Source organism: Lolium perenne, chromosome 6 (assembly GCF_019359855.2).
Source record: "Lolium perenne isolate Kyuss_39 chromosome 6, Kyuss_2.0, whole genome shotgun sequence".
Lineage (NCBI taxonomy): Eukaryota > Viridiplantae > Streptophyta > Magnoliopsida > Poales > Poaceae > Lolium > Lolium perenne.
In genome coordinates this window covers 229,253,072-229,325,160 of record NC_067249.2, presented here as the reverse complement: position 1 = coordinate 229,325,160, position 72,089 = coordinate 229,253,072, and positions in this window count along the sequence as shown.

Sequence of the window (72,089 nt, the reverse complement as noted above, 5' to 3'; positions counted from 1 at the left end):
AGTGATGAGTGAGTAGTCTACCCCTGGACTATGGGTCCATAGCAGTAGCTAGATGGTTGTCTTCTCCTTATGTGCTTCATTGTCGGATCTTGTGAGCTGCCGAACATGATCAAGATCATCTATCTGTAATGCTATATGTTGTGTTTGTTGGGATCCGATGAATAGAGAATACTATGTTATGTTGATTATCAATTTATATCTATGTGTTGTTTATGATCTTGCATGCTCTCCGTTATTAGTAGAGGCTCTGGCCAAGTTTTTGCTAGTAACTCCAAGAGGGGGTATTTATGCTCGATAGTGGGTTCATGTCTCCGTGAATCTGGGGGAGTGACAAAAACCTCTAAGGTTATGGATGTACTGTTGCCACTAGGAATAAAACATTGATGCTATGTCCGATGATGTAGTTATTGATTACATTACGCACCATACTTAATGCAATTGTCTATTGTTTTCAACTTAATACTGGAAGGGGTTCAGATGATAACCTGAAGGTGACTTTTTAGGCATAGATGCATGCTGGATAGCGGTCTATGTACTTTGTCGTAATGCCTAATTAAATCTCACAATACTCATGATATCATGTATGTGCATGGTCATGCCCTCTCTATTTGTCAATTGCCCAACTGTAATTTGTTCACCCAACATGCTATTTATCTTATGGGAGAGACACCTCTAGTGAACTGTGGACCCCGGTCCATTCTTTACATCTGAAATACAATCTACTGCAATTGTTCTACTGTTTTCTGCAAACAATCATCATCCACACTATACATCTAATCCTTTGTTACAGCAAGCCGGTGAGATTGACAACCTCACTGTTTCGTTGGGGCAAAGTACTTTGGTTGTGTTGTGCAGGTTCCACGTTGGCGCCGGAATCCCTGGTGTTGCGACGCACTACATCTCGCCGCCATCAACCTTCAACGTGCTTCTTGGCTCCTACTGGTTCGATAAACCTTGGTTTCTTACTGAGGGAAAACTTGCCGCTGTACGCATCACACCTTCCTCTTGGGGTTCCCAACGGACGCGTGCTGTAAGCGTATCAAGCTCTTTTTCTGGCGTCATTGCCGGGGAATGAAGAAATGTTACACCACAAAGATTTTCAACTCCCACGTCAACAGCTCTTTTTCTGGCGCCGTTGCCGGGGAGATCAAGACACGCTGCAAGGGGAGTCTCCACATCGCAATCTCTTTACTTTGTTTTTGTCTTGCTTTATTTTATTTACTTATTTGTTTGCTACACTAAATCAAAACACAAAAAAAAAATTAGTTGCTAGTTTTACTTTATTTGCTATCTTGTTTGCTATATCAAAAACACAAAAAAATTAGTTACTTGCATTTACTTTATCTAGTTTGTTTTATTTACTATTGCTAATGAGTAATCCTGAAGTTGAAGTTCGTTCGTTTAAGCAACAAGGGGGAGAATGTTTAAAAGATGCTTGGTATAGAATTAGTGATGCCCATAATAGGTGCACTAAAAAACACTCCACCACTATCCTACTGAGGAATTTTTATGTTGGTATCTCTAGCTGGAATAGGTATGTTCTTGATTGTCTCGCGGGAGGTAACTTCCTAGGTACTCCTGCCTTAGAAGCTAGTTGCATTATTGAGAGTTTATTTGAAATACCACCTATTAATGAAGTTAAAATTGAAACCTCTCTTGAAGATGTCATGAAAAAGTTGGAAGCCATAGAGCAAAACCTTCCAAGTATTGATACTACTTTGGGAGCATTACTTGATAGCACTGATAAACTTGATAAATCTCTAGGTGGAATTAATGAGAAAATTGCCATTTTAGAATCTTGTGCTATTCATGATAATCAAATCCAAAGGATTAGTGAACTTGAAGAGGCTATGGGAACATTGGGTTCAACCATTTCATCTATAAAGTTTAGAGAGAAAGCTTATGTGGGTAAGGAGAAAAAGTTCATGTATGTCTCTAAGGGGCCTAAACCAAAAAGCTATTATAGGCCTAAAATTGATAAAGCTCTTAAAACCACTATAGATAAGAGAGCATCTAAGATACCCAATGGGATAGATTGTGAAAATTATGATGTTGATGCTTCATCTCTTGATAATACTTGATATACACTTTCTGCGCCTAGCTGAAAGGCGTTAAAGAAAAGCGCTTATGGGAGACAACCCATGTTTTTACTACAGTACCTTTATTTTATATTTGAGTCTTGGAAGTTGTTTACTACTGTAGCAACCTCTTCTTATCTTAGTTTTGTGCTTTGTTGTGCCAAGTAAAGTCGTTGATAGAAAGGTTCATACTAGATTTGGATTACTGCGCAGAAACAGATTTCTTTGCTGTCACGAATCTGGGCCTAATTCTCTGTAGGTAACTCAGAAAATTATGCCAATTTACGTGAGTTATCCTCAGATATGTACGCAACTTTCATTCAATTTGAGCATTTTCATTTGAGCAAGTCTGGTGCCTCAATAAAATTCGTCTTTATGAACTTTTCTGTTTTGACAGATTCTGCCTTTTGTTTCGCATTGCCTGTTTTGCTATGCTTGATGGATATTTCGATTCCATTGAATTTCAGTAGCTTTGTGCAATGTCCAGAAGTGTTAAGAATGATTATGTCACCTCTGAACATGTATATTGATTGTGCACTAACTCTCTAATGAGTTGTTTTGAGTTTGGTGTGGAGGAAGTTTTCAAGGATCAAGAGAGGGAGATGATACAACATGATCAAGGAGAGTGAAAGCTCTAAGCTTGGGGATGCCCCGGTGGTTCACCCCTGCATATATCAAGAAGACTCAAGCTTCTAAGCTTGGGGATGCCCAAGGCATCCCCTTCTTCATCGACAACATTATCAGGTTCCTCCCCTGAAACTATATTTTTATTCCATCACATCTTATGTGCTTTACTTGGAGCATCGGTTTGTTTTTGTTTTTGTTTTGTTTGAATAAAATGGATCCTAGCATTCTTTGTGTGGGAGAGAGACACGCTCCGCTGTTGCATATGGACAAATATGTCCTTAGGTTTTACTCATAATATTCACGGCGAAGGTTGAATCTTCTTCGTTAATTTGTTATATGGTTGGAATTGGAAAATGATAATGTAGTAATTGCTAAAATGTCTTGGGTAATGTGATATGTAATATCCCAGGTAATGGGGTTACAAAAATAGAGGAAAACAGATGTGTGCATTGCATTCATGCATAGAAAATCTGGGGAATTTTCGCGCTTTAAAGTAAAACAGTCACAATAACTGAAGTTTCACTTGACCTTGGTGGAATTGAAGTAGCTCATCAAGTCAAGCGCTATAAACCTCAATGTGACTTTGCTAAAACTTTGTTCTGGGTAGAGCTAGTTTGAACTAAGGGGTTAGATCAAATGGAACTGATAATCAACACAACAACACTTTACTCAATGATCAATTACTTGATCTTAAAAAAATATTATAATATGGCAATCCTTGTCGTAACATATGAACACCAATTCAATTGCAGATCAAGTAACAATAAAATGGAGGAGTCATTCTTGACTTATCCTTTCCATGACTTAAATCAATCCTTGATCCTACCATGAACCTCATGGTATTCATTCTACTTTATTCTTGGAAACATAACAAGGAGATCAACTCTAGAAAAATATATTCTTCTCTATTCCAAATAGTTAAGCATCAAACCTAGAGAGGTGAGAGTTCCATTCTAATTATTAGAGAAGCATTAACAAACCTTGAGTTAAACCTTGGATATACATCCATGCATTTAAATCATCATCCTCAAGGGGAACCCTAGAGTATTATTCAAGATATTTCCTAAAGAGAGAACCCATTTAGCTTAACCATGGATATTGGTGACCACATCATTATCTTTGGAGAATAACTTTAGGTTAGTGTTAAAGACCTTCCCAAATGAGAGAGACCAATCATACTAATTCTAGCTTTACCTATTTAAGAATAAAGGACAACCTTGGAACTAAAGTATTGGGTTGTAAACCATTTCATCTTGGAGTGGTGAGAAAACCAAATACCAAGTGGAATAAGACTATATCCATGAATTAGTGCAATAAGGAGTGGATTAATCCAACTAAGTTAGACAATTGAATCTTTAGCTCAGCAACCTAAATAAATATTAGGAGTACACCATAAACCCTAGAATAAATCATTCCTATATGAGAGAACTCAAGCTATAGAGTTACACTCAAGATAGTTGAGGCAACACCTGGATTTGAGGGAGAGAACTATTCTGATAACCAGATAATCATATCATCATTGTTTAAGAAGAACCCTAACAGAATATCTCAGGTATTCTCCTGGGATATAAATTATTGAAGCAACCATAATAGTCCCATCCAAGAAAGTAAAAGAGAATTGTTATATTTAGTTGATCAAGACAATGCTTGAACATAGAAGTGAGAAACTCATTTCATGAGAGATACCCTAGGAAGCCAAACCTTGATCATTATAAATTGAGTGATGATCATAAACCCTAAGAACTTGAGGTAGAGATATTAAGAACAAGTGGATCATGCCTAATCCATGACCATGATTTGGAGAAATAGGAGAATAATCCAAATGCTAACACTTATATAACTAGTAGCTCTTATTCACCACATGAAATCATAGGGGGATCACTAGTAGGCAAACCTAGACTTATATGTCAATCCCAACTTGTGAATCACTTGGTGATCATAAGTAGAACTCTAGCACATCTATATTCCATTTATTCCTCAATTAAAGGACCTAAGAAAACTTTAGAGTAAAACTCCATACTTTATAGGGTGAGAAATCATTAATCCATATAACCAAAGTTAACTATAAAAAGAACCATAATCACTCTAGTTATTTTAATGATAAAATGAGGATAGTAATAAAAGTCAATGGGTAGAAAATAAAACCAATTCTCAAGTCCTTAGTAACTAAAGGAGCACATGATAGATTAAGCAAATAACCAATTTATCATGCATTGGGGAGAGTAAACCTAACCAATGCAAAATGGTGTTATCCCATTTCTATAACCTAGAACTAAATCTCAACCCTAGTTTGAGTATCACTTGGGTGATCATAACTAAAACCTAAGCCACAACTAATAATTATCTAACACTAGTACTGCACATTAATCAATTCTTATGCTTCAATTCTTGAACATAAGAAAAACCCTGTGCTACATTATATGGTTCAAACCATATATGTAGTGATCAACTGTTTATTTTGGTAACCAAGCACAACCATGATGGAACAATACCTACCCTAGATCCTTTCAATGATAATTATAGTGTTAACTTTACCAGGGGGGTTGTAATGGAAATCATAAAAAAACCTAATAGAATTAATGCTCACATAAAATCATATGTGAACAACCAACTTCTCAAATAGAAACCAACTCCTAATAGCTAACTCTGAAATACTTTGAGTTGAGATTATCAACTCTATTAACTCTAAATAGATTTGATTCATATAGAAAAAGAAATTAAAATGAGAATATAAATTCATGTCTATTTGCTACCTTGGATAAAACACAAGTATGTGATATAATTCAATATAAAAATACTTGTTTCAAATGGAATATGGGTGTAATAGTCATTAAACAAAATCCCAAATGGAATTAGCATATAAGATACCTGCAAAATAGAAAAGAATGGAAATTTAAATTAAAAACAGAATAAAAAAATAGGAAATACAAAACAGTAAATGAATAAAAGAAAGGAAGAGAAAATGGGCTCACCTGACTTACCTGGACGTCCACCAAGCCCAGCAGCAGCCCGTGGAGCAACCACCAAAGGCCAAGCCCACCAGAACCAACCCAGCCCAATACACCTTCGGATAAACACGAAGTGGACGAAGACGTCTTCGTCTCCTTCGTCTCTGCGAGCACGGTAGGGTGCCACGGCGCCGACCAGAGGGCCACGTCCCGGCCGCCGTTGCTGACTGCGCGACCACCGACGACCGAAAGATCGCCGTATAAAGCCCTGGCCGAAACCCTAGTTTCCAATTTCTCCTCCTCCCTGCTTCATTTTTCCCCAAATTGAAACCCTAGCATCTCCGGCCATCTCTCACCGTCGTCGATTGGGATCTCCTCAAGCCCCGGCGTGGTCGCCATCGTCTTCACCACCCTCGACTTGCTCCTCCTGCACAGGGAATCGAGCCGTAGCCTCCCGAAGCGCCGTCGTCGACTTCATCTTCTCCGACGGCCGGCGCCATGAATTCCGGCGACCTAGACCACCAGAGACCTCGCCGCCAAGCTCGTCGTGCTCCTGGTGAGCCTCTCTACCGCACAGCATGCCTAGCTTGCTCAATTGCTCGCCGTAGTGCCCCCACGTCGCAAGTCTGTGAGAACCGCCGCCGCACCTCGTCGCCGGGCACGCTCCGGTGACCTTACCGAAGCAGCGCCGCCACCTTTAGGCTCCTCGCGGTGCGCTGGTTCGAATGGAACCAGTCGCCCAGCCGAGCGCGGCCGGAATCGGCGATGCCGGCGACGTCTGCCCGCCGGCCAGGAGCTTCCCAGGCCACCTCACCAATTTTGACTCGGTCATTGCTTCCGTGGCAGGTGACCTGGCCACTGGCCCACCTGTCTGTGGCTGGGGGTAGCAGTAGCCTGGGTACATCTAGCAGATCCTTCCAATTTATTTAAATCCAATAATCTCTGCAACTTTAAATAAATCTAGAAAATTAATAAAAGCTCAGAAAAATAAATATGAGATATCAAAATTCTTATAAAAGTAAACTCTATCCAATAAAAATATAAAATGAAATTTTTATTTTTAATAAAAATTCACTTATTAAATACTTGTTAATTAAGCCTTTAATTTTAATTCCAAATTCAATTAAAATTCAATAATTAATAAAAACTTCAAAAATTAATAAAAACCAGTAAGCAAATAAGGAAAATATTAAAACTAATTTCCCTTTTGCTTATATCTTATTAAATCCTTAATAGGAGGACTTAAACCCTAATTAACAATTATCTTAATTATTAATTCTTTAAATATAATAAAATGCCATAGTCCAATATTATTTTCAATTCAAAGTTATTAGCAACTTCAACTCCATAATCAAATGATTACATAATGAGTTGCATCACAATTAGGAAACTCTAGTTCCATTATACATGAAATAGTAGTTCCATAATTTCATGTGTAATCCTAAAACCCTAATGCCATTTAGACCTTAGCTCCATTACTACATGTGAAACCTAATTTGCTTCTAACCTAAACCCAAGGTTAGAACATGTGATCATGGTACTTTCTTTCAAATCATAGAACCATACTAGCAACTAAATAATTTTCATGATCACATAAAATGTAGAAACCCTATCACTACTAAATTAGCATCCCATGTGTCCATCTTCATCAAACCTAGATAATCAAATAGGGTCAATTGAGTATAAACCCTAGTTCCTATCATTCAAAATTATCAACCTTAATTATCCATGCTTAGCATCACACCATTGTGATGAGCCCTAATGGCAAACATGCCAATTTTGTGCATCCTATTCCATACACACTAAACCCTATTAATGCTAGATAATTATCAAACAGCCCATTTAGGAATCAACCATTCTTTACTTAGGAGATTACATAACAAACCATGAACAACCCCAACTCTAATTGATATACTTCTTATCATTTAAGAAGTATGTTCTTCAAAAGTTATTCTTTTGAAGTAAATAGAAAGTGTTCATCAACCCTATCTAATGGAACCTATCAACCCTAATTGTAATACTTCTTATTACTTAAGAAGTATGTTCTTCAAAAGTTATTCTTTTGAAGAAAATAGGGAGTAGCCATCAAACCTGCTTAAGAGGATTGATAAACCCTAGCCAGCTATCAACAGCAAGGTATACCAACCTTGATAACATCTTTGGATAATGATTTGCTTAAGATACTTAGGCTTAATTAAAACCATATAAGCCCTAGTAGCTGATGAATCCAACATTGTTGGGATCCATCTCATACTTACTCCAGAAACTACTTGGAACCATAATAAACTATAGAAACCCACAAACCCTAATTGTCATACTTGTTCTCTATTAAAGAACATGTTCTTCAAAAGTTATTCTTTTGAAGAATATAACAAGCAATCATTAACCATGCCATATATTACTAAAACTGACAACTGTTCTTTACATATTAACATTATGCCAATTATCATTCCTTGTGTGCTACATTGATTATTATGCTTTATTATATCAATTCTTTATGATACCAAGTAATCAACCTCAATAAGAACCCTGTTTGTGAATCACTCTAAAAGTACAACACACCCTAAACAAATCATTATAACTCACTAATCCTAAATCATCAGGGTTAGGTCATGCTTAGAGCGATTGCATCTCATATTTATGCATTATTGCATCCTTGGCAATCTTTTGAAACATCGTCCTTACCGGACGATGATGATATTTCAGAATTTGGAGTTATTGCGTATCGAAGACCTTTTCTGCATAATCTTGCAGTCAAGAAAGGCAAGTTCATCACTTGCTCATGTCATTTGAGTATTTCTATCAAATTACTTGCAAAGTACTATGGTTATCACTATTGCAAAAAAACCAAAACCACTACTTTCATAACTATGAATATGACTATGTGGTGGGCAATGGAACCATGGATTGTGTTGATATGGTGGAGGTTCCATTGCAAGGGTTTATATCCATCTAGGATTAAACAACAAATGTCGCCAGTGATTCTTGTGCCGTAATAACCGTGTTAACCATAAGATCTGAAATGGGACGGACTAGTCAATCGTATTTCCACCTCTTGTACATCAACAGATGCGCTTACCGTAGCAGTTGTATCTTGCGGAGCAACTTGTGGGTGGGGAACCCATTCTAAGTCCCCACGGTTATGCTGTGCATACCGTAGCGGTTGCGGCTTGCGGAACAACTTGAGGGTGGGGATCCCACTCTAATTCCCCACGGTAATGTGGTCTATGATGGGTTGCAGCTACCGGCGAAGGAGTTTGGTTCGATCCTGCATCGTTGTCGTGGTCGGGGTCCGTCCTTAAATGGTGTAAGTGGACCGACGAGGACCCAGGGTCGGGGTTTGCAACAAAGGGTGGGTGTGCGAGGTAGCGGAGGAATATGATTGCCTATGACCTTATACCGGGCCTCACACCATAGGAAGTGTGGACGGGTTGCGCGCCCGGTTGGCACCAAGGTTAAGATCTCTTATGGGTAAAGCAACACACCTCTGCAGAGTGTAATGAACCGTGACCTGTCACTCCCTGTTCCGGGATATGGAACTGCGAACGCTGCCGGAAAGGAACTCCATGAAGTTCTAGTAAACCGGTGAAGGCTGACGGACATAGTTCTTCTGAATAAAAGCAACCTTTTTAAGAAATGGTTATGAAAACCTGCATTGGTATTGGACTTTCTAGTCTAATGCCGTAGCTAGTGCATTAAACACCTCTTTCCTATAATGAACTTGTTGAGTACGCTCGTACTCATCCCACTCTTAAATCCCCTGCTTAGATATGGAGGCATTGAAGGAGGATCTACTGTGCAACTCGAAGGCCAAGGAGTCAACAACTACTGCAAGAGACAGGAACCTGTCAGAGGAGTCAGATACCACATCCAACGAGGAGAAAACCTAGTTTATCCAGAGAAGGGAACTAGTTTCCTAAACCTAGGTCCTATTTAGCTAGAATCTATTCATAGCCTCTATAGCTAGTTAAATACTCTACCAGTAGAGTTCGTGATAAGACTAGACTACGAGTCGTTCTTCTGGAGTTTATTTGCAGTTTTACCTCATTGTAAAGTAGAAGGCTGTGATGATCTTATGTAACAGAGTCAATGTTGTAATTCTATAGACATGCCTTGGACCCGCATATGTTTCTGTTGTACCACTCTGAGCGATATAATACTAGTGGAATGGTGTTTCATTGGTGTTATATCAGACTTGCATACTACACCATGCAGTGGTATGCCGGGTCACCACAGTTGGTATCAGAGCAAATGCTTTGACCCTAGGATTAAAACCCTTTAAAGGAGACCTATAGGATTGGTAGTGTCTATAGGAAGTTGTCTTAGTTAAACCAAATACTTCTTATGACTTGAGATGGATATTCACTTGAGAATAATCCTGACACACTTAAGTCAACATTTCCTATCTATCTTTACTAAGAGAAGTTAGTTAGTTAATCCCAAACATGTAGTACACAATTAAGTCTGAAAAACAATAGATGAGTAGATCATAGTTGGTATACAATATATGGTAGTCCAAAGAGAGGATACAACCATAAGGAAGATATCCTATTGGAAGTTGTGTACCAACACTTGTTATGGTTAAGTAAGAGTTATCCAGACCTGTAATATGAGTAATATCAAGTGATGAAGATAATTAAGATATCCAAATAAGAAGATGTAGACCAAGTTAAGTAATGAGTAAGTAAAATTGTCTAGACATGGGAAATAATTGATAGTTAGTGATACAAACAAGTGATATGAGTAGTATAGACCATGATGAGTCAATCATGGGAGGTAAGGAAGAGAGATAGGAATTAAATTTGTCTACTTACATGGTAGAGTTGCTAATCATATATGATTCACTTGAGAATCATTATGTTATGGACTAGAACCTCATAAATACTTAGAAGAAGTACAATAAGAAGTCAGGTGTTCACCAACAGTGCAGGAGTTGTGTTCCAAAACAATGGGAAGTGTGCCAAGCACATCATGACCATAGTTTTATAATATAAACACTTGAAAGTATAGGAGATATAATTCCATAGTAGGTGTTTAGAGTAGCAATGATAGAACCTAGACATATCTTGTGAGATAGTCCTCAACAACATAGAAGTTAATTTAGTACTTCCGAAGGAAATTAGGTTAACCTTAATTATCCTAGACCACTTTGTCTCAAGTTTATCTCATTGCAATTGTGCAATTCAGGTAAATGTCAAGACAAATAGTAGAATGCCAACTATATGTGCTAAGTATCACAATATAAACCTATCTTATGTGGTGTTATATACTACACATCAGAGCCTGATGTTTAGAGATGTCTTACTCAATTAGTATATTCGGGCTTATGATGGTGTGTATTATAAACACAAAGCTGAATCTTCTTGGATTTTATTGGATTTTCATTGTTTGACTAGATCCATACATGAAGTTTGACTTTGATATGCAAATGCATGTTGCAATATCAAGTCCTTACTTGATGCTAAAGATCTAGAGGGTAATAGTATTAGTGTGAGGAAGCGACGAATTCTGGAAGATTCCGAAGACAAGATGAAGGTTCATAGGAGAAATGAAGAAAAGTTGTGGGAAGTAACCACAATACTCTGAAAGAAGTACCATCAGAAACTCATGCTTACCTCAACAAAGGAGTACTTTAGTACGAAAGAAGCATGAAGGTGAGAAATATAATTATTATGGTGAAGCTGAAGCAGATCCATAGTTAATATAGAAGAGGGAATGCATGAGAAATCACTCAGGATACTATATTCGTAGTGTCAGCTAGTGGTTTTCTTGCAAAAATAAAACCTTGAAGGAAAGGAAGATGACCTATGAAACCATAGCAGATATAAGAAGACCATAGTTGATATCAGAAGACCACAATTGGTATAGGATCAATACTGCGAAATAAAGTAGAGGATGTCTAGTCCAGTTGATCAGAACCTATAATACAATCCAATTTTAGATAACCAATAGCTACAATTGGTATCAAGTAGTCCACCATTGGATTATTTGTACCAAGAAATTGTGAACAAATAAAATTTTGTCAGCCAAATAACAATGACCTATAATCATTTAGTCAAAGGATTCACATTGGAGGTCCACAATTGAGTGGATATACCACAAACATTCTTCATGAGACCTTAGAAGAAATACAAACCATAAGCTACACCTAGACCAATATTCTAACCATTAATCCAATGGTAGGAAGGAAAGAAATTGAAGACCATAAGAAAACTCTAAGGGGTAGAGTAAAGATTGAGTTGGATGTACAATGACTCAATATTTTGAGCAACATCGGAGAAGAAGGTCTGAACTGAGAGGAAGTTCAATCTTATTTTCATAAGATTGTTGAACACTACTTTCAGAAGGATGTCAGACCAGAAGCCGAGATTTATACCTCGAGGAAGCAAGAAGTGGACTATAACTTGAGAAAGTGAGTAGTATTTACTCAAAAGTACGAAAGCTCAAGTAAGTCAAGCATAAAGAAGTTGGACGAAGAAAATATAAGAGTTCAATATAGCTCAAGATGAACAAAGGATGAAGAAGATTTAACATACCAATACCATAGACTAATAGAATTATTCCTTTCATGGAACCTAAAATAAACCAAAATAGTTGTAGGTATCAACTATAAACCATGATTGGATGGACTAAATGAGTCTAATCCATTCTTAAGGAAATAAACCATCATGACCATTTCCATGGTCAGTACCCTACCAAGTACCATTATTGCAATTTTGATAGTAAGGGAAAACAAAGACCTATTTTATCAAATAGGAGAATGTTATCCAATTAGTCCTCAATTAAGACTGTCAGGACAAGAAGAAGTCCCATCATTGATTCTTCAATGGGAAAGGAAACAAGACTATAGGGTTGAAAGAAATCAAATAATTAAAGTTAGAAGCCATGGCTCAGAGACAGGTATTATTTGATTCCAAAAAGAAAATCATAGAACTGGAGTAAGAAACTAATGTTCAGAGACAAACCCTAATGGATTCCAGGAAGAATCTGGACAAGGGATGTATTCAATTATATCCAGTGAGATCACCATGGAGTTCGAGAAAAGAAGTAGTCTGCACAAGTCAGATCCACACTCCGAAACGTGAGAGAGTTCAAACTTCGAGGACGAAGTTTAGTTTAAGGGGTAGAGACTGTAATATCCCAGGTAATGGGGTTACAAAAATAGAGGAAACAGATGTGTGCATTGCATTCATGCATAGAAAATCTGGGGAATTTTCGCGCTTTAAAGTAAAACAGTCATGATGGCGAAGTTTCACTTGACCTTGGTGGAATTGAAGTAGCTCATCAAGTCAAGCGCTATAAACCTCAATGTGACTTTGCTAAAACTTTGTTTTGGGTAGAGATAGTTTGAACTAAGGGGTTAGATCAAATGGAACTGATAATCAACACAACAACACTTTACTCAATGATCAATTACTTGATCTTAAAAAAATATTATAATATGGCAATCCTTGTCGTAACATATGAACACCAATTCAATTGCAGATCAAGTAACAATAAAATGGAGGAGTCATTCTTGACTTATCCTTTCCATGACTTAAATCAATCCTTGATCCTACCATGAACCTCATGGTATTCATTCTACTTTATTCTTGGAAACATAACAAGGAGATCAACTCTAGAAAAATATATTCTTCTCTATTCCAAATAGTTAAGCATCAAACCTAGAGAGGTGAGAGTTCCATTCTAATTATTAGAGAAGCATTAACAAACCTTGAGTTAAACCTTGGATATACATCCATGCATTTAAATCATCATCCTCAAGGGGAACCCTAGAGTATTATTCAAGATATTTCCTAAAGAGAGAACCCATTTAGGTTAACCATGGATATTGGTGACCACATCATTATCTTTGGAGAATAACTTTAGGTTAGTGTTAAAGACCTTCCCAAATGAGAGAGACCAATCATACTAATTCTAGCTTTACCTATTTAAGAATAAAGGACAACCTTGGAACTAAAGTATTGGGTTGTAAACCATTTCATCTTGGAGTGGTGAGATAACCAAATACCAAGTGGAATAAGACTATATCCATGAATTAGTGCAATAAGGAGTGGATTAATCCAACTAAGTTAGACAATTGAATCTTTAGCTCAGCAACCTAAATAAATATTAGGAGTACACCATAAACCCTAGAATAAATCATTCATATATGAGAGAACTCAAGCTATAGAGTTACACTCAAGATAGTTGAGGCAACACCTGGATTTGAGGGAGAGAACTATTCTGATAACCAGATAATCATATCATCATTGTTTAAGAAGAACCCTAACAGAATATCTCAGGTATTCTCCTGGGATATAAATTATTGAAGCAACCATAATAGTCTCATCCAAGAAAGTAAAAGAGAAGTGTTATATTTAGTTGATCAAGACAATGCTTGAACATAGAAGTGAGAAACTCATTTCATGAGAGATACCCTAGGAAGCCAAACCTTGATCATTATAAATTGAGTGATGATCATAAACCCTAAGAACTTGAGGTAGAGATATTAAGAACAAGTGGATCATGCCTAATCCATGACCATGATTTGGAGAAATAGGAGAATAATCCAAATGCTAACACTTATATAACTAGTAGCTCTTATTCACCACATGAAATCATAGGGGGATCACTAGTAGGCAAACCTAGACTTATATGTCAATCCCAACTTGTGAATCACTTGGTGATCATAAGTAGAACTCTAGCACATCTATATTCCATTTATTCCTCAATTAAAGGACCTAAGAAAACTTTAGAGTAAAACTCCATACTTTATAGGGTGAGAAATCATTAATCCATATAACCAAAGTTAACTATAAAAAGTACCATAATCACTCTAGTTATTTGAATGATAAAATGAGGATAGTAATAAAAGTCAATGGGTAGAAAATAAAACCAATTCTCAAGTCCTTAGTAACTAAAGGAGCACATGATAGATTAAGCAAATGACCAATTTATCATGCATTGGGGAGAGTAAACCTAACCAATGCAAAATGGTGTTATCCCATTTCTATAACCTAGAATTAAATCTCAACCCTAGTTTGAGTATCACTTGGGTGATCATAACTAAAACCTAAGCCACAACTAATAATTATCTAACACTAGTACTGCACATTAATCAATTCTTATGCTTCAATTCTTGAACATAAGAAAAACCCTGTGCTACATTATATGGTTCAAACCATATATGTAGTGATCAACTGTTTATTTTGGTAACCAAGCACAACCATGATGGAAAAATACCTACCCTAGATCCTTTCAATGATAATTATAGTGTTAACTTTACCAGGGGGGTTGTAATGGAAATCATAAAAAAACCTAATAGAATTAATGCTCACATAAAATCATATGTGAACAACCAACTTCTCAAATAGAAACCAACTCCTAATAGCTAACTCTGAAATACTTTGAGTTGAGATTATCAACTCTATTAACTCTAAATAGATTTGATTCATATAGAAAAAGAAATTAAAATGAGAATATAAATTCATGTCTATTTGCTACCTTGGATAAAACACAAGTATGTGATATAATTCAATATAAAAATACTTGTTTCAAATGGAATATGGGTGTAATAGTCATTAAACAAAATCCCAACTGGAATTAGCATATAAGATACCTGCAAAATAGAAAAGAATGGAAATTTAAATTAAAAACAGAATAAAAAATAGGAAATACAAAACAGTAAATGAATAAAAGAGAGGAAGAGAAAATGGGCTCACCTGACTTACTGGACGTCCACCAAGCCCAGCAGCAGCCCGTGGAGCAACCACCAAAGGCCAAGCCCACCAGAACCAACCCAGCCCAATACCCCTTCAGATAAACACGAAGTGGACGAAGACGTCTTCGTCTCCTTCGTCTCTGCGAGCACGGGAGGGTGCCACGGCGCAGACCAGAGGGCCACGTCCCGGCCGCCGTTGCTGAATGCGCGACCACCGACGATCGAAAGATCGCCGTATAAAGCCCTGGCCGAAACCCTAGTTTCCAATTTCTCCTCCTCCCTGCTTCATTTTTCCCCAAATTGAAACCCTAGCATCTCCGGCCATCTCTCACCGTCGTCGATTGGGATCTCCTCAAGCCCCGGCGTGGTCGCCATCGTCTTCACCACCCTCGACTTGCTCCTCCTGCACAGGGAATCGAGCCGTAGCCTCCCGAAGCGCCATCGTTGACTTCATCTTCTCCGACGGCCGGCGCCATGAATTCCGGCGACCTAGACCACCAGAGACCTCGTCGCCAAGCTCGTCGTGCTCCTGGTGAGCCTCTCTACCGCACAGCATGCCTAGCTTGCTCAATTGCTCGCCGTAGTGCCCCCACATCGCAAGTCTGTGAGAACCGCCGCCGCACCTCGTCGCCGGGCACGCTCCGGTGACCTTACCGGAGCGGCGCCGCCACCTTTAGGCTCCTCGCGGTGCGCTGGTTCGAATGGAACCAGTCGCCCAGCCGAGCGCGACCGGAATCGGCGACGCCGGCGACGTCTGCCCGCCGGCCAGGAGCTTCCCAGGCCACCTCACCAATTTTGACTCGGTCATTGCTTCCGTGGCAGGTGACCTGGCCACTGGCCCACCTGTCTGTGGCTGGGGGTAGCAGTAGCCTGGGTACATATAGCAGATCCTTCCAATTTATTTAAATCCAATAATCTCTGCAACTTTAAATAAATCTAGAAAATTAATAAAAGCTCAGAAAAATAAATATGAGATATAAAAATTCTTATAAAAGTAAACTCTATCCAATAAAAATATAAAATGAAATTTTTATTTTTAATAAAAATTCACTTATTAAATACTTGTTAATTAAGCCTTTAATTTTAATTCCAAATTCAATTAAAATTCAATAATTAATAAAAACTTCAAAAATTAATAAAAACCAGTAAGCAAATAAGGAAAATATTAAAACTAATTTCCCTTTTGCTTATAACTTATTAAATCCTTAATAGGAGGACTTAAACCCTAATTAACAATTATCTTAATTATTAATTCTTTAAATATAATAAAATGCCATAGTCCAATATTATTTTCAATTCAAAGTTATTAGCAACTTCAACTCCATAATCAAATGATTACATAAAGAGTTGCATCACAATTAGGAAACTCTAGTTCCATTATACATGAAATAGTAGTTCCATAATTTCATGTGTAATCCTAAAACCCTAATGCCATTTAGACCTTAGCTCCATTACTACATGTGAAACCTAATTTGCTTCTAACCTAAACCCAAGGTTAGAACATGTGATCATGGTACTTTCTTTCAAATCATAGAACCATACTAGCAACTAAATAATTTTCATGATCACATAAAATGTAGAAACCCTATCACTACTAAATTAGCATCCCATGTGTCCATCTTCATCAAACCTAGATAATCAAATAGGGTCAATTGAGTATAAACCCTAGTTCCTATCATTCAAAATTATCAACCTTAATTATCCATGTTTAGCATCACACCATTGTGATGAGCCCTAATGGCAAACATGCCAATTTTGTGCATCCTATTCCATACACACTAAACCCTATTAATGCTAGATAATTATCAAACAGCCCATTTAGGAATCAACCATTCTTTACTTAGGAGATTACATAACAAACCATGAACAACCCCAACTCTAATTGATATACTTCTTATCATTTAAGAAGTATGTTCTTCAAAAGTTATTCTTTTGAAGTAAATAGAAAGTGTTCATCAACCCTATCTAATGGAACCTATCAACCCTAATTGTAATACTTCTTATTACTTAAGAAGTATGTTCTTCAAAAGTTATTCTTTTGAAGAAAATAGGGAGTAGCCATCAAACCTGCTTAAGAGGATTGATAAACCCTAGCCAGCTATCAACAGCAAGGTATACCAACCTTGATAATATCTTTGGATAATGATTTGCTTAAGATACTTAGGCTTAATTAAAACCATATAAGCCCTAGTAGCTGATGAATCCAACATTGTTGGGATCCATCTCATACTTACTCCAGAAACTACTTGGAACCATAATAAACTATAGAAACCCACAAACCCTAATTGTCATACTTGTTCTCTATTGAAGAACATGTTCTTCAAAAGTTATTCTTTTGAAGAATATAACAAGCAATCATTAACCATGCCATATATTACTAAAACTGACAACTGTTCTTTACATATTAACATTATGCCAATTATCATTCCTTGTGTGCTACATTGATTATTATGCTTTATTATATCAATTCTTTATGATACCAAGTAATCAACCTCAATAAGAACCTTGTTTGTGAATCACTCTAAAAGTACAACACACCCTAAACAAATCATTATAACTCACTAATCCTAAATCATCAGGGTTAGGTCATGCTTAGAGCGATTGCATCTCATATTTATGCATTATTGCATCCTTGGCAATCTTTTGAAACATCGTCCTTACCGGACGATGATGATATTTCAGAATTTGGAGTTATTGCGTATCGAAGACCTTTTCTGCATAATCTTGCAGTCAAGAAAGGCAAGTTCATCACTTGCTCATGTCATTTGAGTATTTCTATCAAATTACTTGCAAAGTACTATGGTTATCACTATTGCAAAAAAGCCAAAACCACTACTTTCATAACTATGAATATGACTATGTGGTGGGCAATGGAACCATGGATTGTGTTGATATGGTGGAGGTTCCATTGCAAGGGTTTATATCCATCTAGGATTAAACAACAAATGTACTTGATGATTCTTGTGCCGTAATAACCGTGTTAACCATAAGATCTGAAATGGGACGGACTAGTCAATCGTATTTCCACCTCTTGTACATCAACGGATGCGCTTACCGTAGCAGTTGTATCTTGCGGAGCAACTTGTGGGTGGGGAACCCATTCTAAGTCCCCACGGTTAAGTTGTGCATACCGTAGCGGTTGCGGCTTGCGGAACAACTTGAGGGTGGGGATCCCACTCTAATTCCCCACGGTAATGTGGTCTATGATGGGTTGCAGCTACCGGCGAAGGAGTTTGGTTCGATCCCAGACTGTTGTCGTGGTCGGGGTCCGTCCTTAAATGGTGTAAGTGGACCGACGAGGACCCAGGGTCGGGGTTTGCAACAAAGGGTGGGTGTGCGAGGTAGCGGAGGAATATGATTGGCTATGACCTTATACCGGGCCTCACACCATATGAAGTGTGGACGGGTTGCGCGCCCGGTTGGCACCAAGGTTAAGATCTCTTATGGGTAAAGCAACACACCTCTGCAGAGTGTAATGAACCGTGACCTGTCACTCCCTGTTCCGGGATATGGAACTGCGAACGCTGCCAGAAAGGAACTCCATGAAGTTCTAGTAAACCGGTGAAGGCTGACGGACATAGTTCTTCTGAATAAAAGCAACCTTTTTAAGAAATGGTTATGAAAACCTGCATTGGTATTGGACTTTCTAGTCTAATGCCGTAGCTAGTGCATTAAACACCTCTTTCCTATAATGAACTTGTTGAGTACGCTCGTTTGATTCATGGATTTCTTCCAACTCTATAAGCTTGTTTCCTTTCTCATTGAATATTCAATGATTAGGACTTCTTCTGGTCCTGACAGTCTTAATTGAGGACTAATTGGATAACAATCTCCTATTTGATAAAATAGGTCTTTGTTTTCCCTTACTACCAAAAGTGCAGTAATGGTACTTGGTAAGGCACTTACCATGGAAATGTTTGTGATGGTTTATTTCCCTAGGAATGGATTAGACTCATTTAGTCCATCCAATCAGGGTTTATAATTGATACCTATAACTATTTTGGGTTATTTAGGTTCCATGAAAGGAACCATTCTATTAGTCTTTAGGTTTGGTATAATCAATATCCTTCGGTCTTTGGCCTTCTCAAGCTGTATTTGGTCTCCGATATTTCCTTTATCCAACTTCCTTAGCCTTAATTTACTTGGGCTATCATACTTCTGAGTAAATATTTCTCACTTTCTCAAGTTATAGTCCAATTCTTACTTCCTCGAGGTATAAACCTCGGCTTCTGGTCTGACATCCTTCTGAAAGTAGTGTTCAACAATCTTATGAAAATAAGATTGAACTTCCTCTCAGTTCAGACCTTCTTATTCTATCTTGCTCAAAATATTGAGTTATTGTACATCTAACTCAATCTTTACTCCACCCCTTAGAGTTTTCTTATGGTCTTCAACTCCTTTTCTTCCAACCCTTGGATTGATGGTTGGAATATCGGTCTAAGTATAGCTTATGGTTTGTATTCTTCTAAGGTCTTGTGAAGAATCCTTGTGGTGTATCCACTCAATTGTGGACATCCAATGTGAATCCTTTGACTAAATGTTTATAGAACTAGGTATTTGGCTGACAAGATTTTTATTTGTTCACAAGCTTTTGTTACAACTAATTAATTCGTGGACTATTTGTAATACCAACTAATACCAGCTGTGGTTATTATACCAACTGTGGCTATTTGATATATCTAAAAATGGATTCTATTATAGGTTCTGATCAAATGGACGAGACATCCTCTACTTTATCTCGCAGTATTGATCCTATACCAATTGTGATCTTCTGATATCAACTATGGTCTTCTTACATCTGCTATGATTTCATATATCATCTTCCTTCCTTCAGGGTTTGTTTTGCATATAAACCACTAGCTGACACAATGAATATAGTATCCGGAGTGATTTCCCATGCATTCCCTCTTCTATAATGACTATGGTTCTACTTCTTCTTCTCCATAATTACCATATTTCTCACCTTCATGCTTCTTATGTACTAAATTACTCCTCTGTTGAGGCTAAGCATGAGTTTTGATTGATACTTCCTTCAGACTATTGTGGTTGCTTCCCACAACTTTGTATCCTTTCTCTGATGAACCTTCATCTTGTCTTCAGAATCTCCAGAGTTCGTCACTTCCTCACACGAATACCATTACCCTCTAGATCTATAGCATCAAGTAAGGACTTGATATTGCAACATGCATTTGCATATCAAAGTCGAACTTCATGTATGGATCTAGTCAATCAATAAAAATCCAATAAAAATCCAAGAAGATTCAGCTTTGTGCATATAATACACACCATCTTATACCTGAATATAATAGTTGAGTACGACACCTCTAAACATCAGGCTGAGATGTGTAGTATATAGCACCACATAAGATAGGTTTATATCGTGATACTTAGTACGAGTATATGGGATTCTACTATTTGTCTCAACACTTACCTTAATTGCACAATTGCAATGAGATAAACTTGACACAAAGTGGTTTGGGATGGTTAAGGTTAACCTAATTTTCTTTGGAAGTACTACTTAACCTTCATTTTATTGAGGACTATTCCACATGATATGTTTAGGTTCTAACATTTCTACTCTAAACACATAACTATGGAAATATAGCTCCTATACTTCCATATGTTCTTACCATATAACTAGGGTTCTGATGTACTGGACACAGTTCCCATGGTTTTGGAACACAAATCTTACTCTATTGTTTTGCACTTGGCTTCTTATTGTACTCCTCTTAATTAATTATGAGGTTCTAGTCCATCACATCATGATTCTCAGGTGAATCATATATGATTACTATCACTACTCTGTATGTAGACATATTTTATTCCTATCTCTCTTCCTTATTTCACATGATTGACTCATCATGGTTTATACTATCTCACATCACTTGTTTGTATCACTAACTATCAGTTGTTTCACAAGTTTAGATAAATTTTTACTTACTCATTACTTATCTGGGTCTACATCTTCTATTAGGATATCTTAATTATCTTCATCACTTGATATTACTCCTATTACAGGTCTGGATAACTCTTACTTAATCATAACATATGTTGGTACACATCTTCCAATAGGATAGCTTCCTTATGGTTGTATCCTCTCTTTGGACTACCATGTATTGCATACCAACAGTGATCTACTCATCTATTGTTTTAAAGTCTTGTTGATGTGCTACATGTTTTGGATTAACTAACTAATTTCACTTAGGAAGGATAGGTAGGAAATGTTGACTCAAGTGTGTCAGGATTATTCTCAAGTGAATATCCATCTCAAGTCATAAGAAGATTTGGTTCAACTAAGACAACTTCCTATAGACACTACCAATCCTATAGGTCTCATTTAAAGGGTTTTAATCCTAAGGTCAAAGCATTTGCTCTGATACCAACTGTGGTGACCCGGCATACCACTGCATGGTGTAGTATGCAAGTCTGATATAACACCAATGAAACACCATTCCACTAGTATTATATCGCTCAGAGTGGTACAACAGAAACATATGCGGGTCCAAGGTATGTCTATAGAATTACAACATCGACTCTGTTACATAAGATCATCACAGCCTCCTACTTTACAATGAGGTAAATCTGCAAATAACTCCAGAAGAACGACTCGTAGTCTAATCTTATCACGAACTCTATTTGTAGAGTATTTAACTAGCTACAGAGGCTAAGAATAGATTCTAGCTAATTAGGAGCTAGGTTTAGGAAGCTGGTTCCCTTCTATGGCTAAACTAGGTTTTCTCCTTGATGGATGTGGTATCTGACTCCTCTGACAGGGTCCTGTATCTTGAAGTAGTTGTTGACTCCTCGTTCTTCGAGTTGCACTGTAGATCCTCCTTCGATGCCTCCATATCTAAGCAGGGGATTTAAGAGTGGGATGAGTACGAGCGTACTCAACAAGTTTATTATAGGAAAGAGGTGTTTAATGCACTAGCTACGGAATTAGACCAGAAAGTCTAATACCAATGCAAGTTTTCATAACCATTTCTTCAAAAGGTTGCTTTTATTCAGAAGAACTATGTCCATCAGCCTTCACCGGTTTACTAGAACTTCATGGAGCTCCTTTTCGGCCGTGTTCGCAGTTCCATATCCCGGAACAGGGAGTGACAGGTCACGGTTCTTTACACTCTGTAGAGGTGTGTTGCTTTACCCATAAGAGATCTTAACCTTGTTGCCAACCGAGCACGTTACCCGTCCACACTTCCTTTGGTGTGAGGCCCGGTATAAGGTCTAGCCAATCATGTTCCTCCGCTACCTCGAACACCCACCCTTTGTTGCATACTCCGACCCTGGGTCCACGCCGGCCCCATTATTCCCATATATTTCAGGGTGGACTCCGACCACGACGTCAATGCAGGGCTCTACCATACATTCCTACGCCGGCAGATGCAACCCATCATAGACCTCATTACCGTTGGGACTTCTACGGGTTCCCACCCCTGCATCAAGTCTCGCAAGATCATGAGCACCCGGTAATGAGCATCCGTTGATGAACGAGAGGTGGAAACACTTTTGACTACTCCGTCCCACTCCGGATCTTATGGTTAACACGGGTATTACGGCACAAGAATCACTGGCGACATTTGTTGTTTAATCCTAGATGGATATAACCCTTGCAATGGAACCTCCACCATATCAACACAATCCATGGTTCCATTGCCCACCACATAGTCATATTCATAGTTATGAAAGTAGTGGTTTTGATTTTTATGCAATAGTGATAACCATAATACTTTGCAAGTAATTTGATAGAAATACTCAAATGACATGAGCAAGTGATGAACTTGCCTTTCTTGACTGCAAGATTATGCAGGCAAGGTCTTCGATACGCAATAACTCCAAATTCTGAAATAGCATCATCGTCCGGTAAGGACGATGTTTAAAAGATTGCCAAGGATGCAATAATGCATAAGTATGAGATGCAATAGTTCTAAACGTAACCTAACCCCGATGATTTAGGATTAGTGAGTTGAAATGATTTGTTTAGGGTGTGTTGCACTTTTAGAGTGATTCACAGACAAGGTTCTTATTCAGGGTTAATTACTTGGTATCATGAACAAGTAATGCAATATATCATACCAATAAATTATTAGCACACAACAGTAGCACTTGGTATAATTTAACATGCAATGGACATTTATTGGTTTTATTACTGTTTGGCATGATTAATGATTTCTTATAATATATTTCAAAAGAATAACTTTTGAAGAACGTGTGTTTTAATGAATAACAAGTATGTTAATTAGGGTTGTGGAGTTCTATTGTTTACTATGGTTTCCAACTAGTTTCTAGGGTAAGGATTAGATGGATCACAATAAAATTGGATTGAGTTCCTAGTCATGTAATGGTTGCATGGTTTAGATTAAGCAAGGGCATATTAAATAAGACATCTAAACAAGGCAACTTAATGTTCATCTAGAATTTGCAGATACCTAAGAAAGCATGATCATCAGAAATGTATCAACAACACCATATATTTATATTTGGGATGTCACGTTCTGAGACGGTCTACTTTACCAAAGGATCAGTGGATTAAAACAGCTTGCCTGGATTATCTGTCTTGAAAATAATAGGATGAACCAATATGTCCATCGCAGCTATATAAACTTGATGACCAGTATTCCTAAATCTAAAATTTGGCGCTCCTATTCGACATATCCTCTCCTCCTGCTAATTATTTTCCATCGCTTGCGCACGAACAATCTTCACGGGTTCTTCTTTGTCTGGCCTTCTCTCATGCTCTCTTTCTTTTAACTCCAGCCTCACTCGCTGCTTTGTGTCTCACACTAGGTGCAGGGAATAGGGATGTTACGAAGCTGTCTATTTATAGGATATGAGCACCGCTACATGAGCTAAAATATCTATGTTGTGTGGAGATCCTTCAGTGCTAAGCATCAAGCTACGTGTGATGCTAGTGTTCGATCAGCTCTCTTTTATTGACACGGAGGAGCTGACTCACTCGTCCCTGGATATGCACAAGTCTATAGTGTAGGACCTTGCCGACTATACCATCCTGAGCTTGCTAACATATTTAACTACCACTAGTAATATGCCACGTTAACTTCTCAAAACATCTGGTCCTAGTAGTGCTGGTACTAGAGTGTACAATTTAATTGCATTCATGCTAGGTTTGTAACCAATCGATGGCTACAACATATGTGAGTATAAAGCTAACTTTGGTGATAAACCTTGTTTATGTGACAAATACATATATTAAATATTTCAGATATTTAATTAAGTATTATTTATTTTTCTTGGAATTTAGGATTTGCTATTTACCATATAATTCTATGATTAATAACTTCATGTTAAAGTTGAAGTTATTAGTAACTTTGAAATAAAATTAATATTGCATTTGACATTTTATTATTTTTAACAATTAATAATTAAGATAATTATTAAGTAGGGTTTAATTTTCCACTAATAAAGATTTAACAAAATAACAAATAAGGAAAATTAGCTTTAATGTTTTCTTTATTTTTCTTACTGGTTTTTATTTATTTTAGAAAGTTTTCCTAACTATTGAATTTTATTTCAATTAGGAATAAAAGAAAAGGTTTAATTATTAAGTATAAAACAATCAAATTTTTATTAAAAATAAAAATTTCATATTATATTTTTATTGGATAGGGTTTATCTTTATAAGAATTTTGATATCTTATTTACATTTTTCTGACTTAATTTGAATTTTCTAGATTTATTTGAAGTTGCAGTAATTTTCTGGTATTTGAAATGAAACGAAATTTACTAACTACACCCGTGCCTGTGCTACTCACAGCCACAGACAGGTGGGCCAGAGCCACGCTGGCTGCCATGGTGGCGGTGATGTGGCCACCATGTGTGTCACCGGCGGCCAGTGACGGTGATCGCCGGCGCTACGGTGCTCGCGCGGGCAAACTATCCATACAGAAAGGTTCAGCGCGCCGAGGTGAACACGCAGGTACTATCGCCGCCCCCATTTGGTCGCCGGAGCAAGCTCGCCGACGATGCCGAGCGGCAGAGCTCACGGACCAACGGTGCTAGGCATGTTACGGGATGCAATCGAGCGATTTAAGCAAGCTACGGGAATCAGTGGCTCACCAGGGGCACGACGCGCTTGATGGCGTGGCCGGAGGTGACCTGAGTCGCCGGAATTCATGGCGTCGGCCGCCAGGGGGTTGAGCTTGGTGACGGCGCTACGGTCTGCTCCAGTTCAATTCCTTCGGTAGGAGGATCAAGTCGATCACGGCGGTGCTAATGGCGGTTACGGCTTGGTCTGGGGAGGTTCCTACCGGCGGCGAGGAAGATGGCCGGGCGAGCTAGGGTTTGCTTAATTGGGGCAAATGAGGAAGAAACCGAGGCTAGAACTCGTCTTGGGGCTTTTATATGGTGCTGGACTGCGCCTCATCACGACGCCGATGAAGGAGGAATCGCCAGCGAGAGAGGAGAAGAAGAGCACGGCGTGGTGCTGTCGGCCATGCGCGAGGAGAAGATGAGGACGAGCTCGTCCTCGATATTTTGGACGAAGGGTTATGCGGGCTGGGTTGGGCTGCTGCTGGATTGCGTTGCTGGGCCGCGTTGGTGGACTGCACCGTGGGCTGCACGGCCAGGTGAGCCCCTTTCTGTTTTCTCTTTTATTTTCTATTTACAATTCTGTTTTTAATTCAAACTTAAATTCTTTTATATCATGCAGATATATTATAATTTTGAATTTTATTAGGAATTAGGAAAGGAGATATGCATTACTGCATTGTTTTGAATAAACATTTAATGTATTCAAGCCTTGTTGCAATTTTCAATTAGGCAAGAATTTAGATATTCATTTTAATTTCTTTTCTCATTTATGGTATAACTCCCTGTTGAATAATTAGAGTTGATTATTCTTGTTCTAATTGTTTTAGAAGTTTATTATTAGGAATTGACTTTATATTTGGGAAGTGGTTCACTTTCTATGATTTTAGGTAAGCACCTATTTATTGGGGTTTTATAATTTTTATTATAACCCACTTTTGAGGTTATTACTATCTTTATCTTTGGAAGTACCCAAGGTAGGTATTGTTTCCATCAAGGTTGATCTTGGTTACAAGAGTAAGTGGTTGATCCCCATACATGGTTCTAATTAAAGGATTTAGCACTAGTTGTCTCTTATGTTTAATAATTGAAGCATAGGATTTAATTAATGAACAATTAGGGTTCTAACTATATTCTCCTAATGTCACATGGGTTGAATCTCAAATATGGCTTAGGTTTTAGTTGTGATCACTCAAGTGATACACAAACTAGGGTTAAGATATAATTCTAGGTTGTGGATATGATATGACACCATATTGCATGTGCTAGGATTTAATTTCCCCTAATCATGATAAGGTGATTACTTGCTTATTAGTTGATGTTCACCTTTAGTTATTAAGGACTTGAGAATTGGTTTTACCTTATACCAACAGATTTCTATTATATCCTTAATCTATTGTTAAAGTACTAAAGTTGTTATAGTTCTTTTTATAGTTAACTTTGGTCATATGGATGTATGGTTTCTCACCATATTAAGTATAGAGTTTAACTCTAAGGTTGTCTTAGGTTCTTTAATCTATGGAATAAATGGTATGTAGAGGTGGTAGGATGCTACTTATGATCACCAAGTGATTCATAGGTAAAGGTTGGGATATAAGCCTAGGGTTGCTTACTAGTTACCTCCCTATGATTTTATGTGGTGAATGATATCTAATTATCCTATTAGGGTTTATCTTATCCTCACATACCTCAAGAGCATGATCATGGATTAGGCATGATCAACTTGTTCTTAATATCATTTCCTCAAGTTTCTTAGGTTTTATGATCATCCTTCAATTTATAATGTTCAAGGTTGGGCTTCCTAAAGTATTTCTAATGGAATGGTTTTCACTTCCATGATCAAGTGTTGTCTTGATTAACTAAACATAATATCTCCCTTATAGTTCCTTGGATGGACATGGCTATGGTTGTCTCTATAGATTATATCCCAGGAAAATGCCTGAGATATTCTGTTAGGGTTCCACTTAAATAATGTTGATATTATCATCTGAGTATATGGATAGTTCTTTCCCTCACATTCAAGTGTTGGCTCAACTAACTTGAGTGTAACACCATAATTGATCTCTCTTATATAAGAATGGATTATTCTAGGTTATGGTGTGCTCCTAATACTCTAGTTCAATGGTTGTCCTTTATTCTTAAATAGATAAAGCTATGTTTTGTATGATTGGTCTCTCTCATTTTGGAAAGGACTTTAATACTAACTTAAGGTTAGGCTCCATAGGAAGTGATGTGATCATCAATATATATGTTTAACATAAATGGTTTCTCTCTCTAGGAATGTCTTGAATAATATCCTAGGGTTCCTCTTAAAGATGATGATTTGAATACTTGGATGTATATCCAAGGTTTAGCTCAAGGGTTGTTATTGCTCCTCTAATAATTGTTATATATAGAACTCTCACCTCTCTAGGTTTGATGTACAATAATATGGAATAGAGAAGGATATATATTTCTAGAGTGGATCTCCTTGTTATGTTTCCAAGAATGAAATAATATGAATACCATGAGATTCATGGTAGGATCTTGGATTTGTTTAAGACATGGAAAAGATAAGTGAAGAATAGTTTCTCCAATTATTGTTACTTGATTTCCAATTAAATGGATGTTCATATGTTATGGCAAGGAATTCCATATTATTATCTTTTATAAGATCAAGCAATTGATCATTGAGTAAAATGTTGTTGTGTTGAATATTAATTCCATTTGATCTAATCCCTTAGATCAAATCAAAACAAGGTTTTAACAAAGTCACATTGAGGTTTATAGCGCTTGACTTGATGAGCTACTTCAATTCCACCTAGGTCAAGTGAAACTTCGATCGTGACTGTTTTACTTTAAAGCGCGAAAATTCCCCAGATTTTCTATGCATGAATGCAATGCACACATCTGTTTCCTCTATTTTTGTAACCCCATTACCTGGGATATTACAGTCTCTACCCCTTAAACTAAACTTCGTCCTCGAAGTTTGATATCTCTCACATTTCGGAGTGTGGATCTGACTTGTGCAGACTACATCTTTTCTCAAACTCCTTCGTGATCTCACTGGATATAATTGAATATATCTCTTGTCCAGACTCTTCCTGGAATCCATTAGGGTTTGTCTCTGAACCATGGTTCTAACTTTGATTCATGGATTTCTTCCAACTCTATAAGCTTGTTTCCTTTCTCATTGAATATTCAATGATTAGGACTTCTTCTGGTCCTGACAGTCTTAATTGAGGACTAATTGGATAACAATCTCCTATTTGATAAAATAGGTCTTTGTTTTCCCTTACTACCAAAAGTGCAGTAATGGTACTTGGTAAGGCACTTACCATGGAAATGTTTGTGATGGTTTATTTCCCTAGGAATGGATTAGACTCATTTAGTCCATCCAATCAGGGTTTATAATTGATACCTATAACTATTTTGGGTTATTTAGGTTCCATGAAAGGAACCATTCTATTAGTCTTTAGGTTTGGTATAATCAATATCCTTCGGTCTTTGGCCTTCTCAAGCTGTATTTGGTCTCCGATATTTCCTTTATCCAACTTCCTTAGCCTTAATTTACTTGGGCTATCATACTTCTGAGTAAATATTTCTCACTTTCTCAAGTTATAGTCCAATTCTTACTTCCTCGAGGTATAAACCTCGGCTTCTGGTCTGACATCCTTCTGAAAGTAGTGTTCAACAATCTTATGAAAATAAGATTGAACTTCCTCTCAGTTCAGACCTTCTTATTCTATCTTGCTCAAAATATTGAGTTATTGTACATCTAACTCAATCTTTACTCCACCCCTTAGAGTTTTCTTATGGTCTTCAACTCCTTTTCTTCCAACCCTTGGATTGATGGTTGGAATATCGGTCTAAGTATAGCTTATGGTTTGTATTCTTCTAAGGTCTTGTGAAGAATCCTTGTGGTGTATCCACTCAATTGTGGACATCCAATGTGAATCCTTTGACTAAATGTTTATAGAACTAGGTATTTGGCTGAAAAGATTTTTATTTGTTCACAAGCTTTTGTTACAACTAATTAATTCGTGGACTATTTGTAATACCAACTAATACCAGCTGTGGTTATTATACCAACTGTGGCTATTTGATATATCTAAAAATGGATTCTATTATAGGTTCTGATCAAATGGACGAGACATCCTCTACTTTATCTCGCAGTATTGATCCTATACCAATTGTGATCTTCTGATATCAACTATGGTCTTCTTACATCTGCTATGATTTCATATATCATCTTCCTTCCTTCAGGGTTTGTTTTGCATATAAACCACTAGCTGACACTATGAATATAGTATCCGGAGTGATTTCCCATGCATTCCCTCTTCTATAATGACTATGGTTCTACTTCTTCTTCTCCATAATCACCATATTTCTCACCTTCATGCTTCTTATGTACTAAATTACTCCTCTGTTGAGGCTAAGCATGAGTTTTGATTGATACTTCCTTCAGACTATTGTGGTTGCTTCCCACAACTTTGTTTCCTTTCTCTGATGAACCTTCATCTTGTCTTCAGAATCTCCAGAGTTCGTCACTTCCTCACACGAATACCATTACCCTCTAGATCTATAGCATCATGTAAGGACTTGATATTGCAACATGCATTTGCATATCAAAGTCGAACTTCATGTATGGATCTAGTCAATCAATAAAAATCCAATAAAAATCCAAGAAGATTCAGCTTTGTGCATATAATACACACCATCTTATACCTGAATATAATAGTTGAGTACGACACCTCTAAACATCAGGCTGAGATGTGTAGTATATAGCACCACATAAGATAGGTTTATATCGTGATACTTAGTACGAGTATATGGGATTCTACTATTTGTCTCAACACTTACCTTAATTGCACAATTGCAATGAGATAAACTTGACACAAAGTGGTTTGGGATGGTTAAGGTTAACCTAATTTTCTTTGGAAGTACTACTTAACCTTCATTTTATTGAGGACTATTCCACATGATATGTTTAGGTTCTAACATTTCTACTCTAAACACATAACTATGGAAATATAGCTCCTATACTTCCATATGTTCTTACCATATAACTAGGGTTCTGATGTACTGGACACAGTTCCCATGGTTTTGGAACACAAATCTTACTCTATTGTTTTGCACTTGGCTTCTTATTGTACTCCTCTTAATTAATTATGAGGTTCTAGTCCATCACATCATGATTCTCAGGTGAATCATATATGATTACTATCACTACTCTGTATGTAGACATATTTTATTCCTATCTCTCTTCCTTATTTCACATGATTGACTCATCATGGTTTATACTACCTCACATCACTTGTTTGTATCACTAACTATCAGTTGTTTCACAAGTTTAGATAAATTTTTACTTACTCATTACTTATCTGGGTCTACATCTTCTATTAGGATATCTTAATTATCTTCATCACTTGATATTACTCCTATTACAGGTCTGGATAACTCTTACTTAATCATAACATATGTTGGTACACATCTTCCAATAGGATAGCTTCCTTATGGTTGTATCCTCTCTTTGGACTACCATGTATTGCATACCAACAGTGATCTACTCATCTATTGTTTTAAAGTCTTGTTGATGTGCTACATGTTTTGGATTAACTAACTAATTTCACTTAGGAAGGATAGGTAGGAAATGTTGACTCAAGTGTGTCAGGATTATTCTCAAGTGAATATCCATCTCAAGTCATAAGAAGATTTGGTTCAACTAAGACAACTTCCTATAGACACTACCAATTCTATAGGTCTCATTTAAAGGGTTTTAATCCTAAGGTCAAAGCATTTGCTCTGATACCAACTGTGGTGACCCGGCATACCACTGCATGGTGTAGTATGCAAGTCTGATATAACACCAATGAAACACCGTTCCACTAGTATTATATCGCTCAGAGTGGTACAACAGAAACATATGCGGGTCCAAGGTATGTCTATAGAATTACAACATCGACTCTGTTACATAAGATCATCACAGCCTCCTACTTTACAATGAGGTAAATCTGCAAATAACTCCAGAAGAACGACTCGTAGTCTAATCTTATCACGAACTCTATTTGTAGAGTATTTAACTAGCTACAGAGGCTAAGAATAGATTCTAGCTAATTAGGAGCTAGGTTTAGGAAGCTGGTTCCCTTCTATGGCTAAACTAGGTTTTCTCCTTGATGGATGTGGTATCTGACTCGTCTGACATGGTCCTGTATCTTGAAGTAGTTGTTGACTCCTCGTTCTTCGAGTTGCACTGTAGATCCTCCTTCGATGCCTCCATATCTAAGCAGGGGATTTAAGAGTGGGATGAGTACGAGCGTACTCAACAAGTTCATTATAGGAAAGAGGTGTTTAATGCACTAGCTACGGAATTAGACCAGAAAGTCTAATACCAATGCAAGTTTTCATAACCATTTCTTCAAAAGGTTGCTTTTATTCAGAAGAACTATGTCCGTCAGCCTTCACCGGTTTACTAGAACTTCATGGAGCTCCTTTCCGGCCGCGTTCGCAGTTCCATAACCCGGAACAGGGAGTGACAGGTCAAGGTTCTTTACACTCTGCAGAGATGTGTTGCTTTACCCATAAGAGATCTTAACCTTGTTGCCAACCGAGCACGTTACCCGTCCACACTTCCTTTGGTGTGAGGCCCGGTATAAGGTCTAGCCAATCATGTTCCTCCGCTACCTCGAACACCCACCCTTTGTTGCATACTCCGACCCTGGGTCCACGCCGGCCCCATTATTCCCATATATTTCAGGGTGGACTCCGACCACGACGTCAATGCAGGGCTCTACCATACATTCCTACGCAAGATGCAACCCATCATAGACCTCATTACCGTTGGGACTTCTACGGGTTCCCACCCCTGCATCAAGTCTCGCAAGATCATGAGCACCCGGTAATGAGCATCCGTTGATGAACGAGAGGTGGAAACACTTTTGACTACTCCGTCCCACTCCGGATCTTATGGTTAACACGGGTATTACGGCACAAGAATCACTGGCGACATTTGTTGTTTAATCCTAGATGGATATAACCCTTGCAATGGAACCTCCACCATATCAACACAATCCATGGTTCCATTGCCCACCACATAGTCATATTCATAGTTATGAAAGTAGTGGTTTTGATTTTTATGCAATAGTGATAACCATAATACTTTGCAAGTAATTTGATAGAAATACTCAAATGACATGAGCAAGTGATGAACTTGCCTTTCTTGACTGCAAGATTATGCAGGCAAGGTCTTCGATACGCAATAACTCCAAATTCTGAAATAGCATCATCGTCCGGTAAGGACGATGTTTAAAAGATTGCCAAGGATGCAATAATGCATAAGTATGAGATGCAATAGTTCTAAACGTAACCTAACCCCGATGATTTAGGATTAGTGAGTTGAAATGATTTGTTTAGGGTGTGTTGCACTTTTAGAGTGGTTCACAGACAAGGTTCTTATTCAGGGTTAATTACTTGGTATCATGAACAAGTAATGCAATATATCATACCAATAAATTATTAGCACACAACAGTAGCACTTGGTATAATTTAACATGCAATGGACATTTATTGGTTTTATTACTGTTTGGCATGATTAATGATTTCTTATAATATATTTCAAAAGAATAACTTTTGAAGAACGTGTGTTTTAATGAATAACAAGTATGTTAATTAGGGTTGTGGAGTTCTATTGTTTACTATGGTTTCCAACTAGTTTCTAGGGTAAGGATTAGATTGATCACAATAAAATTGGATTGAGTTCCTAGTCATGTAATGGTTGCATGGTTTAGATTAAGCAAGGGCATATTAAATAAGACATCTAAACAAGGCAACTTAATGTTCATCTAGAATTTGCAGATACCTAAGAAAGCATGATCATCAGAAATGTATCAACAACACCATATATTTATATTTGGGATGTCACGTTCTGAGACGGTCTACTTTACCAAAGGATGAGTGGATTAAAACAGCTTGCCTGGATTATCTGTCTTGAAAATAATAGGATGAACCAATATGTCCATCGCAGCTATATAAACTTGATGACCAGTATTCCTAAATCTAAAATTTGGCGCTCCTATTCGACATATCCTCTCCTCCTGCTAATTATTTTCCATCGCTTGCGCACGAACAATCTTCACGGGTTCTTCTTTGTCTGGCCTTCTCTCATGCTCTCTTTCTTTTAACTCCAGCCTCACTCGCTGCTTTGTGTCTCACACTAGGTGCAGGGAATAGGGATGTTACGAAGCTGTCTATTTATAGGATATGAGCACCGCTACATGAGCTAAAATATCTATGTTGTGTGGAGATCCTTCAGTGCTAAGCATCAAGCTACGTGTGATGCTAGTGTTCGATCAGCTCTCTTTTATTGACACGGAGGAGCTGACTCACTCGTCCCTGGATATGCACAAGTCTATAGTGTAGGACCTTGCCGACTATACCATCCTGAGCTTGCTAACATATTTAACTACCACTAGTAATATGCCACGTTAACTTCTCAAAACATCTGGTCCTAGTAGTGCTGGTACTAGAGTGTACAATTTAATTGCATTCATGCTAGGTTTGTAACCAATCGATGGCTACAACATATGTGAGTATAAAGCTAACTTTGGTGATAAACCTTGTTTATGTGACAAATACATATATTAAATATTTCAGATATTTAATTAAGTATTATTTATTTTTCTTGGAATTTAGGATTTGCTATTTACCATATAATTCTATGATTAATAACTTCATGTTAAAGTTGAAGTTATTAGTAACTTTGAAATAAAATTAATATTGCATTTGACATTTTATTATTTTTAACAATTAATAATTAAGATAATTATTAAGTAGGGTTTAATTTTCCACTAATAAAGATTTAACAAAATAACAAATAAGGAAAATTAGCTTTAATGTTTTCTTTATTTTTCTTACTGGTTTTTATTTATTTTAGAAAGTTTTCCTAACTATTGAATTTTATTTCAATTAGGAATAAAAGAAAAGGTTTAATTATTAAGTATAAAACAATCAAATTTTTATTAAAAATAAAAATTTCATATTATATTTTTATTGGATAGGGTTTATCTTTATAAGAATTTTGATATCTTATTTACATTTTTCTGACTTAATTTGAATTTTCTAGATTTATTTGAAGTTGCAGTAATTTTCTGGTATTTGAAATGAAACGAAATTTACTAACTACACCCGTGCCTGTGCTACTCACAGCCACAGACAGGTGGGCCAGAGCCACGCTGGCTGCCATGGTGGCGGTGATGTGGCCACCATGTGTGTCACCGGCGGCCAGTGACGGTGATCGCCGGCGCTACGGTGCTCGCGCGGGCAAACTATCCATACAGAAAGGTTCAGCGCGCCGAGGTGAACACGCAGGTACTATCGCCGCCCCCATTTGGTCGCCGGAGCAAGCTCGCCGACGATGCCGAGCGGCAGAGCTCACGGACCAACGGTGCTAGGTATGTTACGGGATGCAATCGAGCGATTTAAGCAAGCTACGGGAATCAGTGGCTCACCAGGGGCACGACGCGCTTGATGGCATGGCCGGAGGTGACCTGAGTCGCCGGAATTCATGGCGTCGGCCGCCAGGGGGTTGAGCTTGGTGACGGCGCTACGGTCTGCTCCAGTTCAATTCCTTCGGTAGGAGGAGCAAGTCGATCACGGCGGTGCTAATGGCGGTTACGGCTTGGTCTGGGGAGGTTCCTACCGGCGGCGAGGAAGATGGCCGGGCGAGCTAGGGTTTGCTTAATTGGGGCAAATGAGGAAGAAACCGAGGCTAGAACTCGTCTTGGGGCTTTTATATGGTGCTGGACTGCGCCTCGTCACGACGCCGATGAAGGAGGAATCACCAGCGAGAGAGGAGAAGAAGAGCACGGCGTGGTGCTGTCGGCCATGCGCGAGGAGAAGATGAGGACGAGCTCGTCCTCGATATTTTGGACGAAGGGTTATGCGGGCTGGGTTGGGCTGCTGCTGGATTGCGTTGTTGGTGGACTGCACCGTGGGCTGCACGGCCAGGTGAGCCCCTTTCTGTTTTCTCTTTTATTTTCTATTTACAATTCTGTTTTTAATTCAAACTTAAATTCTTTTATATCATGCAGATATATTATAATTTTGAATTTTATTAGGAATTAGGAAAGGAGATATGCATTACTGCATTGTTTTGAATAAACATTTAATGTATTCAAGCCTTGTTGCAATTTTCAATTAGGCAAGAATTTAGATATTCATTTTAATTTCTTTTCTCATTTATGGTATAACTCCCTGTTGAATAATTAGAGTTGATTATTCTTGTTCTAATTGTTTTAGAAGTTTATTATTAGGAATTGACTTTATATTTGGGAAGTGGTTCACTTTCTATGATTTTAGGTAAGCACCTATTTATTGGGGTTTTATAATTTTTATTATAACCCACTTTTGAGGTTATTACTATCTTTATCTTTGGAAGTACCCAAGGTAGGTATTGTTTCCATCAAGGTTGATCTTGGTTACAAGAGTAAGTGGTTGATCCCCATACATGGTTCTAATTAAAGGATTTAGCACTATTTGTCTCTTATGTTTAATAATTGAAGCATAGGATTTAATTAATGAACAATTAGGGTTCTAACTATATTCTCCTAATGTCACATGGGTTGAATCTCAAATATGGCTTAGGTTTTAGTTGTGATCACTCAAGTGATACACAAACTAGGGTTAAGATATAATTCTAGGTTGTGGATATGATATGACACCATATTGCATGTGCTAGGATTTAATTTCCCCTAATCATGATAAGGTGATTACTTGCTTATTAGTTGATGTTCACCTTTAGTTATTAAGGACTTGAGAATTGGTTTTACCTTATACCAACAGATTTCTATTATATCCTTAATCTATTGTTAAAGTACTAAAGTTGTTATAGTTCTTTTTATAGTTAACTTTGGTCATATGGATGTATGGTTTCTCACCATATTAAGTATAGAGTTTAACTCTAAGGTTGTCTTAGGTTCTTTAATCTATGGAATAAATGGTATGTAGAGGTGGTAGGATGCTACTTATGATCACCAAGTGATTCATAGGTAAAGGTTGGGATATAAGCCTAGGGTTGCTTACTAGTTACCTCCCTATGATTTTATGTGGTGAATGATATCTAATTATCCTATTAGGGTTTATCTTATCCTCACATACCTCAAGAGCATGATCATGGATTAGGCATGATCAACTTGTTCTTAATATCATTTCCTCAAGTTTCTTAGGTTTTATGATCATCCTTCAATTTATAATGTTCAAGGTTGGGCTTCCTAAAGTATTTCTAATGGAATGGTTTTCACTTCCATGATCAAGTGTTGTCTTGATTAACTAAACATAATATCTCCCTTATAGTTCCTTGGATGGACATGGCTATGGTTGTCTCTATAGATTATATCCCAGGAAAATGCCTGAGATATTCTGTTAGGGTTCCACTTAAATAATGTTGATATTATCATCTGAGTATATGGATAGTTCTTTCCCTCACATTCAAGTGTTGGCTCAACTAACTTGAGTGTAACACCATAATTGATCTCTCTTATATAAGAATGGATTATTCTAGGTTATGGTGTGCTCCTAATACTCTAGTTCAATGGTTGTCCTTTATTCTTAAATAGATAAAGCTATGTTTTGTATGATTGGTCTCTCTCATTTTGGAAAGGACTTTAATACTAACTTAAGGTTAGGCTCCATAGGAAGTGATGTGATCATCAATATATATGTTTAACATAAATGGTTTCTCTCTCTAGGAATGTCTTGAATAATATCCTAGGGTTCCTCTTAAAGATGATGATTTGAATACTTGGATGTATATCCAAGGTTTAGCTCAAGGGTTGTTATTGCTCCTCTAATAATTGTTATATATAGAACTCTCACCTCTCTAGGTTTGATGTACAATAATATGGAATAGAGAAGGATATATATTTCTAGAGTGGATCTCCTTGTTATGTTTCCAAGAATGAAATAATATGAATACCATGAGATTCATGGTAGGATCTTGGATTTGTTTAAGACATGGAAAAGATAAGTGAAGAATAGTTTCTCCAATTATTGTTACTTGATTTCCAATTAAATGGATGTTCATATGTTATGGCAAGGAATTCCATATTATGATCTTTTATAAGATCAAGCAATTGATCATTGAGTAAAATGTTGTTGTGTTGAATATTAATTCCATTTGATCTAACCCCTTAGATCAAATCAAAACAAGGTTTTAACAAAGTCACATTGAGGTTTATAGCGCTTGACTTGATGAGCTACTTCAATTCCACCAAGGTCAAGTGAAACTTCGATTATCGTGGATCGTTTTACTTTAAAGCGCGAAAATTCCCCAGATTTTCTATGCATGAATGCAATGCACACATCTGTTTCCTCTATTTTTGTAACCCCATTACCTGGGATATTACAGCATTGATTCCTACATACTTGCATATTGCACTTGTTATATTACTTTGCATTGACAATTATCCATGAGATATACATGTTATAAGTTGAAAGCAACCTCTGAAACTTCATCTTCCTTTGTGTTGCTTCAATACCTCTACTTTGAATTATTGCTTTATGACTTAACTCTTATGCAAGACTTATTGATGCTTGTCTTGAAGTACTATTCATGAAAAGTCTTTGCTATATGATTCAGTTGTTTACTCATGTCATTTACATTGTTTTGATCGCTGCATTCATTACATATGCTTACAATAGTATGATCAAGGTTATGATGGCATGTCACTCCAGAAATTATCATTGTTATCGTTTACCTGCTCGGGACGAGCAGAAACTAAGCTTGGGGATGCTGATACGTCTCCGACGTATCGATAATTTCTTATGTTCCATGCCACATTATTGATGATATCTACATGTTTTATGCATACTTTATGTCATATTTATGCATTTTCCGGCACTAACCTATTAACGAGATGCCGAAGAGCCAGTTGTTTCTGCTGTTTTTGGTTTCAGAAATCCTAGTAAGGAAATATTCTCGGAATTGGATGAAATCAACGCCCAGGGGCCTATTTTCACACGAAGCTTCCAGAAGACCGGTGGACTAACGAAGTGGGGCCACGAGGTGGCCAAACACTAGGCCAGCGCGGCCCAAGCCCTGGCCGCGCCGACCTACTGTGTGGGCCCCTCGTGACGCCCCTTGACCTGCCCTTCCGCCTACAAATAGCCTTCGTCGCGAAACCCCCAGTACCGAGAGCCACGATACGGAAAACCTTCCAGAGACGCCGCCGCCAATCCCATCTCGGGGGATTCAGGAGATCGCCTCCGGCACCCTGCCGGAGAGGGGATTCATCTCCCGGAGGACTCTACGCCGCCATGGTCGCCTCCGGAGTGATGAGTGAGTAGTCTACCCCTGGACTATGGGTCCATAGCAGTAGCTAGATGGTTGCCTTCTCCTTATGTGCTTCATTGTCGGATCTTGTGAGCTGCCGAACATGATCAAGATCATCTATCTGTAATGCTATATGTTGTGTTTGTTGGGATCCGATGAATAGAGATACTATGTTATGTTGATTATCAATTTATATCTATGTGTTGTTTATGATCTTGCATGCTCTCCGTTATTAGTAGAGGCTCTGGCCAAGTTTTTGCTAGTAACTCCAAGAGGGGGTATTTATGCTCGATAGTGGGTTCATGTCTCCGTGAATCTGGGGGAGTGACAGAAACCTCTAAGGTTATGGATGTACTGTTGCCACTAGGGATAAAACATTGATGCTATGTCCGAGGATGTATTTATTGATTACATTACGCACCATACTTAATGCAATTGTCTGTTGTTTTCAACTTAATACTGGAAGGGTTTCGGATGATAACCTGAAGGTGGACTTTTTAGGCATAGATGCATGCTGGATAGCGGTCTATGTACTTTGTCGTAATGCCCAATTAAATCTCACAATACTCATCATATCATGTATGTGCATGGTCATGCCATCTCTATTTGTCAATTGCCCAACTGTAATTTGTTCACCCAACATGCTATTTATCTTATGGGAGAGACACCTCTAGTGAACTGTGGACCACGGTCCATTCTTTACATCTGAAATACAATCTACTGCAATTGTTCTACTGTTTTCTGCAAACAATCATCATCCACACTATACATCTAATCCTTTGTTACAGCAAGCCGGTGAGATTGACAACCTCACTGTTTCGTTGGGGCAAAGTACTTTGGTTGTGTTGTGCAGGTTCCACGTTGGCGCCGGAATCCCTGGTGTTGCGCCGCACTACATCTCGCCTCCATCAACCTTCAACGTGCTTCTTGGCTCCTACTGGTTCGATAAACCTTGGTTTCTTACTGAGGGAAAACTTGCCGCTGTACGCATCACACCTTCCTCTTGGGGTTCCCAACGGACGCGTGCTGTACGCGTATCAGCGACCATGGCGGTGAAGAGTCCTCCAGGAGATGATTCCCCTCTCCGGCAGGGTGCCGGAGGCGATCTCCTGAATCCCCCGAGATGGGATTGGCGGCGGCGGCGGCTCTGGAAGGTTTTCCGTATCGTGGCTCTCGGTACTGGAGTTATTCTCGACGAAGGCTTAAGTAGGCGGAAGGGTAGGTCAGGGGGCGCCACGAGGGCCCACACCACAGGCCGGCGCGGCCAGGGCTTGGGCCGCGCCGCCCTGGTGTGTGGCTGCCTCGTCGCCCCACTTCGTTTCCTCTCCGGACTTTTGGAAGCTTCGTGGAAAAATAAGATCCTGGGCGTTGATTTCGTCAAATTCCGAGAATATTTCCTTACTAGGATTTCTGAAACAAAAAACAGCAGAAAACAGCAACTAGCTCTTCGGCATCTCATTAATAGGTTAGTGCCGGAAAATGCATAAATATGACGTAAAGTATGTATAAAACATGTAGATATCATCAATAAAGTAGCATGGAACATAAGAAATTATCGATACGTTGGAGACGTATCAGCATCCCCAAGCTTAGTTCCTGCTCGTCCCGAGTAGGTAAACGATAACAAAGATAATTTCTAAAGTGACATGCCATCATAATCTTGATCATACTATTGTAAGCACATGTAATGAATGCAGCGATTCGAAGCAATGGTAATGCAATGAGTAAACAATTGAATCATATAGCAAAGACTTTTCATGAATAGTACTTTCAAGACAAGCATCAATAAGTCTTGCATAAGAGTTAACTCATAAAGCACGGTTGCTTTCAACTTGTAACATGTATATCTCATGGATATTGTCAATGTAAAGTAATATAACAAGTTCAATATGCAAGTATGTAGGAATCAATGCACAGTTCACACAAGTGTTTGTTTCTTGAGATGGGAGAGAAATAGGTGAACTGACTCAACATAAAAGTAGAAGAAAGGCCCTTCGCAGAGGGAAGCATTGATTGCTATATTTGTGCTAGAGCTTTGATTTTAAAAACAAGAAACAATTTTGTCAACGGTAGTAATAAAGCATATGTATCATGTAAATTATATCCTACAAGTTGCAAGCCTCATGCATAGTATACTAATAGTGCCCGCACCTTGTCCTAATTAGCTCGGATTACCTGGATTATCACCGCAATACATATGTTTTAACCAAGTGTCACAAAGGGGTACCTCTATGCCGCCTGTACAAATGTCTAAGGAGAAAGCTCGCATTGGATTTCTCGCTTTTGATTATTCTCAACTTAGGCATCCATACCGGGACAACATAGACAACAGATAATGGACTCCTCTTTAATGCATAAGCATTTAGCAACAATTAATATTCTCATATGAGATTGAGGATATTTGTCCAAAACTGAAACTTCCACCATGGATCATGGCTTTAGTTAGCGGCCCAATGTTCTTCTCTAACAATATGCATGCTCAAATCATTCAACTCATGGTAAATCATCCTTACTTCAGACAAGACGAACATGCATAGCAACTCACATGATATTCAACAAAGAGTAGTTGATGGCGTCCCCAGGAACATGGTTATCGCTCAACAAGCAACTTAATAAGAGATAAAATGCATAAGTACATATTCAATACCACAATAGTTTTTAGGCTATTTGTCCCATGAGCTATATATTGCAAAGATAGAGAATGGAAATTTTAAAGGTAGCACTCAAGCAATTTACTTTGGAATGGCGGAGAAATACCATGTAGTAGGTAGGTATGGTGGACACAAGTGTCATAGTGTTTGGCTCAAGGATTTTGGATGCATGAGAAGTATTCCCTCTCGATACAAGGCTTAGCCTAGCAAGGCTATTTGAAACAAACACAAGTATGAAGCGGTACAGCAAAACTCACATAAAAGATATATTGTAAGCATTATAAGACTTTACACCGTCTTCCTTGTTGTTCGACCCTTACTAGAAATTATCTAGACCTTAGAGAGACCAATTATGCAAACCAAATTTTAGCAAGCTCTATGTATTTCTTCATTAATAGGTGCAAAGTATATGATGCAAGAGCTTAAACATGAGCACAACAATTGCCAAGTATCACATTATTCAAGACATTCTACCAATTACTACATGTAGCATTTCCCGTTTCCAACCATATAATAATTTAACGAAGCAGATTCAGCCTTCGCCATGAACATTATGAGTAAAGCCTAAGGACATATTTGTCCATATGCAACAGCGGAGCGTGTCTCTCTCCCACACAATGAATGCTAGGATCCATTTTATTCAAACAAAACAAAAACAAAAACAAACAGACGCTCCAAGCAAAGTACATAAGATGTGATGGAATAAAAATATAGTTTCACTAGAGGAACCTGATAATGTTGTCGATGAAGAAGGGGATGCCAAGCTTAGACGCTTGAGTCTTCTTGAAATATGCAGGGGTGAACCACCGGGGCATCCCCAAGCTTAGAGCTTTCACTCTCCTTGATCATATTGTATCATCCTCCTCTCTTGATTCTTGAAAACTTCCTCCACACCAAACTTAAAACAACTCATTAGAGGGTTAGTGCACAATCAAAATTCACATGTTCAGAGGTGACATAATCATTCTTAACACTTCTGGACATTGCACAAAGCTACTGAAAGTTAATGGAATAGAAAAATCCATCAAGCATAGCAAAACAGGCAATGCAAAATAAAAGGCAGAATCTGTCAAAACAGAACAGTCCGTAAAGACGAATTTCTAAGAGGCACCAGACTTACTCAAATGAAAATGCTCAAATTTAATGAAAGTTGCGTACATATATGGTGATCACTCACGTAAATTGGCAGAATTTTGTGAGTTACCTACAGAGAATTAGGCCCAGATTCGTGACAGCAAGAAATCTGTTTCTACGCAGTAATCCAAATCTAGTATGAACCTTACTATCAAAGACTTTACTTGGCACAACAAAGCAACAAAACTAAGAAATGAGAGGTTGCTATAGTAGTAACAACTTCCAAGACTCAAATATAAAACAAAGGTACAGTAGTAAAATCATGGGTTGTCTCCCATAAGCGCTTTTCTTTAACGCCTTTCAGCTAGGCGCAGAAAGTGTGTATCAAGTATTATCAAGAGACGAAGAATCAATATCATAATTTGTTCTAATGATAGAATCAAAAGGTAACTTCATTCTCTTTCTAGGGAAGTGTTCCATACCTTTCTTGAGAGGAAATTGATATTTAATATTACCTTCCTTCATATCAATAATAGCACCAACAGTTCGAAGAAAAGGTCTTCCCAATATAATGGGACAAGATGCATTGCATTCAATATCCAAGACAACAAAACCAACGGGGACAAGGTTATTGTTAACGGTAATGCGAACATTATCAACTCTCCCCAAAGGTTTCTTCGTAGAATTATCAGCTAGATTAACATCCAAATAACAATTTTTCAATGGTGGCAAATCAAGCATATTATAGATTTTCTTGGGCATAACAGAAATACTTGCACCAAGATCACATAAAGCATTACAATTAAAGTCATTGACCTTCATCTTAGTGATGGGCTCCCAACCATCCTCTAACTTCCTAGGAATAGAAGCTTCACGATTTAATTTCTCTTCTCTAGCTTTTATGAGAGCATTTGTAATATGTTTTGTGAAAGCAAAATTTATAGCACTAGCATTATGACTCTTAGCAAGTTTTTGTAAGAACTTTATAACTTCAGAGATGTGACAATCATCAAAATCTAAACCATTATAATCTAAAGCAATGGGATCATTATCCCCAACATTAGAAAAAATTTCAGCAGTTTTATCACAGGTAGTTTCAGCAGTTTTAGCAGTTTCAGACAGTTTTTCACGCTTTGCATTAGAAGTGGAAACATTGCCAATACAAATTATTTTACCATTGATAGTAGGAGGTGCAGCAACATGTGGAGCATTAGCATTACTAGTGGTGGTAATAGTCCAAACTTTAGCTATATTATCTTCTTTAGCATTTTCTTCTTTTTCCCACCTAGCACGTGATGTCTACGCCCCCCTCCTTTTCCTGTAGACAGTGTTGGGCCTCCAAGAGCAGAGGTTTGTAGGACAGCAGCAAGTTTTCCCTTAAGTGGATCACCCAAGGTTTATCGAACTCAGGGAGGAAGAGGTCAAAGATATCCCTCTCATGCAACCCTGCAACCACAAAGCAAGAAGTCTCTTGTGTCCCCAACACACCTAATAGGTGCACTAGTTTGGCGAAGAGATAGTGAAATACAGGTGGTATGAATATATATGAGCAGTGGCAACGGCACCAGAAAAGTGCTTTGCCCAGGACAGTAAACAAGCAGTAGTAACGCAGCAGTAGTAACGCAGTAAAACAGTAAACAAGCAGCGATAGCAGTATTTAGGAACAAGGCCTAGGGATCAGACTTTCACTAGTGGACACTCTCAACATTGATCACATAACAGAATAGATAAATGCATACTCTACACTCTTGTTGGATGATGAACACCATTGCGTAGGATTACACGAACCCTCAATGCCGGAGTTAACAAGCTCCACAATTCAATGTTCATATTTAAATAACCTTAGAGTGCATGAAAGATCAATACGACTAAACCAAGTACTAACATAGCATGCACACTGTCACCTTCACACTATGTAGGAGGAATAGATCACATCAATACCATCATAGCAATAGTTAACTTCATAATCTACAAGAGATCATAATCATAGCCTATGCCAAGTACTAACACGGATGCACACACTGTCACCATTACACCGTGCGGGAGGAATAAAACTACTTTAATAACATCACTAGAGTAGCACATAGATAAATTGTGATACAAAACACATTGCAATCATAAAGAGATATAAATAAGCACTTCACTATGCCATTCATAACAGTGAATAAGTATTCTGTGAAATATAGCCTAAGAGACCCACACGGTGCACACACTGTCACCTTTACACACGTGGGACAAGGAGTCTCCGGAGATCACATAAGTAAAATTCACTTGACTAGCATAACGACATCTAGATTACAAGCATCATCATATGAATCTCAATCATGTAAGGCAGCTCATGAGATTACTGTATTGAAGTACATAGGAGAGAGATGAACCACATAGCTACCGGTACAGCCCCGAGCCTCGATGGAGAACTACTCCCTCCTCATGGGAGACAGCAGCGTTGATGAAGATGGCGGTGGTGTCGATGGAGAAGCCTTCCGGGGGCACTTCCCCGTCCCGGCGGCGTGCCGGAACAGAGAGTCCTGTCCCCCAGATCTTGGCTTCGCGATGGCGGCGGCTCTGGAAGGTTTCTCGTACCGTGGCTTTTTCGTATCGAGGTTTTAGGTCGAGGGGGCTTAAATAGGCGAAGAGGCGGCGTCAGGAGGTCAACGAGGCGACGACACTATACGGCGGCGCGGCTAGGGCCTGGGCCGCGCCGGCCTATGGTCTGGGTGGCCTGTGGCCCCCCTCTGGTCCTTCCCGGGTGTTCTGGAAGCTTCGTGGAAAAATAGGATGCTGGGCGTTGATTTCGTCCGATTCCGAGAATATTTCGTTACTAGGATTTCTGAAACCAAAAACAGCAGAAAACAGCAACTGGCCTTTCGGCATCTCGTCAATAGGTTAGTTCCAGAAAACGCATAAATATGACATAAAATATGCATATAACATGTAGATATCATCAATAATGTGGCATGGAACATAAGAAATTATCGATACATCGGAGACGTATCAGCATCCCCAAGCTTAGTTTCTGCTCGTCCCGAGCAGGTAAACGATAACAAGGATAATTTCTGGAGTGACATGCCATCATAACTTTGATCATACTATTGTAAACACATGTAATGAATGCAGCGATCAAAACAATGGTAATGACATGAGTAAACAAATGAATCATAAGGCAAAGACTTTTCATGAATAGCACTTCAAGACAAGCATCAATAAATCTTGCATCAGAGTTAACTCATAAAGCAATAAATCAAAGTAAAGGTATTGAAGCAACACAAAGGAAGATTAAGTTTCAGCGGTTGCTTTCAACTTATAACATGTATATCTCATGGATAATCGTCAACATAGAGTAATATAACAAGTGCAATATGCAAGTATGTAGGAATCAATGCACAGTTCACATAAGTGTTTGCTTCTTGAGGTGGAGAGAAATAGGTGAACTGACTCAACATTAAAAGTAAAAAGAATGGTCCTTCAAAAAGGAAAGCATCGATTGCTATATTTGTGCTAGAGCTTTTATTTTGAAAACATGAAACAATTTTGTCAACGATAGTAATAAAGCATATGAGTTATGTAAATTATATCTTACAAGTTGCAAGCCTCATGCATAGTATACTAATAGTGCCCGCACCTTGTCCTAATTAGCTTGGACTACCGGATCATCGCAATACACATGTTTTAACCAAGTGGCACAATGGGGTACCTCCATGCCGCCTGTACAAAGGTCTAAGGAGAAAGCTCGCATTTTGGATTTCTCGCTTTTGATTATTCTCAACTTAGACATCCATACCGGGACAACATGGACAACAGATAATGGACTCCTCTTTAATGCATAAGCATGTGGCAACAATTATTATTCTCATATGAGATTGAGGATATATGTCCAAAACTAAAACTTCCACCATGAATCATGGCTTTAGTTAGCGGCCCAATGTTCTTCTCTAACAATATGTATGCTCCAACCATTAAGGTGGTAGATCTCTCTTACTTCAGACAAGACGGACATGCATAGCAACTCACATGATATTTAACAAAGAATAGTTGATGGCGTCCCCAGAAACATGGTTATCGCACAACAAGCAACTTAATAAGAGATAAAGTGCATAAGTACATATTCAATACCACAATAGTTTTTAAGCTATTTGTCCCATGAGCTATATATTGTAAAGGTGAAGAGTGGAAATTTAAAGGTAGCACTCAAGCAATTTACTTTGGAATGGCGGAGAAATACCATGTAGTAGGTAGGTATGGTGGACACAAATGGCATAGTGGTTGGCTCAAGGATTTTGGATGCATGAGAAGTATTCCCTCTCGATACAAGGTTTAGGCTAGCAAGGTTATTTGAAACAAACACAAGGATGAACGGTGCAGCAAAACTCACATAAAAGACATATTGTAAACATTATAAGACTCTACACCGTCTTCCTTGTTGTTCAAACTCTTTACTAGAAATTATCTAGACCTTAGAGAGACCAATTATGCAAACCAAATTTTAGCAAGCTCTATGTATTTCTTCATTAATGGGTGCAAAGTATATGATGCAAGAGCTTAAACATGAGCACAACAATTGCCAAGTATCACATTACCCAAGACATTTTTATTAATTACTACATGTAGCATTTCCCGATTCCAACCATATAACAATGAACGAAGCAGTTTCAACCTTCGCCATGAACATTAAGAATAAAGCTAAGAACACATGTGTTCATACGAACCAGCGGAGCGTGTCTCTCTCCCACACAAGGATGAACTTATTCAAACAAAACAAAAAATAAAAACACACAGACGCTCCAAGTAAAGTACATAAGATGTGACCGAATAAAAATATAGTTTCAAGAGAAGGAACCTGATAATTTTGTCGATGAAGAAGGGGATGCCTTGGGCATCCCCAAGCTTAGATGCTTGAGTCTTCTTGAAATATGCAGGGATGAACCACCGGGGCATCCCCAAGCTTAGACCTTTCACTCTTCTTGATCATAGTATATCATCCTCCTCTCTTGACCCTTGAAAACTTCCTTCACACCAAACTCGAAACAAACTCATTAGAGGGTTAGTGCATATTCAAAAACTCACATGTTCAGAGGTGACACAATCATTCTTAATACTTCTGGACATTGCATAAAGCTACTGGACATTAATGGATCAAAGAAATTCATCCAAGATAGCAAAAGAGGCAATGCGAAATAAAAGGCAGAATCTGTAAAAACATAACAGTTCGTATTGACGAATTTTAAAATGGCACCAGACTTGCTCAAATGAAAATGCCCAAATTGAATGAAAGTTGCGTACATATCTGAGGATCAAGCACGTAAATTGGCAGACTTTTCTGAGTTACCTACAGAGAGGCAGGTCGAAATTCGTGACAGCAAGAAATCTGTTTCTGCGCAGTAATCCAAATCTAGTATTGACTTTACTATCAAAGACTTTACTTGGCACAACAATGCAATAAAATAAGATAAGGAGAGGTTGCTACAGTAGTAACAACTTCCAAGACACAAATATAAAACAAAGTACTGTAGCAAAATAACACATGGGTTATCTCCCAAGAAGTTCTTTCTTTATAGCCATTAAGATGGGCTCAGCAGTTTTAATGATGCACTCGCAAGAAATAGTAGTTGAAGCAAAAGAGAGCATCAAGAGGCAAATTCAAAACACATTTAAGTCTAACATGCTTCCTATGCATTGGAATCTTGTAAATAAACAAGTTCATGAAGAGCAAAGTAACAAGCATAGGAAGATAAAACAAGTGTAGCTTCAAAAATTTCAGCACATAGAGAGGTGTTTTAGTAACATGAAAATTTCTACAACCATATTTTCCTCTCTCATAATAACTTTCAGTAGAATCATGAGCAAACTCAACAATATAACTATCACATAAAGCATTCTTATCATGAGTCTCATGCATAAAATTATTACTCTCCACATAAGCATAATCAATTTTATTAGTTGTTATGGGAGCAAATTTAACAAAGTAGCTATCATTATTATTCTCATCATCAAATATAGGAGGCATATTGTAATCATAATCAAATTTATCCTCCATAACAGGTGGTACTAAAAGACCAATATCATTATAATCATCATAAATAGGAGGCAAAGTATCATCAAAGTAAATTTTCTCCTCAATGCTTGGGGGACTAAAAAGATCATGCTCATCAAAACCAGCTACCCCAAGCTTAGAATTTTCCATATCATTAGCAACAATTGCATTCATACTAATAACATCGCTACTAGCATGCAAATAAGGTTCCATAGGTTTTTTAATTTTCGCATCAAACAATTCTAAATCAGAAAAAATATTAAAAAGCTCACCAATTTTTTTGTTGTTTTCCATTATGCCTAACTAGTGAAAATAAAAACAAGAAACAAAAAGATGCAATTGCAGAATCTAAAGGAGATAGCTTCGAGCACTCACACACCGGCAACAGTGCTAGGAAATAGCTTAGTAGTCGGAGGATGTGAATACCTTTTACCTTACCTCCCCGGCAACGGCACCAGAAAATAGCTTGATGTCTACGCCCCCCTCCTTTTCCTGTAGACAGTGTTGGGCCTCCAAGAGCAGAGGTTTGTAGGACAGCAGCAAGTTTTCCCTTAAGTGGATCACCCAAGGTTTATCGAACTCAGGGAGGAAGAGGTCAAAGATATCCCTCTCATGCAACCCTGCAACCACAAAGCAAGAAGTCTCTTGTGTCCCCAACACACCTAATAGGTGCACTAGTTCGGCGAAGAGATAGTGAAATACAGGTGGTATGAATATATATGAGCAGTGGCAACGGCACCAGAAAAGTGCTTTGCCCAGGACAGTAAACAAGCAGTAGTAACGCAGCAGCAGTAACGCAGTAATGAAACGATAAACAAGCGGCGATAGCGATATTTAGGAACAAGGCCTAGGGATCAGACTTTCACTAGTGGACACTCTCAACATTGATCACATAACAGAATAGATAAATGCATACTCTACACTCTTGTTGGATGATGAACACCATTGCGTAGGATTACACGAACCCTCAATGCCGGAGTTAACAAGCTCCACAATTCAATGTTCATATTTAAATAACCTTAGAGTGCATGAAAGATCAATACGACTAAACCAAGTACTAACATAGCATGCACACTGTCACCTTCACACTATGTAGGAGGAATAGATCACATCAATACCATCATAGCAATAGTTAACTTCATAATCTACAAGAGATCATAATCATAGCCTATGCCAAGTACTAACACGGATGCACACACTGTCACCATTACACCGTGCAGGAGGAATAAAACTACTTTAATAACATCACTAGAGTAGCACATAGATAAATTGTGATACAAAACACATTGCAATCATAAAGAGATATAAATAAGCACTTCACTATGCCATTCATAACAGTGAATAAGTATTCTGTGAAATATAGCCTAAGAGACCCACACGGTGCACACACTGTCACCTTTACACACGTGGGACAAGGAGTCTCCGGAGATCACATAAGTAAAATTCACTTGACTGGCATAACGACATCTAGATTACAAGCATCATCATATGAATCTCAATCATGTAAGGCAGCTCATGAGATTACTGTATTGAAGTACATAGGAGAGAGATGAACCACATAGCTACCGGTACAGCCCCGAGCCTCGATGGAGAACTACTCCCTCCTCATGGGAGACAGCAGCGTTGATGAAGATGGCGGTGGTGTCGATGGAGAAGCCTTCCGGGGGCACTTCCCCGTCCCAGCGGCGTGCCGAAACAGAGAGTCCTGTCCCCCAGATCTTGGCTTCGCGATGGCGGCGGCTCTGGAAGGTTTCTCGTACCGTGGCTTTTTCGTATCGAGGTTTTAGGTCGAGGGGGCTTAAATAGGCGAAGAGGCAGCGTCAGGAGGTCAACGAGGCGACGACACTATACAGCGGCGCGGCTAGGGCCTGGGCCGCGCCGGCCTATGGTCTGGGTGGCCTGTGGCCCCCCTCTAGTCCTTCCCGGGTGTTCTGGAAGCTTCGTGGAAAAATAGGATCCTAGGCGTTGATTTCGTCCGATTCCGAGAATATTTCGTTACTAGGATTTCTGAAACCAAAAACAGCAGAAAACAGCAACTGGCCTTTCGGCATCTCGTCAATAGGTTAGTTCCAGAAAACGCATAAATATGACATAAAATATGCATATAACATGTAGATATCATCAATAATGTGGCATGGAACATAAGAAATTATCGATACATCGGAGACGTATCAGCACGCAATTCGGCCATCAATCTTATATTCTCATTAATTCTAACTTGGATGGAGTTTGCTGTAGCAAATGACTTAATATCATTATTTTCATTAGGCATAACTTTAGATTTCAAGAGATCAACATCAGCAGCAAGACTATCGACTTTAGAAGCAAGTATATCAATTTTCCCAAGCTTTTCTTCAACAGATTTGTTAAAAGCAGTTTGTGTACTAATAAATTCTTTAAGCATGGCTTCAAGTCCAGGGGGTGAATTCCTATTATTGTTGTAAGAATTCCCATAAGAATTACCATAACCGTTACCATTATTATAAGGATATGGCCTATAGTTGTTACTAGAATTGTTCCGGTAAGCATTGTTGTTGAAATTATTATTTTTAATGAAGTTTACATCAACATGTTCTTCTTGGGCAACCAATGAAGCTAACGGAACATTATTAGGATCAACATTTGTCCTACCATTCACAAGCATAGACATAATAGCATCAATCTTATCACTCAAGGAAGAGGTTTCTTCAACAGAATTCACCTTCTTACCTTGTGGAGCTCTTTCCGTGTGCCATTCAGAGTAATTAATCATCATATTATCAAGAAGCTTTGTTGCGTCGCCTAGAGTGATAGACATAAAGGTACCTCCAGCAGCTGAATCCAATAGGTTCCGTGAAGAAAAATTCAGTCCTGCATAAAAGGTTTGGATGATCATCCAAGTAGTCAGTCCATGGGTTGGGCAATTTTTAACCAAAGATTTCATTCTTTCCCATGCTTGGGAAACATGCTCATTATCCAATTGTTTAAAATTCATTATGCTACTTGTCAAAGATATAATTTTAGCAGGAGGATAATATCTACCAATAAAAGCAACCTTGCATTTAGACCATGAATCAATACTATTCTTAGGCAGAGATAGCAACCAATCTTTAGCTCTTCCTCTTAATGAGAAAGGAAACAATTTTAATTTTATAATGTCACCATCTACATCCTTATACTTTTGCGTTTCACATAATTCAACAAAATTATTGAGATGGGCAGCAACATCATCAGAACTAACACCAGAAAATTGCTCTCGCATAACAAGATTCAGTAAAGCAGGTTTAATTTCAAAGAATTCTGCTGTAGTAGCAGGTGGAGCAATAGGTGTGCATAAGAAATCATTATTATTTGTGGTTGTGAAGTCACACAACTTAGTATTTTCAGGAGTACCCATTTTAGCAATAGTAAATAAAGCAAACTAGATAAAGTAAATGCAAGTATCTAATTTTTTGTATTTTTAATATGGAGATTGCAAACAAGACAGTAAATAAAGTAAAGCTAGCAACTAATTTTTTGTGTTTTGTTTTAGTGCAGCAAACAAAGTAGTAAATAAAAGTAAAGCAAGACAAAAACAAAGTAAAGAGATTGGAGGTGGAGACTCCCCTTGCAGCGTGTCTTGATCTTCCCGGCAACGGCGCTAGAAAACGGTCTTGATACGCATACAGCACACGTCCGTTGGGAACCCCAAGAGGAAGGTGTGATGCGTACAGCGGCAAGTTTTCCCTCAGTAAGAAACCAAGGTTTATCGAACCAGTAGGAGCCAAGAAGCACGTTGAAGTTTGATGGCGGCAGAGTGTAGTGCCGCGCAACACCAGGGATTCCGGTGCCAACGTGGAACCTGCACAACACAACCAAAGTACTTTGTCCCAACGTAACAGTGAGGTTGTCAATCTCACCGGCTTGTTGTAACAAAGGATTAGATGTATAGTGTGGATGATGATGTTTGCAAAAAACAGTAGAACGAGTATTGCAGTAGATTGTATTCGATGTAAAAGAATGGACCGGGGTCCACAGTTCACTAGTGGTGTCTCTCCGATAAGAATAAGCATGTTGGGTGAACAAATTACAGTTGGGCAATTGACAAATAAAGAGGGCATGACCATGCACATACATGTTATGATGAGTATTGTGAGATTTAATTGGGCATTACGACAAAGTACATAGACCGCTATCCAGCATGCATCTATGCCTAAAAAGTCCACCTTCAGGTTATCATCCGAACCCCCTCCAGTATTAAGTTGCAAACAACAGACAATTGCATTAAGTATGGTGCGTAATGTAATCAACGAATATATCCTTAGACATAGCATTGATGTTTTATCCCTAGTGGCAACAGCACATCCACAACCTTAGAGGTTTCTGTCACTCCCAGTTTAATGGAGACATGAACCCACTATCGAGCATAAATACTCCCTCTTGGAGTTACAAGCAAAAACTTGGCCAGAGCCTCTACTAGCAACGGAGAGCATGCAAGATCATAAACAACACATAGATGATATTGATAATCAACATAACATAGCATTCACTTATTCATCAGATCCCAACAAACACAACATGTAGCATTACAGATAGATGATCTTGATCATGTTAGGCAGCTCACAAGATCCAACAATGATAGCACAATTAGGAGAATACGACCATCTAGCTACTGCTATGGACCCATAGTCCAGGGGTGAACTACTCACTCATCACTCCGGAGGCGACCATGGCGGTGAAGAGTCCTCTGGGAGATGATTCCCCTCTCCGGCAGGGTGCCGGAGGCGATCTCCTGAATCCCCCGAGATGGGATTGGCGGCGGCGGCGTCTCTGGAAGGTTTTCCGTATCGTGGCTCTCGGTACTGGAGTTATTCTCGACGAAGGCTTAAGTAGGCGGAAGGGTAGGTCAGGGGGCACCACGAGGGGCCCACACCACAGGCCGGCGCGGCCAGGGCTTGGGCCGTGCCGCCCTGGTGTGTGGCTGCCTCGTCGCCCCACTTTGTTTCCTCTCCGGACTTCTGGAAGCTTCGTGGAAAAATAAGATCCTGGGCGTTGATTTCGTCCAATTCCGAGAATATTTCCTTACTAGGATTTCTGAAACCAAAAACAACAGAAAACAGCAACTGGCTCTTCGGCATCTCGTTAATAGGTTAGTGCCGGAAAATGCATAAATATGACATAAAGTATGTATAAAACATGTAGATATCATCAATAAAGTAGCATGTAACATAAGAACTTATCGATACGTTGGAGACATATCAAGGGGTGCACTCTCTGCTTCTTCGACTCCCTGGCAGCGTCAAACTCGTTGGATTTTGTTTTCCGATTATCGATAGGTGGCTTCTTGTGGTAGGTGAGTACGTCTAGTGCATTGAGCTCCTCCTTTACCCCGAATTTGGAGGCGATCTTCTCGAAGTCCTTGTCGCAGTTATCGGAGACCTGGTAATGTGATAGAACCGTGCCACATACAAAGGGATGATGTCACCACGGTTGTCGATGTTTTCCTCATCGGAGGAGTACTTGACGCCACACATGAAGGGAGGGGCATCCGAGCCAAGCTCGTGTCTGGTGTCGCTACCGATGCAGTAGTACGTGATGACCCACAAGTATAGGGGGTGTATCGTAGTATCTTCGATAAGTAAGAATGTCGATCCCAACGAGGAGCAGAAGGTGTTGACAAGCAGTTTCGATGAAGGATTCACTGTAAATGCTCACAGACAAGTATTCAGGGGGTTTTGATGTAACAGATGAATAAAGTACGAGTAAGTAAGGTGCGAGAGTAACAATTGCAGCGAGTGGCCCAATCCTTTTTAGCACAAAGGACAAGCCGGTTTGTTTACTTATAATGACCAAACGTTCTCGAGGACACACGGGATTTTAGTCTAGTGCTTTTGCTACATACGGCTAATTAATTTTCATTGTTTTGATAAGTGTTGTGTGGGTGAACCTGTGCTAATGTACCGCCCTTCCTAGGACTAATACATACTTGTGATTATACCCCTTGCAAGCATCCGCAACTACAAGAAAGTAATTAAGATAAATCTAACCACAGCCTTAAACTCTGAGATCCTGCTATCCCTCCTGCATTGATATACCAACGGGGGCTCAGGTTTCTGTCACTCCGGCAACCCCGCAATTGGCAAACGAGTACAAGATGCATTCCCCTAGGCCCATAAAGGTGAAGTGTCATGTAGTCGACGTTCACACGACACCACTAGAAGAATAACACCACAACTTAAATATCATAACATTGAATATTACTCAACCATACTTCACTACTAACATTTAGACTTCACCCATGTCCTCAAGAACTAAACGAACTACTCACGAGACATCATATGGAACATGATCAGAGGTGATATGATGATGAATAACAATCTGCACATAAACCTTGGTCCAACGGTTTCACTCAATAGCATCAATAACAAGTAGAAATCAATACCGGGAGAGTTTCCCCTATCAAACAATCAAGATCAAACCCAAATTGCTACGGCGGTGATGATGTCCAGCGGTGAAAATGGCGGTGATGATGATGAAGATGATGATGATAGTGATTGAGATGATGTCCAACTCGATGGCGGTGACGATGGCGTCGATTTCCCCCTCCGGGAGGGAATTTCCCCGGCGGATCTCAGCCCGCCGGAGAGCTCTTTTCTCTCTGGTGTTCTCCGCCCCGCAGAGGCGGCTGTAACTCTTCGCGAGGTACCCTCTGGAGCTTAGGTCTTCGGGACGAAGGATTTCGCGAAGAAAAGGAGGCGAGAGGGGCTGTGGGCCCCCCTCCTCACAGGGCGGCGCGACCAGCCCTTGGGCCGCGCCGGCCTATGGGGTGGGCCCACCTCGGGTCCCCTCAGCTCCCCCTTCTGGCTCTCTTCGTCATCTGGAAAAATAGGATTTTTGGTATAATTTCCGTCAACTGTTGATCTTCCGAAATATTGCATTCCGACGGTGCTTTTTCCAGCAGAATCCTGGCTCCGGTGCTCGATCCTCCAATAATCATGAAACATGCAAAATAGATGAAATAACATAAGTATTATGTACAAATATGAAATATATCAATGAATAACAGCAAATTATGATATAAAATAGTGATGCAAATTGGACGTATCAACTCCCCCCAAGCTTAGACTTCGCTTGTCCCCAAGCGAAACTGAACTCGGTAAACAGGACCACATGTTTATGGAGTGAAGAGTCGATAAATAAAATACGGACAAGAAGCATCATATTCATTCGCACAAGACATTCTAGTAAACATCTTTCTCATATAACTCAACTTGAAACAATTATAAGGTAATCACAAATAAAGGTGCATAAGAAATCATAGTTGGTGATGGCAAACTTCGTTCTTGGTCAGAGAACAATTAACAGATTATACTTATCTCATTGAGCAGCGCTCTCATGTTAAAGTTTATATGGAACAACTTGCATACTCAATCATAATAGTCTCCTCATGATCATTGATAACTTGCAAAGCTATATTCATTTAGATAAAACTTGTACTAAACAAGGAAGAATAAAAGACATGATGAAGCAAATCACAATATAATGGTTTGATCACAACTACTCAAACGCTTGCTTGAGATGGAGGGAAATAGGTTTACTGACTCAACATAAAGTAAAAGACAGGCCCTTCGCAGAGGGAAGCAGGGATTAAATCATGTGCTAGAGCTTTTTCAGTTTTGAAATCATATATAAAGAGAATGAAAGTAACATTTTGAGAGGTGTTTGTTGTTGTCAACGACTGGTAGCGGGTACTCTAACCCCCTTGCCAGACAAACCTTCAAAGAGCGGCTCCCATTTTATTTTTAGTTTGTGTGGCACTCCTTCCAACCTTTCTTTCACAAACCATGGCTAACCGAATCCTCGGGTGCCTGCCAACAATCTCATACCATGAAGGAGTGCCTTTTTATTTTAGTTTTATTTTGTGTGACACTCCCCCCAACCTTTGCTTACACAAGCCATGGCTAACCGAATCCTTCGGGTGCCGTCCATCAATCACATACCATGGAGGAGTGTCTATTTAGATTAATTAATTTAGGATTGGGAATCCCATTGCCAGCCCTTTTTGCAAAATTATTGGATAAGCGGATGAAGCCACTAGTCCATTGGTGAAAGTTGCCCAACAAGATTGAAAGATAAAACACCACATACTTCCTCATGAGCTATAAAACATTGACACAAATAAGAGATAGTAAATTTTGAATTGTTTAAAGGTAGCACACGAAGTATTTACTTGGGATGGCAGGAAATACCATGTAGTAGGTAGATATGGTGGACACAAATGGCATAAGTTTGGGTTAAGGTTTGGATGCACGAGAAGTATTCCCTCTCAGTACAGGTCTTTGGCTAGCAAGGTTAATTAGCAAGCATAAGAGTCGAAGGAAACAAACAAATATACATGTGATAGAAATAATCATGCATCTTCCTTGTAAGCACAAACAGTTTTAACTTCAGAATAATAAGCTATGAGCTAACAAGAAAGAAAGACAATGAAACAACTACATGTATTCCTCTTTTCTACTTAAACCTCAAAGTGTTGTTGCTATTGACCAATGCTAAGTTTGCCAAAACCAAATAGATTTATTCAATGCTCCCAAAGTGATACCAATACTAAAATCAAGATCAATCATAAAATAAGGATTGCAAACTAAAATAAGGTGTGCAATATGTAAATGATAAGACTTCTCATCAATATTCCTTATCGATAACTCACACTAAGGGATACATAGACAATTAACTAAAGGAGAGATACTTCCAAACCGCAACCCATCTTATATGATAACTTCCCTACTCATGATATGACACTACTTGACAGTAAAAGGTAAAAGGTAGTGATGATGTGATACCGCGGCACTCCCCCAAGCTTGGAAAAAACCAAGGGGATGCCAATACCGATGATGAATTACTCCTTCGGCGATGGTGGTGATGAATTCCTGACAAGCTTCTCAACAAGCTCCTGAAGCTCATCAATCTTGTACGTGAGGTTGCGAATCATCTCCGAATTGTGCTCGACGCGGTTAAGAAGTATGTCCGACGGCGAGTCCCAACTCTTGGAGTTATTTCCCCACTCTTCACCCTCAGGCTTCATCCTTCCTGCAGTGTTAGAACGATCTATATCCCAATTGCTAGGCAATGCTGCCCTGGGAGTCCTTTCAATTTGACTATTGAAAATTAGATTGCGGAAGGGATGGTGAGTGCCTGAGAAAGATGTCTTCGGAGCTAGGTAATGACGTGGAACTCCTCCCCCGGTGCGAATTCTTGCGCTCTTGTTTGCACTAAAAGGGTTGTCCACCACCTTGATGCTTGCAATGGCAGCACGCGGGTGTGCGCGCGAGTCTTCCTCCACCTCTTCTTCATCCTCTTCCTTGACGTTCTTGTCCTCCTCTTTCCACTCGGGATCTTGAATATCTTCATCCGGAAGCTCCTTGCCCTTGCTCTTGGAGACCATGGTGCTTCTAAACTGAAAACAGATCCTGGCAGAAACAGCTCGAAACAAAACACGTCGAGAAAACGATATACGGACCTCCAGGGGTCTGGGGGATTATATAGCAAAAATTTTCACGACAAAAGGAAAGTACCAGGTCGAACCAGAGTCGGAAAGGGGCGACGAGGCGGCCAGCTCATAGGGCGGCGCGGCCTGGCTGGGGCCCGCGCCGGCCTATGGGGGCACGCCCTCGTGCGTCTCCTCCACTCCGTTTCGATCTCGTAATTTTTCATATTTTCCAAAAACAGCAAAAATATTGTTCGGAAAGTAAATTGCGAACTTTTTATTACGATCGTTACCTATTCAAAGTCGAGTTCTGGCGGACTGTCAATTTGTCCTTTGATGAAGGCTTCCGGTGTTTCCACTCGAATAATATCAACATCTACATTATAAGAATCACCCGAGATATAATGCTTGAGTCTTTGTCCATTCACCACTTGCGTGGCATTGCCTTGGAGAGAGCTAATTTTAATTTCTCCTGAACGATACACCTCCTCAACAACATATGGTCCTTCCCACTTCGAGAGTAATTTCCCTGCAAAGAATCTGAGACGAGACCGATACAATAGGACTTTATCCCCAATATTAAATTCTCTTTTGATAATCCTTCTATCATGCCATTTTTTAACTTTCTCTTTAAAGAGTTTAGCATTTTCATAAGCTTCACTTCTCCATTCATCTAGAGAACTCAATTGCAACAACCTCTTATTACCGGCAAGTTTAGGATCTTTATTTAATTCTCTAACTGCCCAATAAGCTTTGTGCTCTAGTTCTAAAGGTAAATGACAGGCTTTCCCATAAACCATTTTATAAGGTGACATTCCCATGGGGTTTTTATAAGCAGTTCTATAAGCCCATAGTGCATCCTTCAATTTACTAGCCCAATTCTTTCTAGTTTTATTAACAGTCTTTTGCAAGATAGATTTAATTTCTCTATTTGACAGTTCTACTTGCCCACTAGTTTGAGGATGATAAGCGGAAGCAATTCTATGATTAATACCGTATTTAGCAAGAGTTTTTCTAAAACCACCATGAATAAAATGAGAACCTCCATCAGTCATAATATATCTAGGAACTCCAAATCTAGGAAAAATAATATCTAAAAGCATTCTTAAAGAGGTCTCACCATCAGCAATTTTTGTAGGTATGGCTTCCACCCATTTAGTAACATAATCAACAGCAACAAGTATATGAGTGTTACCTTCTGAAGAGGGAAAAGGTCCCATGAAGTCAAATCCCCAACAATCGAACGGTTCAATAACAAGAGTATAATTCATAGGCATTTCATTGCGTCTAGAGATATTTTTTTTGAAAGATATTACCAACCCTTTGACATTCATCACAAGATAAGATAAACTTCCTTGCATCTTTGAAGAGAGTCGGCCAATAAAAACCTGATTGTAGAACCTTTTGCGCGGTTCTATCTCCGGCGTGATGTCCTCCATAAGCACTACCATGACATTTACTCAATATCTCCTGTTGTTCATATTCGGGAACACATCTTCGCAGAATACCATCCACTCCTTTTTTATATAAGTGTGGGTCATCCCAGAAATAATGCCTCAAGTCATAAAAGAATTTCCTCCTTTGCTGAGCTGAAAAGGTTGGAGGCAAGCACTTGGAAACAATAAAGTTAGCATAATCAGCATACCAAGGACTGTCTCGCGAGCTCACCTTTATTACAGCCAATTGTTCATTTGGAAAACTATCATTAACAGGAACAGGATCATAAGCAATATTTTCCAATCTAGACAAATTATCAGCAACAGGATTATCAGCACCTTTCCTATCTACGATATGTAAATCAAATTCTTGCAACAGAAGTACCCATCTAATAAGCCTTGGCTTAGCATCTTTCTTTTGCATAAGGTATCTGATTGCAGCATGATCAGTATGTATAGTAACATTTGAATCAACAATATAAGATCTAAACTTATCACAAGCAAAGACTACAGCTAACAATTCCTTTTCAGTAGTAGCATAATTTCTTTGAGCAGCATCAAGAGTTTTACTAGCATAATGAATAACATTCAGTTTTTTATCTACTCGCTATCCAAGAACAGCGCCTACAGCAAAATCACTAGCATCACACATAATTTCAAATGGTAAATTCCAATCAGGAGGTTCAACTATAGGAGCAGTTGTTAAGGCTTTCTTTAGAGTTTCAAAAGCTTCCTTACAATCATCATCAAAAACAAAAGGTACATATTTTTGAAGAAGATTAGTAAGAGGCTTTGAAATCTTGGAGAAGTCTTTAATAAACCTCCTATAAAACCCAGCATGACCAAGAACACTACGAATACCTTTAACATCCCTAGGATAGGGCATCTTCTCAATTGCTTCAACTTTAGCTCTATCAACTTCAATACCTCTATCGGAAATTTTATGTCCCAATACAATTCCTTCATTAACCATAAAGTGGCATTTCTCCCAATTAAGAACAAGGTTAGTTTCTTCACATCTCTGCAAAACTTTATCAAGGTTTCGCAAGCAATTATCAAAAGAATTCCCATAGACAGAAAAATCATCCATGAATACCTCCACAATACTCTCGCAAAAGCCATGAAAAATAGCAGACATGCATCTTTGAAAAGTAGCAGGAGCATTACATAAACCAAAAGGCATACGTCTATAAGCATAAGTTCCATAGGGACAAGTGAAAGTGGTTTTCTCTGGATCCTTAGTTTTAACAGCAATTTGTGAAAACCCAGAATAACCATCAAGAAAACAAAAATGAGTATTTTTAGATAACCTTTCTAACATTTGATCAATAAAAGGCAAAGGGTAATGATCTTTTTTAGTAACTTTATTAACTTTTCGATAATCAATGCACATTCTATACCCTACAACTACTCTTTGAGGTATGAGCTCATCATTATCATTAGGCACAACAGTCATTCCTCCTTTCTTAGGAACACAATGCACATGACTAACCCATCTACTATCAGCAATAGGATATATAATACCAGCTTCAAGACTTAATACCTCATTTCTTACCACATCCTTCATCTTAGGAATTAGACGACACTGAGGTTCAACAACAGGCTTCGCATCATCTTCCATATTAATGGCGTGTTGGCAAATAGAGGGAGAAATCCCCTTCAAGTCATCAAGAGTGTAGCCAATAGCTCCTCGGTGCTTCTTCAGTATTTCAAATAACCTTTCTTCTTCAAACTCTGAAAGCTTAGAACTAATAATAACAGGATATATTTTCTTATCATCAATATGAGCATATTTAAGATTATCAGGCAATGGTTTTAAATCAAAGACAGGATCTTCCTTTGGTGGTGGTGTTGTACCCAGATCTTCCACCGGTAAATCATGCTTAAGAATAGGTTGGCGAAGAAAAATTTCATCAAGCTCATCTCTTTCTTTCCTAAAAACTTCACTCTCGCTATTCTCCGAATGTTGCTGCAAGGGATTATTAGGAGCAAGAACAATAGATGCACACTGTTCAACTTTAAAATCATTATTAGGCAAATCAGCTTTATAAGGAATTTTGGTAAATTTAGAGAAGTTAAACTCATAAGATTCACCAGCAAATTTAGTCAAAATTTTCTCCTTCTTGCAATCTATAATAGCTCCACAAGTATTTAGAAAAGGTCTACCAAAAATGATAGGACAATATTCACTAGCAGCAGAACCAAGTACCAAAAAGTTAGCAGGATATTTAATCTTACCACATAGAACTTCCACATCTCGAACAATACCAATTGGAGAAATAGTTTCTCTATTAGCCAGCTGAATAACCACATCAATATCTTCAAGTTCACAAGAACCAATTTCGTGCATAATCTCCGTGTAAAGCTCATAAGGAATAGCACTAATACTTGCACCCATATCACATAAACCATAATAACAATGATCACCAATTCTAACAGATAGCATAGGAACACTAGCTTGTTTGGATTTATTAGGATGTGAAACAATATTGGAAGCATCTTCACATAAAATAATATGACCATCCTCCACATTTTCAGTCACAAGATCTTTAACTATTGCAACAGCAGGTTCAACTTTAATTTGTTCTTCAGGTTCTATAGGTTTCTTTTCACTTTTATGAACCGCACTATTTATAACAGAGTACTCCTTCATTTTAGCAGTGAAAGGAGTTTTTTCAATATAAGCTTCAGGAATAACATGATCAACAGTTTCAACTACAACGCATTTATTAATAGATGAATCAATTTTATCTTTATACGGTTCATGATACTTATCAAAATTCTTCTTAGGCAATTCATAATGAGAGGCAAAAGCTTTATAAAGATTTGCAGCAACTTGAGAATCAAGACCATAAGTAGCACTCATATTACGAAATTTATCAGTATCCATAAAAGCTTCAATGCATTTATAATCATAATTTATACCTGATTCTCTATCTTTGTCGATCTCCCATCCTTCAGTATTTTCCTGGATCCGATTAAGAAGGTCCCTTTTAAACTCTTCCTTGTTGCGTGTGAATGATCCAGAACAAGAAGTATCCAGCAAGGCCTTGTCTTCAAAAGAAAGTCTTGCATAGAAATTATCAATAATAACATTACCAGGAAGCTCATGAATGGGGCATTTGAGCATTAAAGACTTCAATCTCCCCCAAGCTTGGGCAATACTCTCTCCATCATGAGGCCAAAAACTATATATGCGGTTCCGATCCTTGTGAATTTCACTTGGAGGATAGAACTTAGAATAAAACCGGGGCACAATATCATTCCATTCAAGAGAATCCCCATTATCCAGTAATTTATACCAATGCGCCGCTTTACCAGACAGCGATATAGAGAATAGTTTCTTCCTCACTTCATCCATAGCAATACTTGCACACTTGAATAAACCGCATAATTCATGTAAGAACAGTAAATGATCTCCAGGGTGGACAGTTCCATCCCCTGTATAACGGTTACCCACTACGCGTTCAATAATTTTCATAGGTATTTTGTATGGTATCTCTTCCTTACCTGGCGCCTCATCCACTACCTTTGCAGTAGTAGCAGATTTTCCAAATAAACATTCAAAAGGAGATCTCTCCATAATGAATTATGGCAGCGAGCGAAATAAAATCAGCACAAACAGTAGAAATTTCCCTTACCAATTCCACTTACCAATAGCGCTTCACTCCCGGCAACGGCGCGGAAAATAGTCTTGATGACCCACAAGTATAGGGGGTGTATCGTAGTATCTTCGATAAGTAAGAATGTCGATCCCAACGAGGAGCAGAAGGTGTTGACAAGCAGTTTCGATGAAGGATTCACTGTAAATGCTCACAGACAAGTATTCAGGGGGTTTTGATGTAACAGATGAATAAAGTACGAGTAAGTAAGGTGTGAGAGTAACAATTGCAGCGAGTGGCCCAATCCTTTTTAGCACAAAGGACAAGCCGGTTTGTTTACTTATAATGACCAAACGTTCTCGAGGACACACGGGATTTTAGTCTAGTGCTTTCGCTACATACGGCTAATTAATCTTCATTGTTTTGATAAGTGTTGTGTGGGTGAACCTGTGCTAATGTACCGCCCTTCCTAGGACTAATACATACTTGTGATTATACCCCTTGCAAGCATCCGCAACTACAAGAAAGTAATTAAGATAAATCTAACCACAGCCTTAAACTCGGAGATCCTGCTTTCCCTCCTCCATCGATATACCAACGGGGGCTCAGGTTTCTGTCACTCCGGCAACCCCGCAATTGGCAAACGAGTACAAGATGCATTCCCCTAGGCCCATAAAGGTGAAGTGTCGTGTAGTCGACGTTCACACGACACCACTAGAAGAATAACGCCACAACTTAAATATCATAACATTGAATATTACTCAACCATACTTCACTACTAACTTTTAGACTTCACCCATGTCCTCAAGAACTAAACGAACTACTCACGAGACATCATATGGAACATGATCAGAGGTGATATGATGATGAATAACAATCTGAACATAAACCTTGGTCCAACGGTTTCACTCAATAGCATCAATAACAAGTAGAAATCAATACCGGGAGAGTTTCCCCTATCAAACAATCAAGATCAAACCCAAATTGCTACGGCGGTGATGATGTCCAGCGGTGAAGACGGCGGTGATGATGATGAAGATGATGATGATGGTGATGGAGATGATGTCCAACTCGATGGCGGTGACGATGGCGTCGATTTCCCCCTCCGGGAGGGAATTTCCCCGGCGGATCTCAGCCCGCCGGAGAGCTCTTTTCTCTCTGGTGTTCTCCGCCCCGCAGAGGCGGCTGTAACTCTTCGCGAGGTACCCTCTGGAGCTTAGGTCTTCGGGACGAAGGATTTCGCGAAGAAAAGGAGGCGAGAGGGGCTGTGGGCCCCCCTCCTCACAGGGCGGCGCGGCCAGCCCTTGGGCCACGCCGGCCTATGGGGTGGGCCCACCTCGGGTCCCCTCAGCTCCCCCTTCTGGCTCTCTTCGTCATCTGGAAAAATAGGATTTTTGGTATAATTTCCGTCAACTGTTGATCTTCCGAAATATTGCATTCTGACGGTGCTTTTTCCAGCAGAATCCTGGCTCCGGTGCTCGATCCTCCAATAATCATGAAACATGCAAAATAGATGAAATAACATAAGTATTATGTCCAAATATGAAATATATCAATGAATAACAGCAAATTATGATATAAAATAGTGATGCAAATTGGACGTATCAGTATGACGTTGGGATCCGAAGTCTCAGAGTGATCAGATCCAATGGACATCGTTTGACGTGGTCTGGCGCGATGATGACGCTGATGGTGACGACGGAGCCAACACGATTAGTTTTGTCGGCGTAGTCGATGAAGTCGCAGCTGATAGATCGGCCACGGTTGGTGATGAAGCAGCAGATGTGGCAGTTCATGATGTCGCGGCTGCCGTAGGTCCCAAGAGGATCTGGCCAGGAAGTCGGAGAACGCCACCGGCACTAATGGTGAGACGAAAGCTCTCGATCGCCAGGTCCATCCGGCCGCGCAAACCTGAGAAGGCCAAACGCGACGCGAATGCATGTGGGGGGAACATGAAGGACTCGAAGAAGATTGATTCATCCAAGATTTCTAATGATGGATGCGATGAAGTTGATTCCGACACAGATGTAGCCGGCATGATCGGAACAACCGATGATGTGCCTTGAACGAGCATCTTTCGCACAGACGGTGCCAATTGACGAGGGGGCTCCTCGACAATGGCAACCATGAGGGGCTTAGGATTGACGGAGTTCTGTAGGTTAGCACGAGATAACGGATACCAAGGAAGCAAAGAGCGAGATTTACCTAGGTTCGGGGTCCTCGATGAGGTAAAACCTTACTCCTACTTGTCTGATCTTGATTATGGGTGAAATTGATTACAATGGAGCAGCCGATAGACCGCATGGTGGTGATCTCTCTAGGAGGCAATGTTTCTAGGGATTGGTGTATGCGTGGTTGTATGCGATTGTGATGGTAGGATCCGGCAGGCCCTCTCCTAGCCTTTATATAGGAGGCCAGGTCCCGAGAGTCCTGCACGAATTCGACTAATCTATCCTTCCTTATTCGACGTCTCCTTGCCTTTTCCATCAAGAATCCGTCTCCTTCTATCTTTCCACCGTTGCAACCGACGTATTGGTCCATCATGGACTGCGTTGATTCTCATTGGCCCCTTGTTGGGCCAGAGGAGGTAGGCCAATATCAGGTACCCGAACGGTAATGCCCACATCATGCGGTGCTAACATCTTGAGCCATGGGTCATTAAGCGACTCCATCCATAACGCGTCGTAGCCTGGGGTCCTTTGGGGTTGTCGTTGCAAACGTATCTATAATTTTTGATGATGCATGCTTGTTTTACACCAATTTCTATATGTTTTGTTTACACTTTGTGGCACTTTTATGCATTTTCTGGAACTAACCTATTATCAAGATGTCACAGTGCCAGTTCCTGTTTTCTGCTGTTTTTGTATTTCAGAAAAGTTGTTCTGGAAATATTCTCGGAATTGGATGAAACAAAAGCCGAAGTTCCTATTTTGCTGTCATGAAGACGGAGTCCAAAGGGGAGAGGGAGAATAGCCGGGAGGTGGCCACACCACCCCTAGGCGCGGCCCACCCCCTGGCCACACCTAGGTATGGTGTGGGCCCATCGGGCGCCCACCTACATCGCCCTTTCCCCTATAAATTCACATCCTCAGGAAAAACCTAAAGACCCGAACCTCCATCCATGAAAAGTTTCGTAGCCGCCGTCATCGTTGACCCTAGTTTGGGAGGGTTCTAAAGCTCTTCCCGGCACCCTGCCGGAGAGGGAGATTGTAACATCCCAAGTTTTCAACAATATTAAATAAGAAAGAAAATTTCCCAAACTCAAAATTTGCAACAAACAAAAACTTTTTCTATGCATATAGTGCCACATATAGTTTCATGCATTTGAGTGAAATTCTTTTGTGCAATTGCCATGATGAGTGTTAGTGTGTTGAACAATTGCTAATGAACCCTAAACCAAGATCATCAAACCCTAATTTGAGAAGAAAGGAAGAAAATGAGAAAAACCTATTTCTCACTCACATACACATTATGCCAAATTACAAATCTTCACCCTAGGCCATAATTGCTTGCTCTCTTGCTTGTAGAATACTTAAATATGATAAACTAACACAATTGCATCAATGAATCAAGAATCAAACCCAAGGAAATCTCAATTTCTTCACACATATGATAATGGTCATATGGCACCAAAATATTTTCTTCACTACTTTACCCCTCTGGTTTTCTCCATTCTTAAACTAAACTTGGTCAACCAAAGCCATGTCATCCAAGACCATGTCAAGGTGAGTAACTTTGATGTTGACCACCATGGCCAGAGTTGACTAGGTTGACCAGTATGAATGTGACAAGTAGTGATGTTGAAATAAAGAGAAGATCATGTCACTTTTGCCATTTTGCAAAACAACTCCAAATTGAACAAAACCACCACCAATCCAACACATTAATTATATAAATGAGATTCACCAAAAAGAAAACCAAAATTCCAAAAAAAGTTTCATGCGGCCATTTAATCAAACACTTGGTAGGCATGATTACCAAATTGTGTTACATGCTATTGTCCAATGGTTCTAAGCCTAAACCAACTTTCTCTGGTGATCATTAGCTACATCTATGATCCCTGCATCGAGCTTGGTACTTGCTAGGGTTGGAGAAAGTGGAAAAGTGAGAGGAATCACACCATGCCATGCACACCCGGCCACCTTTGGCATCCATCTCTCTGGCCCTCCTCTCAACGTTTCCCCTTGTCCCAGATCATCTCTGCATCACGAGGCACCTCACCGTACACGACCCAGCAACGCCGAGCCACGGCATTGGCCAGAAAGCGCGCGCCCAAAGCATGCTAGGACGTGCCAGCACGCGCGCTCACCGCGCTCTGGCCGCGCCAGTACGTCGCGCGCTCGAGCGACGTCGTCCTCCCCCTGCATCCCTACCACTGCGTCGAGCATCTACTCCCCGCCCTCTACACGCTAGACAAACGCCCAGGCCTGCCCCTGCTCCGTCGCCGTCATCCTCCTCGCTTTTCTGCCGCACGCCCCGCCGCAGACATTGGATGCGCTCGAGCCATCCCTTCACGCTTTGGCCTCGCCAGCTACACGTTGAGCATCGTCAGGACACCAGCTAGCCCTAGCCGTCCTCGCCTTGCCCTTTGGATCGCCACTCCTCCACAGCACACTCGGCCACCTCCCGCCCACTATAAATAGAGGCGATCGGCTCCTCCTCTCTTCACACAACTCACTCCCCTCTCCTCACTGAGCATCCTCCCCCAATCAATTTCACCACTCACCGCCGGAGTCGCTCGAATCGCGAGCTCAAGTCTGCCGGAGCCCGCGGAAGCTCTGCTTCGCCTGGAGCCTCGCCGAGCTCCACCGCTGCACCAGGCTCTTCCCCATCGATGACCACTTCCCCGAGCACCTTGCCAACCACCTACAACGGCCTGGTACTCCCTCCCACCCCCTAGGCTCGCCGCCAGGGAGCTCGCCGCTCGTCGGAGACGACGACGCTCACACGCCGTCGATTTCCTATCTAATCCAACGGCTCCTCTCGCGCGTACCGCTTCGCTGGTTAAAACGCCACTGACAGGTGGCCCCCACCTCGTCAGGGCAGCCCACTCGCACCCGTTGCTTGTTGGGCTGCGCAGTGAATTTAAATTCCGTTTCGGCCCAGTAACTCTTCCCACCTAAGCCCACGAATTCAAATATGGATTTATTCATATTTCAAATTGTTCTGCAGATGCTATAGTAATTTTTGAATAGTTCGAATTCTACCAAACCAAATCTAGCAAACTTTATACCGTTGGAAAGCCCATGAAATTATCTAACAAATGCCATAGGTCCCACCTCCAAAGTCAAAGTATATTTAATTTGATAAAAATAACAAGACAGGGACTTTTGTACATTCAAACTTTATTTAAAAGTCAACCATAATGAACCTCTGATAATTATTACTTAGAGATTTTAATTCATTTAAAAGTTAGTATTAAAACTATGTGAAGTGTAGCACTTCAATTAAATTATACTCACATATAATAGATATGGAATGTTGACTTTGGTCAACCTATATTTCATACCTGATTATTATATGAAGAGATTAAATCTTAATAAGATATAATGAGAAGAAATTAATTTCTCTAAGGATCTAAATACCAAATTAAAGAATTAGGAATAATGAGAGGAAATTATTTTTCTCTTAAATAAGAACTAACCAAATAATCCACCATGCCATGTTTGATTGATGATAGGATTAGTGGGTGGATTCTTTTGAGTGTTTCCAGTTTAGTATGTGAGCTTTGTTTAGTATTTATACCTCGTATTCGTATATAGACGCTAGTACCGAGGAATACCAAGAGGAGGAGGCCTACTCTCAGGAAGAAGAGGAGAACTTCGATAACTACTCAGCCCAAGGCAAGCTAACCCTTGCTAAACACAAGTGCTTAGCTCTACAAGAGCAAAGGCACCATCACACTTTATTTTTATCTATTACCTATCTCATGTTTTTTACTTACATTCACTTTTGCTTATTTATTTCAAAGTACTTTTTGATTTATGATTCACTTGGTCTAGAGTAGAACAATACTTGAAGTTAGATTAGCACAACTCAAGGCTAGATAGCACCCCTCATATAGTTGCTAGTGCTAATCAATTAAAATTTGACTACTCTAGATGGGAATATGGTGAAGTGAAATGACTTTGAAAGAATGTAAAGTGGAGGTGGATATGAACAAGAGAAGATGGTGATTTTTGATAAAACTGATGATTGGGTTTGAATGCGATACCCTTCCAATTATACAAGTACCCCACAATACCTGATTATGGGTAGGGCTTAACTAGAAACTTGTGTATTTTAGTATGGGTTCCCTCTAAACAAGCATCATAGGGGTTACGCCGAGGCTGCCTCTGTTAAGTGTGGAATGATGTTAAAATGAGGTGAATGTACGGCCCAAGCCCTGTGCAGTTCCCGGGTTAACTGCGGTTTTCACCGGGAGGCCAAGCTCATGGGGAGAAGTGCTCATACTAGCATATATAAGTGAAAGGTTATGGTTGATGATCCGCGTACTGTGTTACGATGATCCGGGGTTATCCTCGACGGATGTAATCAAAAGTTGTGGCACAAGAGTACAACCTCTGCAGAGTGTTAAACCTATTCGAATAGCCGTGTCCACGGTTACGGACGATTGGAAAGGCCATACTATCTCCGTTATCATAATTTTTGATCTTAAAAAGGGAATGATGAATTGAAAGGTGATATTGAGGTGAATCAATATGAGTTGTGGGAATGACACTAATGTTCCCACTTGAGTTAGTCTAGCACATGATAAGGCTTTACTAAATGTTTATCAAGCAAAAACTTGGCTTTATGCAAATAAACCTAGAGCTTAGCACCCCCTTACTACACTTAATAAGTAATTACTCTAGTGTTAGTTTGCGAGTACTTTAAAAGTACTCATGGCTTTGCCCTGGCTATTCAAATGCCAGACTTTGAAGGAGAGCAACAGTATCAGGATGACGGACAACAGGACGTCTACGATAACTAGGATCGTCTTCTAACGTCAAGCGTTGCCTGTGGAATAGATAGTCCACTACTACTTCGCTTCCGCTACTATTTGTGTTGTTGAACAATATATTCGTGTAATATTGGATCATGTGATCTATGGTTGTAAGACAATATGTGTTGTAATAAATGATGACTCTATGCTACTTACTATTATGTCTCGCCAAAACATTATTCCTGGGATTGCGATGTACGGCATAATGGGCATCTGGACTTAAAAATCCGGGTGTTGACAAGTTGGTATCATAGCCATTGTTTGACCTTAGGAGACCCTAGTTAGAATGGACATTCAAAAACTTAGTTTCAAATTTCATGAATTGACTAGTTACGAAAACTTTATTTCATCCCCTTATCTTGAAGAGTCTTTGAAAAACTTTAAATTCATGCTCTATCTTATGAGTGAATTAAAATTTGGAACACTTGCACCTCTCTAACTTAATCATCTAATCCCTCTACAGATGGATCACGTCGTCGATGCGCAGCCTTTCCTCCAGACTGAGTTCTATCAGTTGGGGAACGGTGGAGAGATCATTTTCGAGAGGGACCTCTTCTTCCTCTCGGAATTCCTCGGGCGCCCACCACCGGAAGTCTTTGGTGGAATGATCAATGACCAGCCCGGTGGTCAACTCCAGTGGGTGATCATGGTGGACCTCCGTGGAAGGTTCACGCTCCCAATGAGCGCGAGGATTCAGTTCTCCTTCCGGGAGAACAACTGGGCGGATGGTCTCGCCCGTGGACTTCAGGAGGGGCTCGCACGTCTGTGCGGGCAAAACTTCATGGACTTCGAGGATAGTCGCTTTGTGCACTATGCAAGGCACAACTCCCTCGGGGTGCCGATGAACATGTCGTCGCACCCGCAACTTCGCCACCATGTGGATCACCTCGACTTCATGTTGAACGAGACCCGCATCGACCTGGACAACTCCCGCGAATACGCCAACCACACTCACATTCAGTTGGCGCAGCAGGCGGAGACCATCAAGGTCATCGCCGGGGAGCGCAGGGCCCTCCGCCGCGCCAACCAGAAGAAGGACTACGCCATCAACCGCCTCAAGGCCAGGATCGCCACTCTGAAGGCGACCATCGCCACCCAAGCTGAGCAGATCCAGGAGCTGGAGGGCGAAGGTGAAGGGGAGAACATCCAGGGGGACGGCTACTCCTACGTCAGCAACGACGACGACTATGAGGAGGAGGAAGACGACGATCTGGAGTTCCACCCTTACGAGGATGGCCACGAGCACCTTGCTGCCGGGGTAGACAACGTCTACCCTATCAACGTCGATGGCGAGTAGTCCCGTCCGAGCACTTGCGTCCCGTGTTATGTATCGGTCCTTTGTACCCGCCCCATGTATCGTAGTTTGTTGAAAGGGTTCTTCAAACCCTCCGGAACTATTGGCTTGTAATATTTGCTACCTCCATGACTATGTTTGTGTGTGTGTAATATTATTATTATTATTTTATGAATCAAGTTTTAAAATTGTGTGAACTTTTATCCCAAAATGAGCCATAGAAATTTCCCTCTCATCTCATGATCCATATCCCTGTTCAGATGGCACCCCCAACTCGCAGCGAAACCGCAATGCTGCAAATGCAGCAACAGATGATGATAGAAAGAGAAGCTGAGAGAGCTGACCGGCAAGCCAACTTAGCTGCACTTCAACAGATAGCTCAAGGAAATCAAGGCCACGGAAACCACGACCACCCAGGGTCGAAGCTGAAGAACTTCCAAAACACTAACCCACCGGTGTTCAGCAAGACGGAGGAACCCCTCGATGCTGATGATTGGCTCCAAACCATGGAGAACAATCTCGAGGTTGCCGGAGTGGAGGACAACGAGAAGGTGTTGTTCGCCACCCACTATCTGGCTGGACCGGCATGTGCCTGGTGGACAAGTGCTCGCGCATTGAATGCGGGGAAAATGATGACTTGGGAGGACTTCAAACTCAAGTTTAGCAAGTATCATGTGCCTCCAGGTCTGATCAAGAAGATGAGGGATGAGTTCAGGGAACTGAAACAAGGCAGAATGACCGTGGTGGAATACCGCGACAAGTTTCTCACTTTGTCAAGGTACGCCCCGGATGAGACGGATACCGTCGAGAAAAGGAAGGAGAGGTTTCTGAATGGACTGCATGATGAGATGCAGACTGTACT